The following is a 72,089-nucleotide window of genomic DNA, read 5'->3' as shown; positions in this document are numbered from 1 at the left end:
GAGAGGTTGGGCTCGGGATTTGAGTGATCAGTATAAAATTGAGAAAGAGCGGCTTTCTAAAATAATTGATAACCTTGATAAAAAAGCGGAGACAGTTCCACTAAATGAAGAAGAGAGAATATCGATGCGTGTGGCAAATGAGACTTTAGCTAAATTACGGCGTAGTGAGGAATCAAAATGGGCACAGCGGGCAAAAATCAAACACATTCCGGAGGGTGGAGATAATACTAAATATTTTCATTTAATAGCCAATGGTAAGCATCGAAGGAAAAAAAATATTTCAACTTGAGCAAGAGGAAGGAACAATTGTGGGTCAAGAAAACTTGAAATCATATATTTCAGAATATTATAAAAAACTTTTCGGACCTCCTATGGATAACTCTTGTGCGATGATTGAGTCCATGAATCAGGATATTACCCAAATCTCTGTTGAAGAAAATGAATGCCTAACTAAGGATTTTACGGAAACTGAAATTTTTGAAGCCATCATGCAGATGAAGAAAAATAAAGCGCCAGGGCCAGATGGTTTTCCGGCGGAATTCTATCAACTTTTTGGGAGATAATAAAAACGGATATGCTAGATATGTTTGTGAGTTTTCAACGAGGCGAGCTACCTCTTTTTCATCTTAATTTCGGAACAATTATCCTTTTGCCGAAAAAAGAAAATGCTATTCAAATACAACAATATAGACCCATTTGTTTGTTGAATGTGAGTTTTAAAGTTTTTACTAGAGTTGGAACTAACCGTGTGGCACATATAGCTGAAAATGTTGTCCAGCCGACACAATCAGCTTTTATGCCTGGAAGACATATTTTGGAAGGTGTGGTTATCTTGCATGAGACAATACATGAGCTCCATAGGAAGAAATTAGATGGGGTTCTTTTAAAAATTGATTTTGAGAAAGCTTACGATAAAGTAAAATGGTCTTTTTACAACAAGTGTTAAGAATGAAAGGTTTTACGCCAAAATGGTGTGCTTGGATAAAAAGCTTTATTGAAAAGGGTAGTGTTGGGATCAGAATTAATGAAGATATTGGACACTACTTTCAAACGAGAAAAGGGCTTCGACAAGGTGATCCGCTGTCACCTATTCTTTTCAACATTGTTGCAGACATGCTAGCAATTTTGATTGCGAGAGCGAAAGAGGATGGTCAGGTAGCTGGCCTGATTCCTCATTTAGTTGATGGCGGGGTCTCGATTCTATAATATGCGGATGACACTATCATTTTTATGGAGCATGATTTAAACAAAGCGTTAAACATGAAATTAGTTCTATGTATTTTTGAGCAACTGTCGGGTTTGAAAATAAATTTTCATAAGAGCGAGTTGTTTTGTTTTGGTAAGGCCAAGGAGATGGAGAGTGACTATAAAATTATGTTCGGGTGCGACATTGGATCAGTACCATTCAGATATTTGGGTATTCTGATAAATTTTCGAAAGTTAAGAAATGAGGATTGGAAACCAGTTGAAGATCGATTTGAGAGAAAATTAAGTAGTTGGATTGGTAAAATGCTTTCTTACAGGGATCGTCTCGTACTTATTAACTATATTCTCACAAGCCTTCTCATGTTTATGCTTTCTTTTCTTGAAATTCCGAAGGGGGTAAGGAAGAGATTGGATTATTTCAGATCTCGTTTTTTCTGGCAAAGTGATGGTCATAAAAAGAAATATAGGTTGACAAAGTGGAACATAATATGCAGACCGAAAGAACAAGGAGGGTTAGGAATTGAGGATTTAGAACTCAAAAATAAAAGTCTGCTAGCCAAGTGGCTACATAAACTTATTAATGAAGAGGGTATGTGGCAAGAGTTGTTGCACAAGAAATATTTAAGTTCTAAAACTCTCTCTCAGGTTTCTGCTAATCCAACGGACTCACCTTTTTGGAAGGGACTTATGAAAGTAAAGGATGAATTTTTTAAACGCGGTTCATTTCAAATAGGTAATGGCCAGAGTACTAGATTTTGGGAGGATATTTGGCTAGGAGAAAGGTCTTTGGCTAGTGAATACCCATCATTATATAACATAGTGAACCAAAGGAATGTTACTGTTGAGAATGTGTTATCAGCCTCACCGCTTAATATCGGCTTTAGAAGAACGCTGAATGATTATAAATGGGAAAGATGGACTCATTTGTTAAATAGATTAATCATGGTACAACTCTCAGACAGCGAAGATACTTTCAAATGGAGCCTCACATCCTCTGGTATTTATACGGTTAAATCCATGTATATTGATTTGCTTAATGATAACTCTGTTTTTCTTAATAAATATATCTGGAAGATGAAGGTACCTTTGAAGATTAGGATTTTTATGTGGTTTCTTCAGAAAAAGGTTATACTCACGAAGGATAATTTAGCCAAACGCAATTGGCAGGGGGATGTGAGATGTTGTTTTTGTGATCATGAGGAGAATATACAACACCTGTTTTTAGCTTGTCCGTTCACCCGTATGATATGGAGAATTATTTACATGACTTTCAATATAACTCCCCCTTTAAACATTACAAATTTGTTTGGGAAATGGTTGAATGGGGTGCCCAAAATAGAAAAGGCTCATATTAGAGTGGGTGTATGTGTTGTCTTATGGGCGATTTGGAAAGTTCGGAATGATTGCATCTTTAACAAAAAGAGTTTCCCATCATTTTTGCAGGTCATTCCTTTAGCTACACACTTGATCCATATGTGGTCCTATCTACAGTCGGAGGATGTGCGACTGGATATGGATATTGGGTGCAACCGCCTGGTTATGGTTGCACGGGATTTCTACAACCGGTGCGGATGGTCTGCTGATAGGCGGTTGCAATGCTGATGCAAAGAAGCTTTATGTTGCTATTCTTTTTTAGATGGCTCATTTTTGTTGAGACCCTTTGTGATCCGTGATTTGTAATAAGTCTTTAGTAGTTCGTGTGTACAACTGGATTCGTTTTATATCTTAATAAAGCGGTCGTATGCATCATTTTGATGCAGAGGCTGGGGAAACCCATTTCAAAAAATAGAAGGAGGAAAAACACCCAAAAAATTTACAAAGAGATGTTTACAACTTGCTACCCGGCCATCCTAAGGACAAAGAGGCTAGCAACAAAAAATAAAAGAAGGAACTCAAGACAGCCAATGGTCAAGCCTACAACTTGCCACCTCTTGCCGTGTTCTATCAACCACCATCCATGGATGCAACTCAACACCCTGGAAGATACGACGGTTTTTCTCATTCCACAGGTTCCAGGCAATGTATCCTGCCAGCGTAGTCGCTTTGGCGTTGTCATCCTTTGGCCCCTGATTCAAAGCCCTCCAATAGGGAGATAATAAAAGTGGGCGTGATGAACGTTATCCAACTTTTTGGGAATCTTCATATGGAAAATTTTCATTGGCTAAATTCCGCAAATATTGCCTTATTGCCAAAAAAGAGGGCGCCGAGGAGATTCTATTATCTTGATACACGCCATTGCTAAGATTGTCTCAAAGATGCTAGCCAACCGATTGGGGCCTTTCATGAATGAGCTTGTGTCCAATGCCCAAAGTGCCTTCATAACAAAACGAAGCATTCACGACAAGTTTCTCTATGTCAAAAACCTTGCCACGAGATTTCACAAGAACAAGACCCTGGCTCTCCTATTTAAGCTTGACATCCGGAAAGTTTTTGACTCTATTCGTTGGGGATACCTTGTTGATCTTCTCGACAAGAGGGGCTTCCCGGCCTGCTTCTGGAATTGGATTGTGTGGCGCTCCTCACCACCGCCTCATCGCGGGTGCTACTAAACGGGGTGGTCGGCTGCCCCATTCGACATGGTCGTGGACTGCGTCAAGGAGACCCTCTCTCGCCGCTTCTCTTTGTCCTTGCCATTGCCACACTTGCCCAAATTTTGGAAAGGGCAACGAGCCTTGATAGTCTATACAAGCTCCAGGGTAGAGGCACTATCCTTCGCACCTCACTTTATGCGGACGATGCGGCAATCTTTGTGGCGCTTTTGAAGGATGATGTCCAAAACCTCGCTCGCATTCTTCATGACTTTGGGAAGGTCACCGGGCTTTGCACGAACTTCCAAAAAGTTGTGCCAATAAGATGTGCCAACCTCAACCTTGACGACATCCTCCTTGGGATCCCGGCGAAAAGAGAATCTTTCCCGCTTCGTTACCTTGGGCTTCCTCTCACGGTTAGATGCCTAAGAATTAAAGATATTCAATACCTTGAGGATAAATGCGTCGGGAAGCTCCCCACTTGGAATGGGAAATATATCACTACGGTCGGCCGCTCCGCCTTGGTTAAGTCCGTGATTGCCTCCCAGGCTCTCTACTTTTTGAAACCCCTCTCCATTCTGGTAAGCACCATCTCCTTCATCAACAAGATTGAGCGTGCTTTCCTTTGATCAGCAAAGGAGCACACTACGGGTGCAAAGTGCAAAGTAAATTGGGATTTAGTTTGTCGTCCAAAGAAGCTCGGAGGCCTTGGCATCCTCCATATGGACAAATTCGCAACGGCCCTTCATCTTAGATGTCCTTGGTTGGAGTGGAAAGACCCCACCAAAATTTGGGTGGGTTCCGGTAATCCTTGCTCGGAGCAAGATATGGAGTTATTTTATGCCGCCACAACCATCACAGTGGGTAATGGCATGAAGAGTTGAAGACTCCCTTTTGGTTTGCCCCGTGGCTAGATGGGAGAAAGCCAATTAAGATTGCGCTGCTAATCTATGCCTCCTCCAAGCGTAAAAATTGGAAAGTGGCGCAAGCTTTGAACAATAATGCTTGGGTGCATAAAGTTGACTTGGAGCATGACTTCTCTTTGGAGCACCTTTCTCAATTTGTGGAGCTCTGGAGTCTCATTTAAAATTTCCATCTTAATGAGAACTTAGAGGACGACATCTCTTGGAGACTCACCGAGAATGGGCATTACACTACTAAGTCCGCTTATGAGTTGCAATTTTTGGGTTCCACGCTCTCAAGCTTATACAAGTCGGTTTGGAAGGCGTGGGCGCCGCCAAAGATTAAGTTATTCACTTGGCTTGTCAATCAAAATAGAATTTGGATCGCCGACCGTTTGGCTAAGCGAGGGTGGCCTAATTGTGGTCTTTGCCTTTTGTGCAAGCAATGCACGGAGTCCATCGACCATCTACTCGTCCATTGTCGTTTCACCTTGCGTCTTTGGGACAAGGCCAAAGAGGGGTTCAGCATACCGATAGTTGATACTAATACTTGGATGGAGCTTTCTTTCCCGGAATGGTGGAACATGATGTCCACGGGCAAAACCGCAAAGGAATGGCATCCCTTGCAATGCTTATCATTTGGGAGATTTGGAATGAAAGAAACGATCGAGTGTTCAAGAACAAACGCGCCCCTTCGCAAATCGTCTTCGAGAGGATTAAAAAAGAAGCTAGTCTATGGGTTTTAGCCGGTGCTAAAAGTTTGGGTCATTTGATGCCGGGAGAGTAAACTTGTAATATGTCTTAAACCTTTACTTTCTTGTATAACTTCTATCTTAATCAATGAATGGGCAAAGCTTTTGCTCTCGTTTCAAAAAAAAGCCCTCCAATAGATACTACCCTGGGATTGCACACATCCAACACATCTTCCTTTGGGTCTCTAAAGCTCCCCACCAGAATTTTGAAATGACATTATAGAAGACTGTTATTGCATATGCCGCTCTACAGGGGCGGGCCCAGTTCAATTCAAGGGTATTCAAATGCATACCTATTTTTTTTACAAAAAACTACATATATATAGCTCATAGTGGGTATATGTATGAAAAAAGTAAAGAATAAGCCACATAGCAGAGAGTATACTCGTTCTAAACCAGAAGTAATCCAACTTCTCCATCGCGGGATTCGTGGCCCAACTAAGTTTGGCCCATGCGGTCACGCCCACAGGCACGCGCAGCGCCAGACTTCGAAAACTAAATCGTCTCGCGTAAGTTCCACTTTCCGATAGCCCCTGATTGCCCAACGAGCTCTTGGTCGACTGAACCCTAGACGGCGGCGACCAGGCGATGAAGGTGATGAGATCTAAGATCTAGGGGGTGGTCCGATCTCGCGATTGACCCAAATCCAAAAGGGGAAAAGAGGGAGAAGATTTTTATATTTCCGGTGAGAGATCGGTGAGGGAGATGAATCAATGAGTGGGAGAGAGAGTGGGTAGCACTAGAATCTCACACAATCAAATCCAATCATCCAACAAGGGTAGCCTTGATACAAAGGGGATCTAACCCTAGGGAGACAAAGCTCAAAGTCATGTTTAAGCCTAAATCTATACCTAATAATAAAGAAGCTAACGTTTCCTTGGTTTCGTCCGTCCCTTTACGCTTTCGTCCATCGAAAAGTACGCCTTCATGTGTCCTGATGGTTTTGGTTCGGATATATACAGGCGTGTGTTCAGTTAGAGTTGGAGTCCATCACAATTGCTTGGCGCGGCATCATCATCCGTGGTACGTCCTGGTTGCCCAACAAAGGACTTACCAAAGAGGGTACTCAAAAAATTTGTGGCCGCACGCAAAGACGCTTGGGAGGTTAAAGTAAAAGAGCTATGCATCGTGTTTGACATGAACTCCTACAACCGTGCATCGTTTTATTCGACGGGGAATCTTTGCTTAGCTCTTTTGCCAAACGGAAGGAATAAATATGACTTGAGACCCTTAACAGGAATCCCAGATCAATAGCAACAATTTCTGCTGCTCGTTGCGCCTCGGCGCCGATAACCGCCAGTAGCACGCCTGTCCTTCTCCCTCCGGTGTGGTACTGTCACGTGACGGCGACCTGGGATGTCCGGTGGCAAGCGGCCGACCTCACAGCGTCGCGGAGGATCGAAAGAGGCCGTAGCGACGCCAGTAGGGGACGCGCCGGTTGTGGCCGACGGTAGTTGCAGTCGGTGAGCTCCAGGACGTGGAGGATCTCGGATGGAAGGTACGCGAGGCGAAGCTGGTACATCCGTAGCTGATACGAGCAGACCTCCTCCTCGACGCGGTGCACTGCCAGGTGGGAGAGCACGTACGTCAGCGACGGCGACCAGCTGGTCATGGTCCTTTTTTGCCTTCGCATGGCCATGCAGGACCGGCTGCGCGCCTGTCCGCGTCGATCGTGCACCCTCTTCAAGGCGAAGGTGTAGCGGCGGCTACCCTCGAGCACGACGTGCATCGACGCCTGCAGGCACGGACGCACGGTCCCGATTTAGGTCAAGGACATAAAAGGCAGGCAGCCAGGCAGGCACGCGTAGGGTCAAACCCAATCCCACAACTGTTTTTTATCTCACTAGAGACGATTAGTCGAAAGTGATCCGGCCATTGAAAACAGCGACCACCGGCCATCCTCGAGGTCGCTAAACAGCCACCGGCGTCGCAAACACCGTTGCTAAAATCAAAGCTGCCATCATCCTCTCCTGTAGCGGCGTCTCCGTTCGCCTGGAGGCTTCTCTGGATCCCCCGCGGCCAGTGCTACGGCGTTATTGGACCCAGCCAAGTCCATCCTGCCGAAGCATGTCGCCTAGCCGGCCGCATATCCCATTGTCCAAGAGCATTGTCGAGTTGGCAGCGGAGGAAGACCTGGTGACACCCTGCCCGTGGAGCAGGTCTTCGGCGATCGAGGTCGTGGTTCCCGCGGACGTAAAGCACGGCATCCTGAAAGTTGAACCGGGAAGCTTTGAGGTTGCCTCTGATTGACAATGACAACTAGAAGCTAGCTCGTTCACATTTTCAGAGGCTCAATCGCCACAGTCATGCAGACAACGCCTGTGCACGCTCGTCCAAGATCCTCGCGGGGTTATGATTCGGTCAGGCGAGCCGAGCAACCATCTGGACCTCGGCGTCATGCCCTAGCTGGAGCATTATGTGGTAGAACACGATGGTCGTCGTTTGTCCCATGGGCCATGGCCGGCACTTCCTCAACACCGTGAGCAGGGACGTCGTACATATGCACGAGGGGAGCATCCACCTCGATCTACATAGAATGCGTACAAAGAAGCCAGGGAAGTTGGGACTTGGGAGCAGCCAAAGATCGAGGACAAAGCTGAAAGGTCAAGCAAGCTAACACAAGAAATTCAGATCATTGTGCAACAAAGCTGTCCGCATAGGTTTCAAAATTGACACGATGATATAGGAATTTTGGGATATCCGATCCAGATGTTTCTGAATAGCGACTTAACCTCAACATGAGTAAGATCCTGTACTAAGACATGCAGGTCTTAAAAAAGTACTCATCCAGGAGCATAATCAATCAATCCATATCAACTAGCAGCTAGCCAGCTTAGTGCAATGGCGACCTGGCGCAACCACCCTAGACCCGACAAGTTAAACATTCACAGAAGAAGTCAAATATCAGGCTTACTCTGATTTTTTCCTAGGTGCTCAACGAATTTACGACCTAACATTTTCTATCTTATGTTGTATTTAGATGAGAAATCCAATTTGTCCCGTCAACCGAAACTGATTTGGAGGAGTGAATTTCTCATGGGTCTAAAAAATATTCCATAAATGCCAACGCATATCACCGTTGAGATTGGAATATTAAGTATTCATAAGTCTCTTCATCTTCTGATCAAATGAGTGTACAAATTAAATTTTTATTGCATTGTGTATTCAGTAATTGACCTGGTGTGCTTGTGATGGCAGCTATGGAGTTGTTCTCTCCCGGTGCAACGCACGGGTACTTTTCCTAGTATTGTCTAAAGAGTAAAGGGGGCGACCTGGGTGCTTATATAGGGTTACAAGGCGACTCGGGCCGAAGAGGTACAAGTTGGTGGGGTCAAACCCGTGAAATCCGGTCACAGGGCCGGTTGGACCGGGTCTGGGACCGGCCCATTGATACGTCTCAAACGTATCTATAATTTCTTATGTTCCATGCTAGTTTTATGACAATACTTACATGTTTTATATACACTTTATATTATTTTTATGCATTTTCCGGGACTAACCTATTAACAAGATACCGAAGTGCCAGTTCCTGTTTTCTGCTGTTTTTGGTTTCATAAATTCTACACAGGAAATATTCTCGGAATTGCGCGAAACAAAAGGCCACGTCCCTATTTTTCCAGCAGCTTTACGGAGTCCGAAGGAGAGACGAAGGGGGGCCACGAGCTGGCCACACCATAGGGGGGCGCGGCCCACCCCTCTGCCGCGCCGCCAGGTGGGGAGCTCACCTCGGGACTCCACCAACATCGCCCCTTCGCCTATATATTGCCCTAGATGCGAAAACCCTAAATATATCTGTCTTCCTCCACGAAAGATTACGTAGCCGCCATCGCGAAGACAAGTTTCGGGGGACAGAATCTCTGTTCTGCACACCGCCGGGACGGGGGATTGCCCCCGGAGTCATCTCCATCGACACCATCGTCATCTTCATCGCCGTTGCTGTCTCCCATGATGAGGAGGGAGTTAATATAACATACTTCGGCTATGTCTTGGTTCCTGGCCATACAATGAGGAAAAGAACAGCAGCTTGCTGCTGTAACGTCTTACTGTAGGTAAGCATCCTGAAATTGACTATGCGAGTATTAGAGAACAATGAGACAAGATGTGGTTCCAGAATAACAGCAAAACAGAAAATTATTAAACATGTTGACTACGATAGCTAATTTCTCGAGTGAAGTCGAACTGCAAACATGTGAGTCAAGTGACTTGTGAGTAAAATACATTGGCAAGTCTTAGGCTGGACGTTCTCAGCACAGGAGTTTGGAGAAGACGTCGGTTCAGCTTCCCCTGATGGGCAGCAGAAGCCACCTCCCTTGCCAACCTTCCAACCACTCGCTCAATGTACACAACATACAGCCCATTTATGTTTTCTAGGACTTCCAAGTCTTTGCGTGCCTTGAGAATAGATCTTACCCATTCTTCAAAAAAATCTGGAGAACAGTCATTTGATCAGACTCTTGCAATGAACTGTCAGGAAGATGCAGCATAGCATGATGCAATGAAGCTCGCTTTGTAGTGGCATTATATGAGTGTACTTTTCAGTATTCATCAATGCAGATTTGTGATTATAGATACAATGTAATATACTAAAATCTCTTAGTGGGGCAGTTATAGCATGTAATATGTATGAGGTGCTAGAGTGTAGCTCATAATTATAAATACAGTATTGAAACCAAAGTCATTTAACTGCAAAAGACTGAACCAGTAGAATCCAGTGAGTCAAAATTAGATGTGGATATGATGCAATTTCTTATCAAGTAAACTGGCCCTGATAGTTTTCACACTGTCATGTTGAATTCAACACCATTGGTAAAACATAATGGACATGGAAAAGGGTAGCCAGGGGAAAGAAAACACTAACTTTTGTCAAATTGCTCGCAACATAGCCAATTTTTTATGTAATCAGATATGAGAAACTCGATTAATTGAATCCTGCAATGGATAGTGATCAAGCACAATATACAGTTACACAGTTTAGAATCAAAATAACAAAAGATATCTTGGGAGAAGCAGAAAGTATTTATTTCCAGGTAATAAAAATTACTCCCTCCAATCCATAATAAGTGTTGTGGTTTTAGTTTGAACTAAAACCACGACACTTATTATGGATCGGAGGGAGCAACAAGTTTTGCATCAACTGGAAGAATCCCAAAGAATGATGCGACTGGAGATCATAATCACAACCATATTTCTAGTGAGCCTGAAAGAACAAGCACACTAGCTGCATCATGACTCAAGAGTACGACTAATACCATCAAGTACGACTAATATCATCAAGATCGATGTAACTGGAATATCAGAGTACAGCTTGTGTTAGCTTAATGTGATGCAGATAAGGGAAATGCATCTCATCTGAAACTACATTATTATCAGAAAAGAAAACATGTAACCTTACAACTATAGGCTACATAGTATATTTACTGACAGCCTGACATTATTTACATGAACTAATAGTTTAGTACTCCCCCGTTCCATAATATAAGATGTTAGTACATCCAATATTGGTTGTAGTAACATCTTATATTATGAGATGGAGGGAGTATTTGTTAACAAACATTGTCTACCAAGATTATGATGGATTATCACTATATAATACATGAATAATCATTATCTAGCAATATCCATACAGGAAACTACACCTTCTGCCGGTATAGAGATGTTGTTTTAGACATGAGCACAGATTGCATTCTACAATTTGCAGCTTTGATCATTATTTTGTGTGAATATGTTACTATTTAGTTATAAAAAAGAACGGTGTGAGCATATTTCCATCCCATATCTAATGGCAATTTTTTTATATTTTACTTGTCAAGATAGAGAAGTTTGGATATAAGCTTTCTACGCCATCATGTATTTCTGAAAGGAGGTGGCAGGAAGTAGCGATGTTGTCTCCTTCAAATGTTCAGTTAATTCTTCACATATCCATCTATACAGACAGCAATATCAACAAGATAAAGGAATAAACTTGGAATCTGTGAGACTACTGAAGTTGTTGCACATGGAAGATGCCAGAAGTTACAGGTGCCAACTAAATGGGCTATAGCTTGTTAATTAACCAAATTTGACAACCAACACCAAATTAATGGGTAACTGATCGGCCATTCAGAGCATTTTTCACAAGCTGGAAATAGTAGCCTTCTGTAAACAATTTTCTATAACTCACTAAATGACTACTATTGCACATGTAAGAATAGTTTCCCTGTGCAAACTGCTACTTGGTATTTCATACATATTTCAGCGCTAAGATGTCAAATACCTTTTGTTCTAAACAGGTGAAGTTAAAATGGATACACTGGACTGGAGTACTAGACAGTCGTGATTGCCCTAAGTGGACAAATCAATAGTCTTCTATTGTAATCTAAATTAGAATGTATAGAAGATCAGCTAAAGCTTACATAATGAACATATTGCCATGCATATCAGGGAAGGAATCATCAAACGGATCTACCAGAAGTAACATTTCTGATAGATTTGAGATCTTTTGAGAAACTACAAGGATTATCCGCTGACCAATGAACTCTTCCTGTCCTAACTTCCGGAACAAGTGCTGCACAGAAAATTGGGCATCTGAGCAGTCAACTGATCCTGCGAAGTGTTGAACAAAATGGAAAGAATCAAGGTGTGCTATTTGTCATGTCAGGAGCACAGATATGACTGAAAATTCATAGTTTATTTTCAGTGTGGTTTACTCTTCAATCAAATGACCAAAATAACTACATAAATCTGTTGACGTAACCACTCAGCAGATCCGACCAAATGTAAAAGAACATATTGATATGATTTGCCTATAAGTAGGATGTAAAACAAACACCATAGAGTCTATAACTAATTTGTCATACCTGGTAGGAGTTCCACACGAAGTGCGAGTTTAATTTTAATTCATAAGATGTACTCTATGCTCCTTACTGGACATCATATAAAGTAAACTATTATTTGTTATGTTTAGTTGAGACAAATTTTTATCGTAAGACTCTGATTGGTTCAGCCTTTTTTAGCCAAAACCGGCGTGAAAATTAGCTCCCCATAATTGTTCACTTGGATTGTCGTGAATTTTCTTTGTCATTTATTTTCTCGCACTCGTTTCCTGCTGGGGAGGCCCGTAAAATCTCACGGACCAGTCCACGCGCTAATTAAAACCAGGGGCACAACGAAACAGGGCCGTAAATGTTCAGGGCTGGCAAATTAAAAAGATAAACGAAGAAGGGCCTAAATTGGAATGTAAAACCAAAATGCTACTGTAAGCAAAAAATATCTCCCAGATTGCCAAAGCATATTATCAATGATTTACAAAGCCTAACTCAGTGCTGTCCAGGACCCTGAAAAAACTACTACCAGGATCCTTGGAGCATCAAACCAATTGTGCTACATCATGAAAGAAAGAGCCTGGGCTTGTGGTCACAGCAAATAATTACAATTTTAAAACACAATATGGAGTGTGGACCGGAAATCCATATCAAGCTCAAGTTTGCATTGCATCATTCTGTCAGACAATCACCTTGTGTATACCCTTTTGCAAGAATATAGAAAAAACATCTGAAGTACTTAAAGAGCATCTCAAATAAGTATCACCTGAATCTGAAGTACAATTATTTTCAGAAATGGTACACATCCTTTTCATCAAACGTGCTACTAGACCATCGATTATCTCCTCAACCAGTTCCCTTTCCCTTTTTGTTGATAGAATGTTCCTTAGTGAAGCTGAAAAATTACAATTCATAACACACTATTGTTTCAATCAAATATATATTGAACATAAAACATTAATAGAAAATTTCATCATTTACATATTGGTAATTATCCCTGCGTTGTATTTTGGGGTCACAGCCTTAGGATGTCATAAAAGTTTGTTGATCATGCTATAGTGTTGTATGGCTATAGTAAACAGTAAACTGGCAACCAAATATAAGATGACTAAAAGCTTGAAGTGCTTTGTGGACATGTGGCATGTATTGAACTACATACCCTTGGTTTGCCATGTCAAAACATTGATATTATCAGCAACATAATTTATTCACGTACATGTAAAATGTGTCTGCATGTCAATTATATCCTGCTTCCTGCTTAAACTGATAACTGGTAACTACTAGGGTACTATAAAACTTAGCCTGAGTCTGAGTGTGCCATAAATTTCAGTATTTCAACCAACCACATCATATCCCGCCTACTTGAAGCATGGAAATGTATATAGAGACCAAATAGTGATGGTTCAACACTTCCTTAACTAAGATCTCACTAGATTACACATCACAGATCACACTATGCATAACTTAGGTTAGTGGTTGGATTAATTAGTGGTATAGTAGCAGAAATTGACTCACCCAAAATGAAGTCTACTGCTTGGTGAGAGAATGTTGCAAATGAGGACATGGAGTCCCTCTGCACAAACGAACCCAAGTTCAGAAACAAAAGCTACACGGATCTTACTCACAATGAGAGAATAAAACTTTACCCACAAAAAAATGAGAGAATAATAAAATTTTACTTTGGCAGAGATGCCATCCGATAGCTCCACCAGGAAATCAGTTGACAAGCTAAGCTGCTGTATCTCATCCTCTCTATTGAACTCTGCACAACCAAACAATTCAAACGAGGATGAAGCAGATAGAATTTTCCGAGAGTAACCTCCAACTGGGAGCTGTAATTAAGAGTGGAACGATCCAAACCATCTAATGGCGCACAGTTCATACACACTCGTGCAGAGAAAATAGTTCAAAATGACGGTACACGTACCCATCAAACTAGTGACGGGAAGAGATCGATCCAGTCTCCGCCGCTTCTCCTTCCACCGCGCTGTTGCGATTGAATTACACAACAGAAATGTTCAAAATCGAAAGGAAAAGAAATCGCATGGAGGACAGTTAGTTTCATCTCGATCGCAGACTCGAAAACCGTACCCAATCTGAGGAACCTCCTCCGCAGCACCTCGTCGACCCAGTGCTCCCCGCCACCGGGCGGCGGCTGCGGTTGTAGGTCCCCGCACCCGTCGAAGAAGTGGCACCGGCACGACGCGACTGGCGGCTCCGTCTCCTCCCCGCGCACCCCATCTGACCGCACAACAAATCTAAGCCATACCAACAGGGCGCTGGAAATCGAACGAACGAACGAACGCGGGTACCTTGGAGGAGCTTGAGCTCTTCGCGGAGGCGGAGGATCTCGCGCTTCCGCTCCTTAGCCTGGGCGGGAGAAGAGGGGAGAATGAGGTAGAGGAGGAATTAGGGTCTTGTGGTAAGGGGAATGGATGAGACCTTGCGCTTCCAGTGGATGAGAGGCGGGGTGGAGGTGCCCGCGGCGGCGGCGGCTCTCGAGGGGAGGCGGTTGTAGTGCATGAGAGCCATCGCGAGGGCTGCCTTGAGCGACGGCGAGTCTATCCGGGACGAGGATGCGGCCGGAGGCGTCGCCGTCGGCGGGCGGGAGGCGGGAGCCATGGCGATTTCGGGGAGGGCGAGCGGGAGAATGTGGGAAAGGAGTCAATCATGCCGAACCGTTTCCCTCTCTTTGCGTTGCCCCCTCCATGCGACCGAGGAGGCGAAACCCTAGGTCCACCGCTGCTGCTCCCCCTTTCCGCCCTCCTACCCTCCTCCTCGTCCCCAGAGACGCCACCGGCCAATCTCGTGATGTCGGTGAAGGGTGGGGGGGATCTGACCTCTTGGCTCCCAGCGTGGTGTCTAGATGGAGGACCTCCTCGTCGGGCTCGCCGTGGCCAAGTCTGCTGCTCGATGGGATCCCCTGCTCCGATGGATGGCCTCTGGATCGCCCTTATGTAAGGGTGGTCTTCTCTGGTAGTCCCTCGGTGGGGGCTCTTCCGTGCGACGAGGCGATGGCCTCGTCCAGTGAGGCGACATTGACCGTGCGGTCGGTGACGCTCGCGGATGTTGTTGACCGGTGCTCTTGCCGTGTGGACGACGGGGCAACGGCGGATGCGGGCTGGGCGTGGGCAATTTCGTCTGCTCGCATCAGATCTCGTAGGTCAGATCTCCTCCTCCCTTTTGGATCTCTCCTCCCCGCGGATCTTGGTCATCGGCGGTTTCAGCGCAGGCGCAAATGCTAACTGGGGAGATGGTGGGGTGCACAAGGGTTGGGAGAAATCCTTAGTCGTGGACCACAGTGGTAGCGATGTCGTGGGCGTCGTTTACCTTCCTAGAGGCACCGCTGAGGCCCTACCTCCGTCCCGGGTGAAAGCTCAAAATCCATCGGATTGGATGGCGGTGGTGCCATGGCGTCGTACCCTCCCTGGAGGAGCCGTCTGGGGTCGGTGGTAGCTGGTGAGTGTTGCCTTGCTTGGAGGGATTTGTGGGCTGCTGTTGTAGTTGGTAGGGCTGCTGGGCCGGGGGCGCTTATCGTCCTCGCTTGGCTCCCCTGCATCTCCGTGATCAGGGGCTGCCCCTAAGCTTTCCCTTTTCGTCTCGTATGTCCCTATTGAAGTTGTTAGCTGCAGCTGTGTGCTCGTCGCTGTGAGAAGGACTGCGGGATCCCGCCTCATGTGACTGTCTCTTCGATCCAAGGCGAGAGGTAGAGGCCCTCTTCAGCGAGGGAGGAGACTCGTGCTCTGCTGGAGTATCCCTGGTGCCGATCTTGGGGTGTTGTGATCAAGGTCGACTGGCTGGTCTGCTGATGTATGGTTCCATCTAGGCATCGAACGGGAAGATCTTCGCATGTTTCAAGCTGGGTTTGTTTCATATCTGTGTGTACTTGTGACGCGCGTGGTGTTGCAAGTTGTTATTTGCGTCCTTGTATTTGTGGCCGTATGACTTTATTTATTAAAGCTAGTCATTTATGCCTTCTGTTTAAAAAATGTGGGAAAGAGCGAGAGCCCAATGAGAAGCCAGGAGGTATGTTTTTCATTTTCGATCTTTTTTGGGTCCAGCTATACACAGATTCAAAGTTAACAGGAAGTTTCTAAAATCAGTATTTCTTCTTTCTGAACCGTTGGATCGCTAGATCTTGCATATCCCTCAGATCTTGCGCATCAAACGAGCAGACTGGACAATTAACAGTTGATCCAATATTTTGATTAGCTAGAGTGCAATAGCATTGGATAATTCCATGCAAGGATCTGCATATAAAAATCTAAACTTTCGGTGCAACCAGTGCTGCCAATTTTTCTTCCAAACTTCATTAGAGCTTCATCGGTCAGTTCCATTCGACCGTTGAGATCTCCTTCTATACTCCACTCTCCATTTCGAATGGTACGCAAACTTAATTGAGATTGAGAAGCACCCAGACTTATTTGGTAGCCACACAATAAAATCATACTGGTTGTGATTAGGCAATGGTATCCAAAGTATACGCTCCACATCAATCGATCACATATTTTCTCGAAGCAGCTCCTCATCCTAAGAGCATCCCCACTCGTTGGCGCTCCCCACGCCCAAATCCGGCGAAATTTTCGTCCGGATTGGAGGAAGATTTGGCGTGGGGAGGAGTAGTTTCCCAGTCGTGTGCTCCCCAAGCGGCGTTTCTTGGGGAAAAAGAGGATGGCTCGGAGAATCCGGACGAAAGAGGAGACACGTGGGCGTGGACGGTTGGTTTAGCTTCATCCGGAGTCCCCGGGAGACCCCCGGGAAACCGAGGATGGCATGGGGAGTCCGGACGAAAATAGGCTCAAATCCGGACCAAAACGAGGAACCGGGGGCCTGACTGGGCCGTTTTTCGCCGTCCGGATGAAAAAAAGTGGCCGTGGGGGGCTCTGTGGGGAGACGAGTGGAGATGCTCTCAAACCCAATGACAGGGTTTGTTAACTCTTCGACCCTTTTTAGGACATAAGACCCCCTCGGGCTAGACACCTTTCTCGTTGCGCTAGTTGGTATCCAATGTGTAGCACCACATCCTGGCCTCCAAATACAACCACTCTTAAAGGTTTTTACACCTGCGATAATACTTTACCAAGTAAAGGACGATCCCTTCTTCGAAACAACATTAATCAAATAAACATCCAGATAATATTTTGATCTAAGAACTTGGGAACATAAAGAATCAGGCTCGCTTAACAACCTCCAATATTGTTTTGCTAGCATAGCCTGGTTTAAATAGTGTAGATCACGAAACCCCATAGATCCTTCATGTTTGGGTATACTTTTTTGAACTGAACAGCAGTAGCTCTGTCTTTGCTTTATAGAAGGAGGAAAAACACCCAAAATCTACATCTACATCTACACTACTTAAAAGACGAATGTGTTCCTTATTCTGCCAGTACGTATTGCCCTTTCGTCGTTCCGGCTTCGTCCGCGCGAGTGTGCACTTGGGCCAAAGCCCAGCGAAACTCACTTTCTCCTTTCCCTTGTTCAGTCAATCTGGCCGAGGAAACGCAAACCCTATCTTCCCCTTGATGATCGGCCCTCCACATTCCCTGCATGGCTGCATGTGCCCCTTCACCGCCCCCGCCCCCCTGCCCGATAACCACACACGAACCATATTTTCATTGCTGGAATCAAGCCCCTCGACCGACCACGTTTGGTTCTGGCTCAAATTGAATCGAGGACTGCGCGGATCGGCCGGCAGGAGCCCTGGCGGAGTGGAGTGCAGCGCCACACGCGGACTGTTTTCCTTTTTGAGCAATTCAATTCTCCATCTCTGTAAGCTGCCATGGATCCATATCTCCACCGCCGCATGGATAGTCTCGATTGGGGATGGGACGACATGGGGACGAGGGGCCGCAGGTTTGAATCGGGGGGCGAGCTCGTAGGTGCGGCGGCCTCGATCGGGCGGCGGCATGCATGAATTAGCAGGAGGCGCAGCAGATTTCAGGTCAGTAGCCACAGTACATGACACCTTCCGATTTGGCTTTGACTCGAACTGCTTGCGAGAAGCCCTACCTGGTAGCCTGTCAATCTCCTGTCGTCTATCTCTGTCGTCTCTCTCTATATATATGGACATTGCTACACAGTGCCCTAGCACTGGTTAGTCTTAGGGAGTGCCCCACCCAAAAATAGAAATAAACAGTCTAACATCCCTCACTTTCTAAAAATAGAAAGTTCTAATCCTACACGTTTCTTCTTTCAGCCTGGGATGGCTGTGGCACCAAATCAGCGATTTCTCATCTGGCGGTTCCGTCTCAAATCCATGACAAAAAAAAAAACCAAATCGGTCGCATACTCACGCCAAAAAACCACATCTGTCATTATTTTCTACCTCAAGATTAGAACAAGTTATGATTCTGGATAAGTGGATGTAAAAAAAGAAAAGAAAACATCTAAAATTTCCATCGTTCCAGATGTAAAAAAAACTAGGGTGAACCTAATATTCTTACATCCAAAACCTGGGTGAACCAGAATGGATGTAGAAAAGGAAGAAAATTACATCCACCATTTGTTACATCCAAAGTCCTTCAGAAACCTATTAATCAAGATTCTGAAAGTAGAAAATGAAAAAAAATACATTCAGATTTGGAGGAACAGATTATTTCTTACATCTGAAATCATCCAGAACCTAATAATCAAGATACTAGATGTAGAAAAAGGAAAAGAAATACATCATTTGCTGCAAAGATTAGTACCAGAACTGGGGGCTACTTGACGTGTGATAAGTGGAGGGGATTCCTGAATTTGGACAGCAGCGGGCCGGTGGCCTGCTCCCGCCCGACGGCGCACGCCGGGAGCACAAACCTGAGCATCGCAGCTTCCTCCCCAGTGCGCATCGCAGCGCGTGTGCTGTGCGAGGACTTGGCCGCCACCTCCACAGGCGCCTCGAGCATGGCCGCCACCGTGAACGCCACGTCGCCGGGGAACTTGACAAGCGCGTCCGCGCCTGCGTCGTGAGCGATGGAGCCGACGTAGGCCTGCAGCGCGCCGAGCCGGTCGGCGATTGGCGCGACGTAGGGCAGCAGGGTGCCTCGGTCGCGCCTCTCCAGGCGCCTCAAGCATGGCGGCCGCCGTCAACGCCTCGCCGCCGGGGAACTTGACGAGGGCGTCCCCGCCGGCGCCGTGAGGGACGGGTACCAACCTGAGTCTATCGGCGATGGGGCCGAGGTACGGCTGCAGCGCGCCGAGCTGGTCGGCGATTGGCGCGAGGTAGGGGCAGCAGGGTGCCTCGGCTGGTGCCGTCGCCGCGGCGGCGGAGGCAGGCCGGGAGGCGGTCAAGGCGGAGCCCAAGGAGGCGCTGGTAGAGGTAGCGGTAGAGCAGGGCATGGGGAATTGGGGATGCTCAATTTCATGGAGTTAGAAATGGGGATGGGAACCAGAGGGAGGAGAATGGAGATGGATAAGCGACAGGCTCGCATTAGTGCGGTCGCGGTCGCCATGTGCTTGTGGTCCCCGCGAAAAAATCCATCACGTCACACATGCACGCATGTGGTAGTCTTAGACCGTTGGATCGCGATCTAACGTGCGCTAGCCGTGGGCACCGTGGAAGACACGGGAGTGCCCTGGCATGAAATAGAAATTGGGTATATATATCTTCTGATTTACTACCATAAACAATACACTGCCTAAGTCCCCGGCCGGCCGGCGCGAATTCACTTCAAGTGAATGCCACTGCCTACGAGTGACCTCAGGTCAGAGTCTTTAAGCACTCTGTATTTCGATGTGGTGATGAGAGTTACCAATACAGTTACCCCTGTCGTACTTCCCCTAAAGGGTGAGATTACTTCTCATGCACATTTACCTCACCTTGAACGCTTGGTTCTTTTCATAAGTTCAGGAGATCTTAGTCAACAACGATTTGTATTGGTTGTACATTGATTATTGTATCTGTTGATATGTCTGCAGTCGACTTTCTCTTTTGCTTCTCTTGTATTGCAACTCCAATCCCAATTTTATAGTAGAGATGACACTGAATCAGTAGACATTTGGGCCGCCAGAAAATAACATCTGAATTTCTGCTACATAATTAACACAGGTTAATGAATAGATGCATCTGGCAAGTAGTGATGGCTACAACATATGGTAACCATGCGAGCATATTGTCGAAGTGTTTTGTTTTAGTTTTTAAAACAATATTAGAGTTAAATAGAACAAGTACCAAAGTAAATTGTTATGTAGCATGCATCAATTTCTTAAATTCAATGGAAATATGTTGTTTTAGATGGGGTGATAGAATAGTACATGCTCTGAATTATTGTCCTTGCATAACTATTTGTTGTAGTTATAGTAATTTTACTACTCCCTCCGTCCATAAGTAGATGTCTTAGATTTGACATCTATTTATGGACATACTAATACTATGCAACTCATGAAATATCTAGATTTTTTTAGTAACCTGGAAGAGGCATCGCGGAAGAAGAACATATAAATGGCTAATAACATTGTTGGGATTTTGGCCTGGCTGGTGAAAGTTTTACTTTTTTCTATGGATTTGCATATAGTGATTTGCTTGTTGCACTAATACTACTATTAGCTATTTCCCCGCATTACTAAAATGTTCCTATCTAATGGTTTTGTTTTGTTCGGTCTCATTTTCAGGTTCATTTCTTTGGAAAATTCTCGGATATGTGGTTCTTATATATTGGTTTGGGAAATCTACACCTCACATTTTGCAATGGCTAATGGTGAGGATAGTTTCTTCAATTTTATATCCCATTCCTTAGTACTTTAATATGTAACTAGCAAATGGGAGGGCATCAACTCTACTCACTCTTTGTAGAGAAGAATATCTTTGTCAATGTGTCAAAATTGATCCGGAAATGCATTTCTTGATTCATGGGCATTCACTTTGACCACGGACAGTCGGATCAGCGGCAGGCCGGAGGCGGTTGCAGCAAGGGTCGGCATGGAGCTGAACAACAAGGTCATGCTGCACAACTGTAGCCACACGATGTGCATCAAAGTGCTATCGTCAATGGTTAGAACCAGAATCGAATCGCTTTAATTTTTCTACCATGTTGAATCAGAGCACATATGTTTTGTTTAATGCGAGTTTTAAATGTAGCGTAGCCCATGCTTCATTTTGGTCATGTTAAGTGCTCAAAAGACTGGTTATGAAAGTGATTTCATGTGCTATTTTGTTACCATGCACCCATTTATTGTGCATTGGTTTTAAATTTTATCTTTTGAGATAGGAGCTAGGGAACTAATTCTGACGTGAAACCTGACTGACATGTATTAAATGGTGTAAAAGAAAGCAGATAATGAAACCTATGATATTTTAGTGATACAAATCACAATGATTTACGATGAACCGGTATTGATCATTTTAGATCTGTTGAAACGCACATGCGTTTTTTCCATGATATAAATATCACTTGTTCTCTTCTTTTGTCACTCAAATGTTCCCCAGACAAGTTCCTATTTCTGAAGAAAAAAATATGTGGGGTTCGGAATTAGTGTTCAGAGTGAAATGTTCATATGATCATTAGATTCTACTAAAGCTCTCTTACTTATCTTAGGTGAAAAGTTGCTACTGGTTGAGGAACAAATGAATAATTATACGTTCACAATAAGGCATAGGCAATCTTATTGCAATAGGCATAACAAAGAAGACTTGAGTTGATCTGTATTGCAAATATATCATCTTATTGGTTATCCATTCATATATAGTTGCATTATACTTTTTCTTACTCCCTATAGTGGTTGATATACAGTCACTTGTGCCACACTTTTTCAGATTTCTAAAAGAAGTCTGCAAGGAGGAGAAATCACAGCTAGCATCAAGAAGATCCTAAATTGCTAATTATTTGATTTCATATTCAAGGTATGTATTTGTGGGATTTTGTATTTCATTTTTCTTGTGGGATGCTCTGCTGTCTGAAGTCACGTGTGAGTTTTCTGAAAGTTTATTAGGAAGATTTTTGGTGAAAGTTTATTTTTTTGACACCCCTACCGTAAGGGAATCCCCTACGGTGTAATTTTCTATATTTGTCACACAGACTGTACAGGGACAAAGCGTTCAAAAGTTTAAAAGTTTACACCAAGGTGTAAAAATATGAACAACGAAACACATTTAAACTAAACAAGAACAAACAACACCCAGTCAGCGTCCAAAAGTTTAAAAGTTTATAGAGAGGTGTAAAAATGAACAAGGAAACACATTTAAACTAAACAAGAACAAACAACACCCAGTCAATAAGTGGTTGAACTGCAGTTGGCTTAATTTACTCTGAACTGATGCACCAGAAAATCGCTTTGAGAACCCCTTCTCCACCGAATAAACGAAGCTGGAATTGCTTGGAAGATAAGATCGTTCCGCATCTTCCAAATATTCCAAGACACACAAGCCACCACTTCCAAAAAACAGGGCCCCTGAATGGTATCCTTAGCCAGGCGAAACATGCCCGAAAAAGGTAAATTTGGGGACCATTGAATATTGACCGTATTTCAGCAATCAACAGCAAAATCGCACTAAAAACAGATGATTACTCGTCTCAACATTTGTAGCATTGTAAAGAACACATTCCAGACCTGAATCCACTTTCCAATTCTTACGAAGCATGATATTGTGGGTGTTCAGCCGATCATGCATTAGTAGCCAGAGGAAAACCTTGAGTTTAGGAAGAGCTTTAGAAGACCAAATTGCATTAAGAGCTTCATGTACAGTAACTTGCCCAAACAGAAATTTATTAGTAGTTGGACGGAGTGTATTTAGCTCCCAACACAAGGACCCTCTGGTCCAACGCAGAACCATCAATGTTTGTTGTCTCCACAAGCCGGATCACCTCCTGGAGTTCTTGGAACTCTTCAATAGAGAGTGGTAGAGAGAAGAAAGAGGTAATATCCTCATTTGAAGCCAACAAGGCAATAGTGGTGAAAACTTTTAAACTACCTCCAATTCCATAAGTTTATTAGGAATTTTCTGACAAAAGTCAACTATAGCATGCTGTCATATATGTGGATAGACTATTGCTTGCTTGCTCTCATATATGAGCGAAATTGCTTGCTGATACGTCCATTTTGCATCACTATTTTATATCATAATTTACTGTTATTCATTGATATATTACATATTTAGAAGTGATACTTATGTTATTTCATCTATTTTGCATGTTTAATGATTATTGGAGAATCGCGCACCAGAGTCAGGATTCTACTGGAAAAGGCACAGTCAGAATGCAATATTTCGGAAGATCAACAATTGACGGAAATTACACGAAAAATCCTATTTTTTCCAGAAGACGAAGCTAGCCAAAAGGAGGAGCCGAGGAGGGCCGCCATGGGCCCCCCATAGGCCGGCGCGGGCCCAGGCCTGGCCGCGCCGCCTTGTGGGGAGGGGGCCCACAGCCCGCTCTGGCCTCCTCTCCTTCGCGTACTTCTTCGTCCTGAAAACCTAAGCTCCAGAGGATAGTCGTGAAGAGTCACAGCCGCCTTTGCGGGGCGGAAAACACCAGAGAGAAAAGAGCTCTCCGGGAGGCTGAAATCTGTCGGGGAAATTCCCTCCCGGAGGGGGAAATCGACGCCATCGTCACCGCCATCGAGTTGGACATCATTGGGATCATCATCACCATCATCTCCATCATCATCACCGCCATCTCCACCGCTGCACATCGTCACCGATGTAACAATTAGGGTTGGATCTTGATTGTTTGATAGGGGAAACTCTCCCGGTATTGATTTCTACTTGTTATTGATGCTATTGAGTGAAACCATTGAACCAAGGTTTATGTTCAGATTGTTATTCATCATCATATCACCTCTGATCATGTTCCATATGATGTCTCGTGAGTAGTTCGTTTAGTTCTTGAGGACATGGGTGAAGTCTAAATGTTAGTAGTGAATTATGTTGGGTAATATTCAATGGTTTGATATTTAAGTTGTGGTGTTATTCTTCTAGTGGTGTCATGTGAACGTCGACTACATGATACTTCACCTTTATGGGCCTAGGGGAATACATCTTGTACTCGTTTGGTAATTGCGGGGTTGCCGGAGTGACAGAAACCTAAACCCCCGTTGGTATATCGATGCGGGAGGGATAGCAGGATCTCAGAGTTTAAGACTGTGGTTAGATTTATCTTAATTACTTTCTTGTAGTTGTGTATGCTTGCAAGGGGTATAATCAAAAGTATGTATTAGTCCTAGGAAGGGTGGTGCATTAGCATAGGTTCACCCACACAACACTTATCAAAACAATGAAGATTAATCAGCTATATGAAGTGAAAGCACTAGACTAAATTCTCGTCTGTCCTCAAGAACGTTTGGTCATTATAAGTAAACAAACCGGCTTGTCCTTTGTGCTAAAAAGGATTGGGCCACTCGCTGCAATTATTTCTCTCGCATTTTACTTACTTGTACTTTATTCATCTGCTATATCAAAACCCCCTGAATACTTGTCTGTGAGCATTTACAATGAATCCTTCATCGAAAATGCTTGTCAACACCTTCTGCTCCTCGTTGGGTTCGACACTCTTATTTATAAAAAATACTACGATACACCCCCTATACTTGTGGGTCATCAAGACTATTTTCTGGCGCCGTTGCCGGGGAGTGAAGCGCTATTGGTAAGTGGAATTGGTAAGGGAAACTTTTACTGTTTGTGCTGATTTTATTTCTGCCTACTGCTATAATTCATTATGGAGAGATCTTCTCTTGAATTTTTATTTGGAAAATCTACTACTACTGCAAAGGTAGTGGATGAGGCGCCAGGTGAGAAAGAGGTTCCATACAAAATACCTATGAAAATTATTGAACATGTTGTGGATAACCGCTATGAAGGCGATGGAACTGTCCATCCTGGAGATCATTTACTGTTCTTACATGAATTATGCGGTTTATTCAAGTGTGCTGGTATTGCTATGGATGAAGTTAGAAAGAAACTATTCTCTATATCGTTGTCTGGTAAAGCGGCGCATTGGTACAAATTGCTGAAGAATGGGAGTTCTCTTGATTGGAATGATATTGTGCCTCTATTTTATTCTAAATTCTATCCTCCAAGTGAAATTCACAAAGACCGGAACTGCATATATAATTTCTGGCCTCATGATGGAGAGAGTATTGCCCAAGCATGGGGAAGATTGAAGTCTTTAATGCTCAAATGCCCCATTCATGAGCTTCCTGGTAATATTATCATTGATAATTTCTATGCAAGACTTTCTTTTCAAGATAACACCTTGCTAGATACTTCTTGTTCTGGATCATTTACACGCAACAAAGAAGAGTTTAAAAGGGACCTTCTTGATCGGATTCAGGAGAATACTGAAGGATGGGAGAACGACAAAGGTAGAGAGTCAGGTATAAACTATGATTTTAAATGCATTGAAGTTTTTATGGATACTGATAAATTTCGTAATATGAGTGCTACTTATGGTCTTGATTCTCAAGTCGTTGCAAATCTTTATAAAGCTTTTGCCTCTCATTTTGAATTGCCTAGGAAGAATTTTGATAAGTATCATGAACCGTATAAAGATAAAATTGATTCATCTATAAATAAATGTGTTATAATTGAAACTGTTGATCATGTTCTTCCTGAAGCTTATATTGAAAAAACTCCTTTCCTTGCTAAAATGAAGGAGTATTCTGTTATAAATAGTGCGGTTAATAAAAGTGCAAAGAAACCTATAGAACCTGAAGAGGAAATAAAGGTTGAACCTGCTATTGCAATAGTTAAAGATCTTGTGACTGAAAATGTGGAAGATGGTCATATTATTTTCTGTGAAGATGCTTCTAATATTGTTTCGCATCCTAATAAGTCTAGGAAAACCAGTGTTCCTATGCTCTCTGTTAGAATTGGTGATCATTGTTATTATGGTTTATGCGATATTGGTGCAAGTATTAGTGTCATTCCTTATGAGCTTTACACGGAGATTATGCATGAAATTGGTTCTTGTGAACTTGAAGATATTGATGTGGTTATTCGGCTAGCTAATAGAGCAACTATCTCTCCAATTGGTATTGTTCGAGATGTGGAAGTTCTATGTGGTAAGATTAAATATCCTGCTGACTTTTTGGTACTTGGTTCTGCTGCTAGTAAGTCTTGTCCTATCATTTTTGGTAGACCTTTTCTAAATACTTGTGGAGCTGTTATAGATTGCAAGAAAGAGAAAATTGTGACTAAATTTGCTGGTGAATTTTATGAGTTTAATTTCTCTAAATTTGCCAAAACTCCTTATAAAGCTGATTTACCTAATAATGATTTTAGAGTTGAACAGTGTGCATCTATTGCTCTTGCTCCTAATAATCATTTGCAGCAACATTTGGAGGATAGTGAAAGTGAAGTCTTTATGGAAGAAAGAAATGAGCTTGATAAAATTTTCCTTCGTCAACCTATCCTTAAGCATGATTTGCCGGTTGAAGATCTAGGTACAACACCACCACCAAAGGAAGATCCTGTTTTTGATTTAAAACCATTGCCTGATGATCTTAAATATGCTCATATTGATGATAAGAAAATATATATTGTTATTATTAGTTCTAAGCTTTCAGAGTTTGAGGAAGAAAGGTTATTGGAAATATTGAAGAAATACCGAGGAGCTATTGGCTACACTCTTGATGACTTGAAGGGGATTTCTCCCTCTATTTGCCAACATGCCATTAATATGGAAGATGATGCAAAGCCTGTTGTTGAACATCAGCGTCGTCTAATTCCTAAGATGAAGGATGTGGTAAGGAATGAGGTATTAAAACTTCTTGAAGCTGGTACTATATATCCTATTGCTGATAGTAGATGGGTTAGTCATGTGCATTGTGTTCCTAAGAAAGGAGGAATGACTGTTGTACCTAATGATAATGATGAGTTCATACCTCAAAGAGTAGTTGTAGGGTATAGAATGTGCATTGATTATCGAAAAGTTAATAAAGTTACTAAGAAAGATCATTACCCTTTACGTTTTATTGATCAAATGTTAGAAAGGTTGTCTAAAAATACTCATTTTTGCTTTCTTGATGGTTATTCTGGGTTTTCACAAATTGCTGTTAAAACTAAAGATCAAGAGAAAACCACTTTCACTTGTCTCTATGGAACTTATGCTTATAGACGTATGCCTTTTGGTTTATGTAATGCTCCTGCTACTTTTCAAAGATGCATGTCTGCTATTTTTCATGGCTTTTGCGAGAGTATTGTAGAGGTATTCATGGATGATTTTTCTGTCTATGGGAATTCTTTTGACAATTGCTTGCGAAACCTTGATAAAGTTTTGCAGAGATGTGAAGAAACTAATCTTGTTCTTAATTGGGAGAAATGCCACTTTATGGTTAATGAAGGAATTGTATTGGGACACAAAATTTCCGAGAGAGGTATTGAAGTTGATAGAGCTAAAGTTGAAGCAATTGAGAAGATGCCCTATCCCAGGGATGTTAAAGGTATTCGTAGTGTTCTTGGTCATTCTGGATTTTATAGGAGATTTATTAAAGATTTCTCTAAGATTTCAAAGCCTCTTACTAATCTTCTTCAAAAAGATGTACCTTTTGTTTCTGGATGATTGTAAGGAAGCTTTTGAAACTCTAAAGAAAGCCTTAACAACTGCTCCTATAGTTGAACCTCCTGATTGGAACTTACCTTTTGAAATTATGTGTGATGCTAGTGATTTTGCTGCAGGCGCTGTTCTTGGACAGCGAGTAGATAAAAAATTGAATGTTATTCATTATGCTAGTAAAACTCTTGATGCTGCTCAAAGAAATTATGCTACAACTGAAAAAGAATTGTTAGCTGTGGTTTTTGCTTGTGACAAGTTTAGATCCTATATTGTTGATTCAAAAGTTACAATTCATACTGATCATGCTGCAATTAGATACCTTATGCAAAAGAAAGATGCTAAGCCAAGGCTTATTAGATGGGTGCTTTTGTTGCAAGAATTTGATTTGCATATTATAGATAGGAAAGGTGCTGATAATCCTATTGCTGATAATTTGTCTAGATTGGAAAATATTGCTTATGATCCTGTTCCTGTTAATGATAGTTTTCCAAATGAACAATTGGCTGTAATAAAGGTGAGCTCGCGAGACAGTCCTTGGTATGCTGATTATGCTAACTTTATTGTTTCCAAGTACTTGCCTCCAACCTTTTCAGCTCAGCAAAGGAGGAAATTCTTTTATGACTTGAGGCATTATTTTTGGGATGACCCACACTTATATAAAGAAGGAGTGGATGGTATTCTGCGAAGATGTGTTCCCGAATATGAACAACAAGAGATATTGAGTAAATGTCATGGTAGTGCTTATGGAGGACATCACGCCGGAGATTGAACCGCGCAAAAGGTTCTACAATCAGGTTTTTATTGGCCAACTCTCTTCAAAGATGCAAGAAAGTTTATTTTATCTTGTGATGAATGTCAAAGGGTTGGTAATATCTCCAGACGCAATGAAATGCCTATGAATTATACTCTTGTTATTGAACCATTCGATTGTTGGGGATTTGACTTCATGGAACCTTTCCCCTCTTCAGAAGGTAACATTCATATACTTGTTGCTGTTGATTATGTTACTAAATGGGTGGAAGCCATACCCACAAAAAGTGCTGATGGTGGGACCTCTTTAAGAATGCTTTTAGATATTATTTTTCCTAGATTTGGAGTACCTAGATATCTTATGACTGATGGAGGTTCTCATTTTATTCATGGTGGTTTTAGAAAAACTCTTGCTAAATATGGTATTAATCATAGAATTGCTTCTGCTTATCATCCTCAAACTAGTGGGCAAGTAGAATTATGAAATAGAGAGATTAAATCTATCTTGCAAAAGACTGTTAATAAATCTAGAAAGAATTAGGCTAGTAAATTGAAGGAAGCACTATGGGCTTATAAAACTGCTTATAAAAATCCTATGGGTATGTCACCTTATAAAATGGTTTATGCTACAAGAAGATGGCTGAGCGTGAAGTGGACATCTTCCACAAGATTGTGTCCGAACTGATTGATGGGCACAAGAAGGAGACTGCAAAGCTGTGGGACGACATCCTCTCGCTTCACGACACCACCAACAAACACTAAGCTCAACTCTATGATGTTCAGAATCAAAACTGCGAGTATGAAAACAGGTTTAAACACATAAGCTATGCTGCTACTTTCAGGATCCCTGAGACCAAGATGTCGTTTGTTGATGGAGAGCCTCTTCCTTGGAAGTCTGATGATGGGAAGAATTCATCACCACCACCGCCGAAGGAGTAATTCATCATTGGTATTGGCACCCCCTGGGTTTGTTCCAAGCTTGGGGGAGTGCCGCGGTATCACATCATCACTATCTTTTACTTTTTACTATCAAGTAGTGTCATATCATGAGTAGGGGAGTTATCATATAAGATGGGTTGCAGTGTGGAAGTATCTCTCTTTAGTTGGTTGTCTATGTATCCCTTGGTGTGAGCTATCGTTATGGAATATTAATGAGAAGTTTTATCATTTACATATTGCACATCTTATTTTAGTTTGCAATCTCTATTATTTGATTGATCTTGTTGTTAGTATTGTTATCACTTTGGGAGCATTGAGTAAATCTATTTGGTTTTGGCAAACTTAGCATTGGTCAATAGCAACAACACTTTGAGTTTAAATAGAAAAGAGGAAATACATGTAGATATGTTGTTTCATTATATTTCTTTCTTGTTAGCTCTTAGCTTATTATTCTGAAGTTAAAATAGTTTCTGCTTACAAGGAAGATGCATGATTGTTTCTATCACATGTATATTTGTTTGTTTCCCTCAACTCTTATGCTTGCTAATCAACCTTGCTAGCCAAAGACCTGTACTGAGAGGGAATGCTTCTCGTGCATCCAAACCTTAACCCAAAACCTATGCCATCAGTGTCCACCATAACTACCTACTATGTGGTATTTTCCTGCCATTCCAAGTAAATACTTCATGTGCTACCTTTAAACAATTCAAAATTTATCATCCCTTATTTGTGTCAATGTTTAATAGCTCATGAGGAAGTATGTGGTGTTTTATCTTTCAATCTTGTTGGGCAACTTTCACCAATGGACTAGTGGCTTCATCCACTTATCCAATAATTTTGCAAAAAGAGCTAGCAATGGGGTTCCCAGCCCCGATTAATTAACCTTCATAATTTTACAAATAGACACTCCTCCATGGTATGAGATTGTTGGGAGGCACCCGAGGATTCGGTTAGCCATGGTTTGAGAAAGCAAAGGTTGGGAGGAGTGTCATCTCTAAATAAAACTAAAATAAATAGACACTCCTTCATGGTATGTGATTGTTGGAAGGCACCCGAGGATTCAGTTAGCCATGGCTTGTGAAAGAAAAGGTTGGAAGGAGTGTCACCCAAAAATAAAAATTTCATGGGAGCCGCTCTTTGAAAGTCTGTCTGGCAAGGGGGTTAGAGTGCCCACTACCATTCGTTGACAACAACAAACACCTCTCAAAACTTTACTTTTATGCTCTCTACATGATTTCAAAACTTGAAAAGCTCTAGCACATGATTTTATCCCTGCTTCCCTCTGCGAAGGGCCTATCTTTTACTTTATGTTGAGTCAGTAAACCTATTTCCCTCCGTCTTAAGCAAGCAATTGAGTTGTTGTGATCAAACCATTTATATTGTGATTTGTTTAATCATGCCTTTTATTCTTCCTTGTTTAGTACAAGTTTTATCTGAATGAATATAGCTTTGAAAGTTATCAATGATTATGAGGAGATTATTATGATTGAGTATGCAAGTTGTGCCATATAAGCTTTAACATAAGAGCGCTGATCAATAGATAAATACAATCTGCTAATTGTTCTCATACCAAGAACAAAGTCTGCCATCACCAATTATGATTTCTTATGCACCTTTATTTGTGATTACCTTCTACTTATTTCAAGTTGAATTATATGAGGAAGTTGTTCACTAGAATGTCTTGTGTGAATTATTATGATGCTTCTTGTCTGTATTTGGTTTATCGACTCTTCACTCCATAAACATGTGGTCTTGTTTATCGAGTTCAGTTTTGCTTGGGGACAAGCGAAGTCTAAGCTTGGGGGAGTTGATACGTCCATTTTGCATCACTATTTTATATCATAATTTACTGTTATTCGTTGATATATTTCATATTTAGAAGTGATACTTATGTTATTTCATCTATTTTGCATGTTTAATGATTATTGGAGAATCGCGCACCGGAGTCAGGATTCTGCTGGAAAAAGCACCGTCAGAATGCAATATTTCGGAAGATCAACAATTGACGGAAATTACACGGAAAATCCTATTTTTCCAGAAGACGAAGCTAGCCAAAAGGAGGAGCCGAGGAGTGCGGTGACCCAGCGTACCACTGCATGGTGTAGTACACAAGTCGTTGACATAACACAAGTGAAACACCATTCCACTCATATTACATCTCTCAGAGTGGTACAACAGAAACATATGCGAGTCCAAGGTATGTCTATAGAAGTACACACGAACTGTTTACATAAGATCCACACAGCCTCCTACTTTACAGTGAGGTAAAACTTCAAATAAAGCTCCAGAAGAACGACTCGTAGTCTAACTTGTTGCTAACTCAAGCTTAGGAGCTAATTGGCTTGCTATAGAAATCTAGCTACTTAGGTGCTAGGAATAGGGAAAGGTTCCCTTCTATCACTAGTCTAGGTTTCCATTATAGCTGAGGTAGAAGTTGACTCCATTGACTTCTTTGATTGGATTCTTCATCTTGTTGCAGTTGACTCCCTTGTCTTCGAGTTCCACGGTAGTTTCTCCTTCGGTGCATTGATCTAAGAAGGGGTTCAAACGAGATAGAATGAGTACGAGCGTACTCAGCAAGTTCATATTAGGAAATAGGTGTATCATGCACTAGCTACAGCCATAGACCAGAAAGTCATAGGCCAATGCAAGTTTTCATAAACATTTCTTCAAAAGGTTTATTTTATTCTGAAAACTATGCCCGTCAGTTTTCACAGGTTGACTAGAACTTCGTGGAGTTCCTTTCCTGCCGCGCTCGCAGTTCCCTTCCCGGAACAGGGAGTGACAGTCACAATTCTTGATACCCTCTGCAGAGGTGCGTTACTTTACCCCACAAGAGATCTTAACCATGTTGCCGACCGAGAGTATGTCCCCGTCCACACTTCCTTTGGTGTGAGGCCCAGTATAAGATCCAAGCCAATCACTGCCTTCTCCGCGACCCTGCAAACCCACCCTTTTGTCCAACCGTACACCTCCAGTAGACTTCCCGATAATACGGCTTTACTCATGGTGTACTCCGGACAATCCATCATAGATCGTAGAGCCATCATCACTAATGGATGGGGATTTAAAAGGCTATCCCAACCTACGGCAGTGCCTCCAATACCCCGCCGGCTCTACCAATCCGTTGGCGTGCAGAAGGGAAAAGATACAGCTGACTTCCCCAGAGCCATTATAGATCTTATGGATAACGCGATATGTACGGCGCTAGAATCACTGGACGGCATTGGTATTTAGTCCTAGATGAGTAGTACCCATGCAATGGAACCTCCACCATATCAACACATACCATGGTTCCATTGCCCACCACATAGTCATATTCATAATTGTAAAATAATACTTTGCTTTTCAATGCATGAGTGATAAGTATAGTACTTTGCATATAATTTGATAAAAATAATCAAATGACATGAGCAAGCGATGAACTTGCCTTTCTTGATTGCAAGATTATGCAGGCAAAAGCTTCGATACGTGAGAACTCCAAATGCTGAAATACCATCATTGTCCGGTAAGGACAATGTTTAAAGAACTGGCAAAGATGCTATAATGCATAGTATGAGATGCAATCGTCCCGAGCGTAACCGAACCTCGATGATTAAGGATGTATGAGTTGTAAAGATTTCTTTAGGGTTGGTTGCACTTGTAGAATGGTTCTCAAACAAGGTTCTTATTAGGGTTTGGTTATATTAGCATCATAACCAAGTGATATAAGACATCATAACAAGTACACACATAAAGAATAGTGGTGGAACAATATGTAAAGAACAGTGGTCAATTTTAAGTTCTACAGGACATGGTTGATGATTACTTATTCTATACTTCAAAAGAATAACTTTTGAAGAACATGTTGATTTAGAAATAGTAAATACTTTAAATAGGAACTAGGGCTTCTATGGTTTAATTAACATTTGTACTTCAAAAGAATAACTTTTGAAGAACAGGTTAATAAGGACAAGAACTACTTTAAATAGGAGCTAAGTACTATTAGGGTTTACTAATAGGGCTAGTTGGTGCTTAAGTAGAAGTGATCTACATGCAGCAAGTATTAGTAGGTTTATTACTATGGTTTCTCCTAAGCATTATATCAAAGGATGGTTATCAAGGTGTTGCTATGAGTTAGGGTTTACTATGACTTCAGATTTGCTTTACCAAATAATTTCTAATAGTTTCTAAGCTAAGTGGCTTATCATTTACTAAGTAGGGTTTAGTTGAATAGGAGCATGTGATGTGAATTGCTACACAAGGTTGGTACTAGGGTTTATCATAATAGTTCTACTAGGGTTTGATGGTTGAGGTTGATCCTAATGGTGTGGTATATAGGATTGATGATCAATGGTGCTAACATGTGGTAACAAGCTAGGGTTTATACTTAGGTGATACTAGTGAATCATATAGGTTTATTCAAAAATGAGACCTGACATGACAAGCTCATGTGAATTGGTTTTATGTTGGTGGATCATGAGCATGCATTCATTGGTTTCTTATTAAGGTTCTATAGGTATAGATGAATCTCACATGATCACATGTGACATATAACTAGGGTTTTAGAGTTACTACTAAAGTGGAATGATCACATGAAATAATGGGATCCAGATTCTAACTTATATTAAAATTAGGGTTTCTAAATTATGATCCAATTCTTAAAGTAATACTTGGTACTAGAACTAATGTGATTAAGTACTTGAAATAGAGTTATTAATAATTTTAACATACTATTAATTTTTAGAGGGTTTAAGAATTAAAATAATTACTAGTTAGGGTTTAATTAGAAATCAGGGTTTCCTAATTATTGTTAGGTTTTAAAACTATGACTTGTTAACTAAAAATGCTTAAGTACATAATGGTTGGGCTACTAAAATAATATTGGCTTTTAATATTTTCTTGAGTTATTACTATTTAAAGAAAATAGAAAATAGTAATTTGCAATTAGGGTTTATGAATTACCACTAATAATTAAGTTAATGCAAATATGGTAAATAAAATTAATCTTAACATTTTACTTAGTTGCTAAATAGTTAAAATTTAATTTTTGAAACTTCACTAATTATTGAATTTGAATTGTATTTTAAGTATATGAAATGGCATAATTAATAAGGTTAAAAATAAGTGAATTTTTATTTTGACACACATTTTTGTTTTATATTTTTATTTGAACAGAGTTTATTTTTGTGAGCATTTTGATATATTATTCATATTTTTCTGAGTTGAAATGAAATTTCTATGATTTTGCAAAATTTCAGGAATTTACTGGAATTTGAAATTAAACTAAATACTAGATGTACCGGTTCACTGTCTAACTTAAGACACTGACCAGTGGGGCCTTTGACTAGTCCTCTGCCTGGTTGGCAGCTGACCAAGTCAAACAGTTCAACGGGTCCACTGCCACATCGTCCTCACCGGCGGCTTGACGCCGGCGAGTCAGAGCGCGACGGCGACGCCGTTTTATGACTCCCCGGGACGCGTGATTAAGTTTTTCCGACTCCCTGGAACCTAACGAGCTCGATGGTGAGGTCGACCTACTCAGGGGATCACCGGAGCTACTCCGACGAGCATCTCTGCGGCGGCGAGTTCCGGCCAAAATGCCAGAATAGGCTGCAGAGGAGGAGGTGATGCAAAATAGGGGTCCATGGATGCGCAATCTTACCCTGGATACGATGGTAAGGTCGGCGATGTCGATTATCGATGGAGACGGCGATGAATTCGCCATTACCGGCGATATGATGTAGAAGGGATCGGCGAAATTCGTCGGCTTGAGGAAGATCCAGCACGATTCCTTCCGCCCAGATGCTCTACGGTGCCAGGCGCTTCCAACGAGACACTACACGGACCCTGGGGTGCCCTCCATCGACGGCGCCATGGAGGTCGCCGGCGACAGAGTCTTGTAGAAAGAGGAAGAACTAGGAAACGAGAGAGGATAAGGATGGGAGTCTAGGGTTTCTCGAGCCGTGGCGATCTCTCCGACCCTCTTATAGCTCCAAACACGGTCTCGTTCGACGGCGAGGCTTGGCGGTGAGCGTCCAGGATGCGGCGATGTTCTAGGTTAGGGTTTCCGGGTGGGAATCGTGATGCTCCAACTGGCAGTGGATGCAGATGGAATTCCCTTCGACTCTGGGTGAGTTTTGGCGTCCGGCGGCGTCCTTATCCATAGCGAGGACGTGGTGGAGCTTCGTCGGCTCGCTGTCGAGCGTGGAGAAGAGAAGGAAGATGACGGTCTCCTTTTTGTTTGACGCCAGCGACGAAACGGTAAGTGGTGGGTTGGGCTGGTTTCGTTCGTGGGCTGGGTTACTGGTGGGCTTGGTGTGGAGATGGTTGCTGGGCTGCGGTGGTCTGGTTGGCCCAACAGGTAAGCCAGGTGAGCCTTTCTCCTTTACTATTTTCCTTTTCATTTTCTGTTTTCATTTTCTGTTTTGAATTTGTTATTTGAATTCAAATTTGAATTCTGTGTTGTTTTACAGGTTCTAAACTATCTGAGTATTAATATCATTTCATGATAATACTCACTGCCTACTTCTTTTGTTTAAACAAATATTTAGTTTAGGATTTAATTGATATCTTGTGAGGCTTAAGTAAAAATAGAAATGGTTTAGTTATCCATTTTAATTCCCTTTTTAATTTAGAAACCAGATCTATTTAAGTGGTTTGAGAATTCATAACATGTGCATAATGAACACATGATTAGGTTGAGCTAATACTTAACAATATGGATTGTTCACATAATATAATTAGTAATTATGTCTAAGTTTAAGGTAAATGGTAATGAGGTTGGAATTGGGTTATGATTGTATGTGAAGAATTATTCCTATGGTTTTAAGAAGATGGCTAAGAAAGTTCTATAATCACTAATCTGGTTTTAGTAAACTTTTAGCTTGAACTAATTAAGATGGATCTTATGTTTATAATTAGCAAGGCATTTGCTAATGATGGTTTACTTTTATAGAACACTACTTTATTTGGTACACTAGACAAATTTCTTTGGAAGGCAAAATAGAATTTAATATTGGTTCACTCTACTCACTTAAATAACACTTAAGCTTAGGTATATATGGCTTGGTTTATACTTGTGCTCCATGATACACAAATTAGGACAACATTTTATGTGGAGTGGATTCTATGTGAAAAGTTTATAGTTTTGGTGATGCTTCACTAATATAAAATAGGCATGAGGCATGGCAGGGTTCTATTTATAATCCAAAGTAATGCTTGGATTGGAATTCAAATATGGCCTAGGGTTTTAGTTATGATCACCAATGTGATACACAACGAGGTTTAGGATATGGTATAAGTTTTGATCATATTTTAGTGGCTAGGGTTATACTCCTCACTTAGGTAGAATTATTGTATCAAGGCAATACTAGGTTTGTCTCAAATGTTTGGATAGGCATGGTTTAAATACAATATCCATACTACACAAGGCATGAGTATTGGTCTGGATTATCTACTATTGATATATTTATCATTTCATGTGAAAAATGAGATCTATGGATCACTTGTAGAGGTTTAACTTACATCTCAATTTATAAGTAAGATCATGCATTAGACATGATCCACTTATTCCTCACTAATCTCTCTTCTTTAATACTTCTCTCAACACACTCACTTAGATTCTTAAGGTTTATGATCATCACCCAATTTGTAATAATCACAACACTTGCCTCTCTATATTTACTAGAAGAATATGTTCTTGTTTACCATCAAGTGTGATCTAGGTCAAGTAGGGTTTAATACTTGACTTGTACTCCTTATAGCATTGCTTAGTATTAATGGTTTATCTCACATAGATAGGTTGAATATTAAACTAGGTTCTACCCAATGGATAATATAAGCATATGAATGATTCTCCTTTCTCTAGGTTTAATGGTATGAGTTGGGAAACAAGGTTGGAATGATCAAAAGTTAATGAAGAGTGAATATGAATGTTCTTGACTTGACTCAAGTATTGTAGTTGAAAAGCTATACCATGCGACTCATGGTAGGAACATTTATTTAATAGAAGACATGGATAAGATAAGTAAAGAATAGTTTCTCAATTAATGGTGTTCTTTGATTTATAGTTGAATAATTATTCATGGGTTGTTGTAAGGAATGTCATGTTGAGATCCTTTATAAGATCTTGTAGTTGATCCTTACTTAAGGTGTTGTTTGTTGTAATTCTACTACTATTTGATCTAGCCCATAGATCAAATCATCTCTACCCAAAACAAGGTTTTAGTAAAGATCACAGTGAAGTTTATAGCGCTTGACGTGATGATCTACTTCAGTTCCAGCAAGTCAAGTGAAACTTCAGTTACTGTGGTAAGTTTTATTTGAAAGCGCGAAAATTCCCCGGATTTTCTATGCATGAATGCAATGCACACTTTGGTGTTCTCTCATTTTATTGCCTCTAAACCTGGGATATTACAGCCTCCCCCCCTTAAACTGAACTTCGTCCCGAAGTTCGAACGCTCTCATGTTTCGGAATGTTGAAATGTCTTGAACAGATCACCATCCTTCAACTCCATGGTGATCACACTAGATATAATTGGATATATCCCTTGTCCAAATCCTTCCGGAAGTCTTCTGATGTCTGGCACTGATACTTTCTTCTATTCTATGATTTCTTCCAACACTCTAAGCTTGTAGGCTTACTCTTCAAAGATTCTTGGATTAGGACATCTTATTGTGTTAATGGACTTTACTAATGGCTGTGGTGACATCTTCCTATTTGGGTACTTAAAACTTGGTCCTACCAGCTGCGATACTCCAGCTGCGATGTAATATGGCACTATGGTGTACCAGCTGCGATACTCAAACCTTAATTCTAAAGGATTTGTGTAAAGTAAGGTATTGTTGTCCCTTACTACCATAACGAAAGTAATGGTACTTCGTAAGGTATTTACAATAGGCATGGTCCTGGTAGTTTAGTCCTACGAATGGATTAGACTCATTTAGTCCATCCAATCATGGCTTCTAGTTCATACTAGTTATCTTCCTTTTGGTTTCTTTAGGTTCCATGAAAGGAATCTTTCTAATAATCATTAGTTTTAGTATGGTCAAACCCTTCAGTCTTTTGCTTTCTTAGGCTTTGATTGTCCTCCGACATCTTCTTCATCCAACTTCATTATCTAATACTTACTTAAGTTCTCTTGGTTTTGAGTAATAACAATTACTTACTCAAGTTAAGGTCTAATCCTTACTTCCTCGAGATATGAACCTCGGCTTCTGGTCTGACAAACTTCTGAGAGTACTTTTATATGGGTAGTTCCCAACAACCTTATAAAAATAAGATCGGACTTCCTCTCAGTTCAGACCTTCTTCTTGGTCCATCATACTCCAAATATTATATCTTAATACTTCTCATTCAACCTTCCTCTCCCCCTTGGAGTTTACTAATGATCTTCAAACTTCCTTTCTTCTAATCATTAAACTCCAAGGTTAGAAGATTAGTTTTGGTTTGGCTTATAGTTTGTACTTTTCAAAAGTCTCACGAAGAAAACTTTGTGGTGCATCCACACAATTGTGGATATCCATTTTGAATCCTCCAACTAAATATTTACCAACTACGAGATACCAGCTGTGAAATACTAGCTGCGGAATCCCCCTTTCTTTTAGGGTAAAGAAATGTTCAGGCTGTGGGCTATCTGGTACCAGCTGCAGACTACCTAGTACCAGATGTGGCTTATTGGATACCAGCTGTGGCTATATTATGGTTCTAGTCAACATCTACCTACCAGCTGTGGCTACTTTTATAGTTTTAGTTAAGATATACCTCACTTCACATACTTTCTCTTCATGATTATCCTATATCAGCTGCGGTCTTATTATACCAGCTACGACTTCACTTGACTATTTTCCTTCTCCCAGGGTTTGTTTTGCAAGATAACCACTTGTTGACACTATGAAAATAGTATTATAAGTGACTTCACTTTCATTCCCTTCTTCCATAATGAATATGGTTCCACTTCTACTGCTCCATATTCACTATTTTTCTCACTGTCATGATACTTCCATGTTGAAGTACTCCTTGATTAAGGATAAAAATGAGTTTTGATTGGTCCTTCCTTCAGATTGTTGTGGTTGCTTCTCACAACTTTACTTCCTCCTTATAGTGAACCTTCATCTTATCGGGGGATTTTATAATTTGCCACAATTTCTTTGCACTTCTATCATTTGCCATTTTATGTGTCCCTGACAGGTGGTGGTCATGTGGCAAATAATAGACACTTTCAAGAAAAGTGTGGCAAATCATAAAATATCCCCATCTTATCTTCCAAATCTTCAGAATTCGTCACATCCTCACGCGAATACCTTTACCCTCTAGACCTATAACATCAAGTAAGAGCTTGATATTGCAACATGCATTTGCATATCAAAGTCAAACTTCATATATGGATCTAGTCAATCAATGAAGATTCAAGAAAATCCAAGAAAATCCAGCTTTGTGCTTATAATACACATCCTTATATGCCTGAATATAATAGTTGGGTAAGACATCCCTAAACATCAGGCTCAGATGTGTAGTATATAACACCACATAAGATAGGTTTAGGTCGTGATACTTAACACAAATACGTGAATTTCTACTATTTGTCTCAACATTTGTCTTAATTGCACATTTGCAATGAGACAAACTTGAAGCAAAATGGCTTGGGATAGTTGAAGTTAACCTAGTTTTCTTTGGAAGTACTAACAAAATAATATACCATATATATGTGCTATTGAGGACTACTTCCTATAATACAATTAGTTCTAACATGTCTACTCTAAACACATGATTGTTTAGAATATACCACCTCTAACTCTAGGATTTCTCTATGTGATATGCTCTAAATAAGCCTTCTTTAAATTAAGAACTATGGTTCTAACATTCTTGACACAGTATCTAGGATTTTAAGGCCTAAGCTTTCGAACTATTCCCTAAATCCTACTCCTTATCATCCTTTTGTTATCGTACTTATGATGTTCTACTCCATCATACCATGATTCCCAAGTGAATCATATATGAGTTCCTAGTTTATTATTGAAAGTAGACTCATGTAACTCCTATCACTCTTCCTTACCTACTATGATTGACTCATCATAGACATATACTACCTTATATATCTTATATTCCTCACGTAACATCATTCATCTTAGTGTTTTTTAATGACTCTTACTTAACAATACTTATATTGGTATACTTCTTCCAATAGGATATCTTCCTTATGGTTGTATCCTCTCTTTGGACTACCATGTATTGTATACCAACTGTGGTCTACTACCACCAATTATCTAATGCTCCAATGGTGTTCTAGTTATTTGGAATGAAGCAAGATAACTAACTAACTTTACTTAAGAAATATAGATAAGAAAGATTGACTCAAGTGTGTCAGGATTATTCTCAAGTGAATACCCATCTCAAGTCAAAAGAATAGTTGGTTTAGCATAGTTGGCTTAACTAAGATACTTCCTATAAACACTACCAAACCTATAGGTCTCCTTTAAAGGGTTTTAATCCTAGGGTCAAAGCATTTGCTCTGATACCAGCTGCGGTGACCCAGCGTACCACTGCATGGTGTAGTACACAAGTCGTTGACATAACACAAGTGAAACACCGTTCCACTCATATTACATCTCTCAGAGTGGTACAACAGAAACATATGCGAGTCCAAGGTATGTCTATAGAAGTACACACGAACTGTTTACATAAGATCCACACAGCCTCCTACTTTACAGTGAGGTAAAACTTCAAATAAAGCTCCAGAAGAATGACTCGTAGTCTAACTTGTTGCTAACTCAAGCTTAGGAGCTAATTGGCTTGCTATAGAAATCTAGCTACTTAGGTGCTAGGATTAGGGAAAGGTTCCCTTCTATCACTAGTCTAGGTTTCCATTATAGCTGAGGTAGAAGTTGACTCCATTGACTTCTTTGATTGGATTCTTCATCTTGTTGCAGTTGACTCCCTTGTCTTCGAGTTCCACGGTAGTTTCTCCTTCGGTGCATTGATCTAAGAAGGGGTTCAAACGAGATAGAATGAGTACGAGCGTACTCAGCAAGTTCATATTAGGAAATAGGTGTATCATGCACTAGCTACAGCCATAGACCAGAAAGTCATAGGCCAATGCAAGTTTTCATAAACATTTCTTCAAAAGGTTTATTTTATTCTAAAAACTATGCCCGTCAATCTTCACAGGTTGACTAGAACTTCGTGGAGTTACTTTCCTGCCGCGTTCGCAGTTCCCTTCCCGGAATAGGGAGTGACAGTCACAATTCTTGATACCCTCTGCAGAGGTGCGTTACTTTACCCCACAAGAGATCTTAACCATGTTGCCGGCCGAGAGTATGTCCCCGTCCACACTTCCTTTGGTGTGAGGCCCAGTATAAGATCCAAGGCAATCACTGCCTTCTCCGCGACCCTGCAAACCCACCCTTTTGTCCAACCGTACACCTCCAGTAGACTTCCCCCGATAATACGGCTTTACTCATGGTGTACTCCGGACAATCCATCATAGATCGTAGAGCCATCATCACTAATGGATGGGGATTTAAAAGGCTATCCCAACCTACGGCAGTGCCTCCAACACCCCGCCGGCTCTACCAATCCGTTGGCGTGCAGGAGGGAAAAGATACAGCTGACTTCCCCAGAGCCATTATAGATCTTATGGATAACGCGATATGTACGGCGCTAGAATCACTGGACGGCATTGGTATTTAGTCCTAGATGAGTAGTACCCATGCAATGGAACCTCCACCATATCAACACATACCATGGTTCCATTGCCCACCACATAGTCATATTCATAATTGTAAAATAATACTTTGCTTTTCAATGCATGAGTGATAAGTATAGTACTTTGCATATAATTTGATAAAAATAATCAAATGACATGAGCAAGCGATGAACTTGCCTTTCTTGACTGCAAGATTATGCAGGCAAAAGCTTCGATACGTGAGAACTCCAAATGCTGAAATACCATCATTGTCCGGTAAGGACAATGTTTAAAGAACTGGCAAAGATGCTATAATGCATAGTATGAGATGCAATCGTCCCGAGCGTAACCTAACCTCGATGATTAAGGATGTATGAGTTGTAAAGATTTCTTTAGGGTTGGTTGCACTTGTAGAATGGTTCTCAAACAAGGTTCTTATTAGGGTTTGGTTATATTAGCATCATAACCAAGTGATATAAGACATCATAACAAGTACACACATAAAGAATAGTGGTGAAACAATATGTAAAGAACAGTGGTCAATTTTAAGTTCTACAGGACATGGTTGATGATTACTTATTCTATACTTCAAAAGAATAACTTTTGAAGAACATGTTGATTTAGAAATAGTAAATACTTTAAATAGGAACTAGGGCTTCTATGGTTTAATTAACATTTGTACTTCAAAAGAATAACTTTTGAAGAACAGGTTAATAAGGACAAGAACTACTTTAAATAGGAGCTAAGTACTATTAGGGTTTACTAATAGGGCTAGTTGGTGCTTAAGTAGAAGTGATCTACATGCAGCAAGTATTAGTAGGTTTATTACTATGGTTTCTCCTAAGCATTATATCAAAGGATGGTTATCAAGGTGTTGCTATGAGTTAGGGTTTACTATGACTTCAGATTTGCTTTACCAAATAATTTCTAATAGTTTCTAAGCTAAGTGGCTTATCATTTACTAAGTAGGGTTTAGTTGAATAGGAGCATGTGATGTGAATTGCTACACAAGGTTGGTACTAGGGTTTATCATAATAGTTCTACTAGGGTTTGATGGTTGAGGTTGATCCTAATGGTGTGGTATATAGGATTGATGATCAATGGTGCTAACATGTGGTAACAAGCTAGGGTTTATACTTAGGTGATACTAGTGAATCATATAGGTTTATTCAAAAATGAGACCTGACATGACAAGCTTATGTGAATTGGTTTTATGTTGGTGGATCATGAGCATGCATTCATTGGTTTCTTATTAAGGTTCTATAGGTATAGATGAATCTCACATGATCACATGTGACATATAACTAGGGTTTTAGAGTTACTACTAAAGTGGAATGATCACATGAAATAATGGGATCCAGATTCTAACTTATATTAAAATTAGGGTTTCTAAATTATGATCCAATTCTTAAAGTAATACTTGGTACTAGAACTAATGTGATTAAGTACTTGAAATAGAGTTATTAATAATTTTAACATACTATTAATTTTTAGAGGGTTTAAGAATTAAAATAATTACTAGTTAGGGTTTAATTAGAAATCAGGGTTTCCTAATTATTGTTAGGTTTTAAAACTATGACTTGTTAACTAAAAATGCTTAAGTACATAATGGTTGGGCTACTAAAATAATATTGGCTTTTAATATTTTCTTGAGTTATTACTATTTAAAGAAAATAGAAAATAGTAATTTGCAATTAGGGTTTATGAATTACCACTAATAATTAAGTTAATGCAAATATGGTAAATAAAATTAATCTTAACATTTTACTTAGTTACTAAATAGTTAAAATTTAATTTTTGAAACTTCACTAATTATTGAATTTGAATTGTATTTTAAGTATATGAAATGGCATAATTAATAAGGTTAAAAATAAGTGAATTTTTATTTTGACACACATTTTTGTTTAATATTTTATTTGAACAGAGTTTATTTTTGTGAGCATTTTGATATATTATTCATATTTTTCTGAGTTGAAATGAAATTTCTATGATTTTGCAAAGTTTTAGGAATTTACTGGAATTTGAAATTAAACTAAATACTAGATGTACCGGTTCACTGTCTAACTTAAGACACTGACCAGTGGGGCCTTTGACTAGTCCTCTGCCTGGTTGGCAGCTGACCAAGTCAAACAGTTCAACGGGTCCACTGCCACGTCGTCCTCACCGGCGGCTTGACGCCGGCGAGTCAGAGCGCGACGGCGACGCCGTTTTATGACTCCCCGGGACGCGCGATTAAGTTTTTCCGACTCCTGGAACCTAACGAGCTCGATGGTGAGGTCGACCTACTCAGGGGATCACCGGAGCTACTCCGACGAGCATCTCTGCGGCGGCGAGTTCCGGCCAAAATGCCAGAATAGGCTGCAGAGGAGGAGGTGATGCAAAATAGGGGTCCATGGATGCGCAATCTTACCCTGGATACGATGGTAAGGTCGGCGATGTCGATTATCGATGGAGACGGCGATGAATTCGCCATTACCAGCGATATGCTGTAGAAGGGATCGGCGAAATTCGTTGGCTTGAGGAAGATCCAGCACGATTCCTTCCGCCCAGATGCTCTACGGCGCCAGGCGCTTCCAACGAGACACTGCACGGACCCTGGGGTGCCCTCCATCGACGGCGCCATGGAGGTCGCCGGCGACAGAGTCTTGTAGAAAGAGGAAGAACTAGGAAACGGGAGAGGATAAGGATGGGAGTCTAGGGTTTCTCGAGCCGTGGCGATCTCTCCGACCCTCTTATAGCTCCAAACACGGTCTCGTTCGACGGCGAGGCTTGGCGGTGAGCGTCCAGGATGCGGCGATGTTCTAGGTTAGGGTTTCTGGGCGGGAATCGTGATGCTCCGACTGGCAGTGGATGCAGATGGAATTCCCTTCGACTCTGGGTGAGTTTTGGCGTCCGGCGGCGTCCTTATCCACAGCGAGGACGTGGCGGAGCTTCGTCGGCTCGCTGTCGAGCGTGGAGAAGAGAAGGAAGACGACGGTCTCCTTTTTGTTTGACGCCAGCGACGAAACGGTAAGTGGTGGGTTGGGCTGGTTTCGTTCGTGGGCTGGGTTACTGGTGGGCTTGGTGTGGAGATGGTTGCTGGGCTGCGGTGGTCTGGTTGGCCCAACAGGTAAGCCAGGTGAGCCTTTCTCCTTTACTATTTTCCTTTTCATTTTCTGTTTTCATTTTCTGTTTTGAATTTGTTATTTGAATTCAAATTTGAATTCTGTGTTGTTTTACAGGTTCTAAACTATCTGAGTATTAATATCATTTCATGATAATACTCACTGCCTACTTCTTTTGTTTAAACAAATATTTAGTTTAGGATTTAATTGATATCTTGTGAGGCTTAAGTAAAAATAGAAATGGTTTAGTTATCCATTTTAATTCCCTTTTTAATTTAGAAACCAGATCTATTTAAGTGGTTTGAGAATTCATAACATGTGCATAATGAACACATGATTAGGTTGAGCTAGTACTTAACAATATGGATTGTTCACATAATATAATTAGTAATTATGTCTAAGTTTAAGGTAAATGGTAATGAGGTTGGAATTGGGTTATGATTGTATGTGAAGAATTATTCCTATGGTTTTAAGAAGATGGCTAAGAAAGTTCTATAATCACTAATCTGGTTTTAGTAAACTTTTAGCTTGAACTAATTAAGATGGATCTTATGTTTATAATTAGCAAGGCATTTGCTAATGATGGTTTACTTTTATAGAACACTACTTTATTTGGTACACTAGACAAATTTCTTTGGAAGGCAAAATAGAATTTAATATTGGTTCACTCTACTCACTTAAATAACACTTAAGCTTAGGTATATATGGCTTGGTTTATACTTGTGCTCCATGATACACAAATTAGGACAACATTTTATGTGGAGTGGATTCTATGTGAAAAGTTTATAGTTTTGGTGATGCTTCACTAATATAAAATAGGCATGAGGCATGGCAGGGTTCTATTTATAATCCAAAGTAATGCTTGGATTGGAATTCAAATATGGCCTAGGGTTTTAGTTATGATCACCAATGTGATACACAACGAGGTTTAGGATATGGTATAAGTTTTGATCATATTTTAGTGGCTAGGGTTATACTCCTCACTTAGGTAGAATTATTGTATCAAGGCAATACTAGGTTTGTCTCAAATGTTTGGATAGGCAAGGTTTAAATACAATATCCATACTACACAAGGCATGAGTATTGGTCTGGATTATCTACTATTGATATATTTATCATTTCATGTGAAAAATGAGATCTATGGATCACTTGTAGAGGTTTAACTTACATCTCAATTTATAAGTAAGATCATGCATTAGACATGATCCACTTATTCCTCACTAATCTCTCTTCTTTAATACTTCTCTCAACACACTCACTTAGATTCTTAAGGTTTATGATCATCACCCAATTTGTAATAATCACAACACTTGCCTCTCTATATTTACTAGAAGAATATGTTCTTGTTTACCATCAAGTGTGATCTAGGTCAAGTAGGGTTTAATACTTGACTTGTACTCCTTATAGCATTGCTTAGTATTAATGGTTTATCTCACATAGATAGGTTGAATATTAAACTAGGTTCTACCCAATGGATAATATAAGCATATGAATGATTCTCCTTTCTCTAGGTTTAATGGTATGAGTTGGGAAACAAGGTTGGAATGATCAAAAGTTAATGAAGAGTGAATATGAATGTTCTTGACTTGACTCAAGTATTGTAGTTGAAAAGCTATACCATGCGACTCATGGTAGGAACATTTATTTAATAGAAGACATGGATAAGATAAGTAAAGAATAGTTTCTCAATTAATGGTGTTCTTTGATTTATAGTTGAATAATTATTCATGGGTTGTTGTAAGGAATGTCATGTTGAGATCCTTTATAAGATCTTGTGTTGATCCTTACTTAAGGTGTTGTTTGTTGTAATTCTACTACTATTTGATCTAGCCCATAGATCAAATCATCTCTACCCAAAACAAGGTTTTAGTAAAGATCACAGTGAAGTTTATAGCGCTTGACTTGATGATCTACTTCAGTTCCAGCAAGTCAAGTGAAACTTCAGTTATTGTGGTAAGTTTTATTTGAAAGCGCGAAAATTCCCCCGGATTTTCTATGCATGAATGCAATGCACACTTTGGTGTTCTCTCATTTTATTGCCTCTAAACCTCGCCGCCTTGTGGGGAGGGGGCCCACAGCCCCCTCTGGCCTCCTCTCCTTCGCGTACTTCTTCGTCCCGAAAACCTAAGCTCCAGAAGATAGTCGTGAAGAGTCACAGCCGCCTCTGCGGGGCGGAAAACACCAGAGAGAAAAGAGCTCTCCAGCAGGCTGAAATCTGCTGGGGAAATTCCCTCCCGGAGGGGGAAATCGACACCATCGTCACCGCCATCGAGCTGGACATCATTGGGATCATCATCACCATCATCTCCATCATCATCACCGCCATCTCCACCGCTGCACATCGTCACCGCTGTAACAATTAGGGTTGCATCTTGATTGTTTGATAGGGGAAACTCTCCCGGTATTGATTTCTACTTGTTATTGATGCTATTGAGTGAAACCATTGAACCAAGGTTTATGTTCAGATTGTTATTCATCATCATATCACCTCTGATCATGTTCTATATGATGTCTTGTGAGTAGTTCGTTTAGTTCTTGAGGACATGGGTGAAGTCTAAATGTTAGTAGTGAATTATGTTGGGTAATATTCAATGGTTTGATATTTAAGTTGTGGTATTATTCTTCTAGTGGTGTCATGTGAATGTCGACTACATGATACTTCACCTTTATGGGCCTAGGGGAATACATCTTGTACTCGTTTGCTAATTGCGGGGTTGCCGGAGTGACAGAAACCTAAACCCCCGTTGGTATATCGATGCAGGAGGGATAGCAGGATCTCAGAGTTTAAGGCTGTGGTTAGATCTATCTTAATTACTTTCTTGTAGTTGTGGATGCTTGCAAGGGGTATAATCACAAGTATGTATTAGTCCTAGGAAGGGCGGTGCATTAGCATAGGTTCACCCACACAACACTTATCAAAACAATGAAGATTAATCAGCTATATGAAGCGAAAGCACTAGACTAAATTCCCGTGTGTCCTCAAGAACGTTTGGTCATTATAAGTAAACAAACCGGTTTGTCCTTTGTGCTAAAAAGGATTGGGCCACTCGCTGCAATTATTACTCTCGCATTTTACTTACTCGTATTTTATTCATCTGCTATATCAAAACCCCCTGAATACTTGTCTGTGAGCATTTATAGTGAATCCTTCATCGAAACTGCTTGTCAACACCTTCTGCTCCTCATTGGGTTCGACACTCTTATTTATCGAAAATACTACGGTACACCCCCTAAACTTGTGGGTCATCAAGACTATTTTTTGGCGCCGTTGCCGGGGAGTGAAGCGCTATTGGTAAGTGGAATTGGTAAGGGAAACTTTTACTGTTCGTGCTGATTTTATTTCTGCCTGCTGCTATAACTCATTATGGAGAGATCTTCTCTTGAATTTTTATTTGGAAAATCTACTACTACTGCAAAGGTAGTGGATGAGGCGCCAGGTGAGAAAGAGGTTCCATACAAAATACCTATGAAAATTATTGAACGTGTTGTGGATAACCGCTATGAAGGGGATGGAACTGTCCATCCTGGAGATCATTTACTGTTCTTACATGAGTTATGCGATTTATTAAAGTGTGCATGTATTGCTATGCATGAAATTAGGAAGAAACTATTCTCTATATCGCTATCTGGTAAAGCGGCGCATTGGTATAAATTACTGAAGAATGGGGATTCTCTTGAATGGAATGATATTGTGCCCCTATTTTATTCTAAATTCTATCCTCCAAGTGAAATTCACAAAGACCGGAACCGCATATATAATTTCTGGCCTCATGATGGAGAGAGTATTGCCCAAGCGTGGGGGAGATTGAAGTCTTTAATGCTCAAATGCCCCATTCATGAGCTTCCTGGTAATATTATCATTGATAATTTCTATGCAAGACTTTCTTTTCAAGATAAGACCTTGCTGGATACTTCTTGTTCTGGATCATTTACACACAACAAAGAAGAGTTTAAAAGGGACCTTCTCGATCGGATTCAGGAGAATACTGAAGGATGGGAGAACGACAAAGGTAGAGAGTCAGGTATAAGCTATGATTATAAATGCATTGAAGTTTTTATGGATACTGATAAATTTCGTAATATGAGTGCTACTTATGGTCTTGATTCTCAAGTCGTTGCAAATCTTTATAAAGCTTTTGCCTCTCATTTTGAATTGCCTAGGAAGAATTTCTATAAGTATCATGAACTGTATAAAGATAAAATTGATTCATCTATAAATAAATGTGTTGTAATTGAAACTGTTGATCATGTTCTTCCTGAAGCTTATATTGAAAAAACTCCTTTCCGTGATAAAATGAAGGAGTATTTTGTTATAAATAGTGTGGTTAATAAAAGTGAAAAGAAACCTATAGAACCTGAAGAGCAAATAAAGGTTGAACCTGCTATTGCACTAGTTAAAGATCTTGTGACTGAAAAATGTGGAAGATGGTCATATTATTTTTTGTGAAGATGCTTCTAATATTGTTTCACATCCTAATAAGTCTAGGAAAACTAGTGTTCCTATGCTATCTGTTAGAATTGGTGATCATTGTTATTATGGTTTATGCGATACTGGTGCAAGTATTAGTGCCATTCCTTATGAGCTTTACACGGAGATTATGCATGAAATTGGTTCTTGTGAACTTGAAGATATTGATGTGGTTATTCGGCTAGCTAATAGGGAAACTATCTCTCCAATTGGTATTGTTCGAGATGTGGAAGTTCTATGTGGTAAGATTAAATATCCTGCTGACTTTTTGGTACTTGGTTCTGCTGCTAGTAAGTATTGTCCTATCATTTTTGGTAGACCTTTTCTAAATACTTGTGGAGATGTTATAGATTGCAAGAAAGAGAAAATTGTGACTAAATTTGCTGGTGAATCTTATGAGTTTAATTTCTCTAAATTTGCCAAAACTCCTTATAAAGTTGATTTGCCTAATAATGATTTTAGAGTTGAACGGTGTGCATCTATTGCTCTTGCTCCTAATAATCCTTTGCAGCAACATTTGGAGAATAGTGAGAGTGAAGTCTTTAGGGAAGAAAGAAATGAGCTTAATGAAATTTTCCTTCGTCAACCTATTCTTAAACATGATTTACCGGTTGAAGATCTGGGTACAACGCCACCACCAAAGGAAGATCTTGTTTTTGATTTAAAACCATTGCCTGATAATCTTAAATACGCTCATATTGATGATAAGAAAATATATCCTGTTATTATTAGTTCTAAGATTTCAGAGTTTGAGGAAGAAAGGTTATTGGAAATATTGAAGAAACACCGAGGAGCTATTGGCTACACTCTTGATGACTTGAAGGGGATTTCTCCCTCTATTTGCCAACATGCCATTAATATGGAAGATGATGCAAAGCCTGTTGTTGAACATCAGCGTCGTCTAATTCCTAAGATGACGGATGTGGTAAGAAATGAGGTATTAAAACTTCTTGAAGCTGGTATTATATATCCTATTGCTGATAGTAGATGGGTTAGTCCCGTGCATTGTGTTCCTAAGAAGGGAGGAATGACTGTTGTACCTAATGATAATGATGAGCTCATCCCCCAAAGAGTAGTTGTAGGGTATAGAATGTACATTGATTATCGAAAAGTTAATAAAGTTACTAAGAAAGATCATTACCCTTTACCTTTTATTGATCAAATGTTAGAAAGGTTATCTAAAAATACTCATTATTGCTTTCTTGATGGATATTCTGGGTTTTCACAAATTGCTGTTAAAACTAAAGATCAAGAGAAAACCACTTTCACTTGTCCCTATGGAACTTATGCTTATAGACGTATGCCTTTTGGTTTATGTAATGCTCCTGCTACTTTTCAAAGATGCATGTCTGCTATTTTTCACGGCTTTTGCGAGAAAATTGTAGAGGTATTCATGGATGATTTTTCTATCTATGGGAATTCTTTTGATAATTGCTTTCGAAACCTCGATAAAGTTTTGCAGAGATGTGAAGAAACTAACCTTGTTCTTAATTGGGAGAAATGCCACTTTATGGTTAATGAAGGAATTGTATTGGGACACAAAATTTCTGAGAGAGGTATTGAAGTTGATAGAGCTAAAGTTGAAGCAATTGAGAAGATGCCTTATCCTAGGGATGTTAAAGGTATTCGTAGTGTTTTTGGTCATGCTGGGTTTTATAGGAGATTTATTAAAGACTTTTCTAAGATTTCAAAGCCTCTTACTAATCTTATTCAAAAAGATGTACCTTTTGTTTTTGATGATGATTGTAAGGAAGCTTTTGAAACTCTAAAGAAAGCCTTAACAACTGCTCCTATAGTTGAACCTCCTGATTGGAACTTACCTTTTGAAATTATGTGTGATGCTAGTGATTTTGCTGTAGGCGCTGTTCTTGGACAGTGAGTAGATAAAAAATTGAATGTTATTCATTATGCTAGTAAAACTCTTGATGCTGCTCAAAGAAATTATGCTACAACTGAAAAGGAATTGTTAGCTGTAGTCTTTGCTTGTGAAAAGTTTAGATCTTATATTGTTGATTCAAAAGTTACAATTCATACTGATCATGCTGCAATTAGATACCTTATGCAAAAGAAAGATGCTAAGCCAAGGCTTACTAGATGGGTGCTTCTGTTGCAAGAATTTGATTTGCATATTATAGATAGGAAAGGTGCTGATAATCCTGTTCCTGATAATTTGTCTAGATTGGAAAACATTGCTTATGATCCTGTTCCTTTTAATGATAGTTTTCCAAATGAACAATTGGCTGTAATAAAGGTGAGCTCGCGAGATAGTCCTTGGTATGCTGATTATGCTAACTTTATTGTTTCCAAGTACTTGCCTCCAACCTTTTCAGCTCAGCAAAGGAGGAAATTCTTTTATGAATTGAGGCATTATTTTTGGGATGACCCATACTTATATAAAGAAGGAGTGGATGGTATTCTGCGAAGATGTGTTCCCGAATATGAACAACAAGAGATATTGAGTAAATGTGATGGTAGTGCTTATGGAGGACATCACGCCGGAGATAGAACCGCGCAAAAGGTTCTACAATCAGGTTTTTATTGGCCAACTCTCTTCAAAGATGCAAGAAGGTTTATTTTATCTTGTGATGAATGTCAAAGGGTTGGTAATATCTCTAGACGCAATGAAATGCCTATGAATTATACTCTTGTTATTGAGCCATTCGATTGTTGGGGATTTGACTTCATGGGACCTTTCCCCTCTTCAGAAGGTAACACTCATATACTTGTTGTTGTTGATTATGTTACTAAATGGGTAGAAGCCATACCCACAAAAAGTGCTGATGGTGAGACCTCTTTAAGAATGCTTTTAGATATTATTTTTCCTAGATTTGGAGTTCCTAGATATCTTATGACCGATGGAGGTTCTCATTTTATTCATGGTGGTTTTAGAAAAACTCTTGCTAAATATGGTATTAATCATAGAATTGCTTCCGCTTATCATCCTCAAACTAGTGGGCAAGTAGAATTATCAAATAGAGAGATTAAATCTATCTTGCAAAAGACTGTTAATAAATGTAGAAAGAACTGGGCTAGTAAATTAAAGGAAGCACTATGGGCTTATAGAACTGCTTATAAAAATCCCATGGGTATGTCACCGTACAAAATGGTTTATGGAAAAGCTTGTCATTTACCTTTAGAACTAGAGCACAAAGCTTATTGGGCTGTAAGAGAACTAAATAAAGATCCTAAACTTGCCGGTAAGAAGAGATTGCTACAATTGAGTTCTCTAGATGCATGGAGAAGTGAAGCTTATGAAAATGCTAAACTCTTTAAAGATAAAGTTAAGAAATGGCATGATAGAAGAATTATCAAAAGAGAATTTAATGTTGGGGATAAAGTCCTATTGTATCGGTCTCGTCTCAGATTCTTTGCAGGGAAATTACTCTCAAATTTGTGGAGGTGTATCGTTCAGGAGCAATTAAAATTAGTTCTCTACAAGGCGATGCCACACAAGTGGTGAATGGACAAAGACTTAAGCATTATATCTCTGGAGATTCTTATAATGAAGATGTTGATGTTATTTGAGTGGTAACTCCGGAAGCTTTCATCAAAGGCCAATTTGACAGTTCTGCAGAGTTCGACTTTGAATAGGTAACAGTACTGGTAATAAAAAGTCCGCGTTTAACTTTCCGAACAATGTTTTTGCTGTTTTTGGAAAATATGAAAAATTACGAGATCAAAACGGAGTGGAGGAGACGCACGAGGGCGTGCCCCCATAGGCCGGCGCGGGGCCCAGCCTGGCCGCGCCGCCCTATGAGGAGAGCCCCTCGTTGCCCCTCTCCGACTCTGGTTCGACCTGGTACTTTCCTTTTATCGTAAAAATTTCTTCTATATAATCCCCCGGACCCCTGGAGGTCAGTATATCATTTTCTCGTCGTGTTTTGTTTCGAGCTGTTTTCTGCCAGGATCTGCTTCGGATCTAGAGCCACCATGTCTTCGTCAGGAACTCCGAAGGACAGCTTCTTTGAGGACGTCGTCAACCCGTACATGAACGAGCTGAAGATGCACCCCAAGGAATTGTTGCTCGTGGATGGAGAGTTGCAGATCAAAGACGTTCAGGGTCCTAAAGGAGAAGGAAGCTTGGAAGACAGGATGGAGAAACTAGAACAAGAGGTCTTCAACTACAAGAAGATGGCTGAGCGTGAAGTGGACATCTTACACAAGATTGTGTCTGAACTCATTGATGGACACAAGAAGGAGACTGCAAAGCTGTGGGACGACATCCTCTCACTTCACGACACCACCGAAAAACTCCAAGCTCAACTCTATGATGTTCAGAATCAAAACTGTGAGTATGAAAATAGGTTTAAACACATAAGCTATGCTGCTAGTTTCAGGATTCCCGAGACCAAGATGTCGTTTGTTGATGGAGAGCCTCTTCCTTGGAAGTCTGATGATGGGAAGAATTCATCACCACCACCGCCGAAGGAGTAATTCATCATCGGTATGGGCACCCCCTTGGTTTGTTCCAAGCTTGGGGGAGTGCCGCGGTATCACATCATCACTATGTTTTACTTTTTACTATCAAGTAGTGTCATATCATGAGTAGGGAAGTTATCATATAAGATGGGTTGCAGTGTGGAAGTATCTCTCTTTAGTTGGTTGTCTATGTATCCCTTGGTGTGAGTTATCGTTATGGAATATTAATGAGAAGTTTTATCATTTACATATTGCACAACTTATTTTAGTTTGCAATCTCTATTATATGATTGATCTTGTTGTTAGTATTGGTATCACTTTGGGAGCATTAAGTAAATCTATTTGGTTTTGGTAAACTTAGCATTGGTCAATAGCAACAACACATTGAGGTTTAAGTAGAAAAGAGAAATACATGTAGTTGTTTCATTGTCTTTCTTTCTTGATAGCTCTTAGCTTATTATTCTGAAGTTAAAATTGTTTGTGCTTACAAGGAAGATGCATGATTGTTTCTATCACATGTATATTTGTTTGTTTCCCTCAACTCTTATGCTTGCTAATCAACCTTGCTAGCCAAAGACCTGTACTGAGAGGGAATGCTTCTCGTGCATCCAAACCTTAACCCAAACCTATGCCATCAGTGTCCACCATAACTACCTACTACGTGGTATTTTCTGCCATTCCAAGTAAATACTTCGTGTGCTACCTTTAAGCAATTCAAAATTTATTACCTCTTATTTGTGTCAATGTTTTATAGCTCATGAGGAAGTATGTGGTGTTTTATCTTTCAATCTTGTTGGGCAACTTTCACCAATGGACTAGTGGCTTCATCCGCTTATCCAATAATTTTGCAAAAAGAGCTGGCAACGGGGTTCCCAGCCCCGATTAATTAACCTTCATAATTTTACAAAAAGACACTCCTCCATGGTATGTGATTGTTGGAAGGCACCCGAGGATTCGGTTAGCCATGGCTTGAGAAAGCAAAGGTTGGGAGGAGACTCATCTCTAAATAAAACTAAATAAAAAGACACTCCTTCATGGTATGTGAATGATTGGAAGGAACCCGAGGATTCGGTTAGCCATGGTTTGTGAAGGCAAAGGTTGGAAGGAGTGTCAACCAAAAATAAAATTTTATGGGAGCCGCTCTTCGGGAGTTGGTCTGGCAAGGGGGTTAGAGTACCCGCTACCATTCGTTAAAACAACAAACACCTCTCAAAGTTTTACTTTTATACTCTCTATATGATTTCAAAACTGAAAAAGATCCAGCACATGATTTAATCCCTGCTTCCCTCTACGAAGGGCCTGTCTTTTACTTTATGTTGAGTCAGTAAACCTATTTCCCTCCATCTTAAGCAAGCAATTAAGTTGTTGTGATCAAACTATTTATATTGTGATCTGTTTAATCATGCCTTTTTCTCTTCCTTGTTTAGTACAAGTTTTATCTAAATGAATATAGCTTTGAAAGTTATCAATGATTATGAGGAGATTATTATGATTGAGTATGCAAGTTGTGCCATATAAGCTTTAACATAAGAGCGCTGCTCGATAAATAAGTATGATCTGTTAATTGTTCTCTGACCAAGAATGAAGTTTGCCATCACCAATTATGATTTCTTATGCACCTTTATTTGTGATTACCTTCTACTTGTTTCAAGCTGAATTATATGAGGAAGTTGTTCACTAGAATGTCTTGTGTGAATTAATATGATGCTTCTTGTCCGTATTTGGCTTATCGACTCTCCACTCCATAAACATGTGGTACTGTTTACCGAGTTCAGTTTCGCTTGGGGACAAGCGAAGTCTAAGCTTGGGGGGAGTTGATACGTCCATTTTGCATCACTATTTTATATCATAATTTACTGTTATTCATTGATATATTTCATATTTAGAGATGATACTTATGTTATTTCATCTATTTTGCATGTTTCATGATTATTGGAGAATCGCGCACCAGAGCCAGGATTCTGCTGGAAAAAGCACCGTCAGAATGCAATATTTCGGAAGATCAACAATTGACGGAAATTACACTGAAAATCCTATTTTTCCAGAAGACGAAGATAACCAAAAGGAGGAGCCGAGGAGGGCCGCCATGGGCCCCCCATAGGCCGGCGCGGGCCCAGGCCTGGCCACGCCGCCTTGTGGGGAGGGGGCCTACAGCCCCCTCTGGCCTCCTCTCCTTTGCGTACTTCTTCGTCCCGAAAACCTAAGCTCCAGAGGATAGTCGCGAAGAGTCACAGCCGCCTCTGCGGGGCGGAAAACACCTGAGAGAAAAGAGCTCTCCGGCAGGCTGAAATCTGCCGGGGAAATTCCCTCCCGGAGGGGGAAATCGACGCCATCGTCACAGCCATCGAGCTGGACATCATTGGGATCATCATCACCATCATCTCCATCATCATCACCGCTGATACGTCTCCGACGTATCGATAATTTCTTATGTTCCATGCCACATTATTGATGTTATCTACATGTTTTATGCACACTTTATGTCATATTCGTGCATTTTCTGGAACTAACCTATTAACAAGATGCCGAAGTGCCAGTTGCTGTTTTCTGCTGTTTTTGGTTTCAGAAATCCTAGTAAGGAAATATTCTCGGAATTGGACGAAATCAAAGCCCAGGGGCCTATTTTTCCACGAAGCTTCCAGAAGTCCGAAGACGAAACGAAGAGGGGCCACGAGGCAGCCAGAGCATAGGGCGGCGCGGCCCCTGCCCTGGCCGCGCGGCCCTATGGTCTGGGCCCCTGTGCCCCCTCCTGACTTGCCCTTCCGCCTACTTAAAGCCTCCGTGACGAAACCCCCAGTACCGAGAGCCACGATACGGAAAACCTTCCAGAGACGCCGCCAACGCCGATCCCATCTCGGGGGATCCAGGAGATCGCCTCTGGCACCCTGTCGGAGAGGGGAATCATCTCCCGGAGGACTCTACGCCGCCATGGTCGCCTCCGGTGTGATGTGTGAGTAGTCTACCCCTGGACTATGGGTCCATAGCAGTAGCTAGATGGTTGTCTTCTCCCCATTGTGCTATCATTGTCGGATCTTGTGAGCTGCCTAACATGATCAAGATCATCTATCTGTAATTCTATATGTTGCGTTTGTTGGGATCCGATGAATAGAGAATAATTGTTATGTTGATTATCAAAGTTATATCTACGTGTTATTTATGATCTTGCATGCTTTCCGTTACTAGTAGATGCTCTGGCCAAGTAGATGCTTGTAACTCCAAGAGGGAGTACTTATGCTCGATAGTGGGTTCATGCCTGCATTGACACACAGGACGATGTGAAAGTTCTAAGGTTGTGTTGTGCTGTTGCCACTAGGGATAAAACATTGATGCTATGTCTAAGGATGTAGTTGTTGATTACATTACGCACCATACTTAATGCAATTGTCTGTTGCTTTGCAACTTAATACTGGAGGGGGTTCGGATGATAACCTGAAGGTGGACTTTTTAGGCATAGATGCAGTTGGATGGCGGTCTATGTACTTTGTCGTAATGCCCAATTAAATCTCACTATACTCATCATGATATGTATGTGCATGGTCATGCTCTCTTTATTTGTCAATTGCCCAACTGTAATTTGTTCACCCAACATGCTGTTTATCTTATGGGAGAGACACCTCTAGTGAACTGTGGACCCCGGTCCAATTCTCTTTACTGAAATACAATCTACTGCAATACTTGTTCTACTGTTTTCTGCAAACAATCATCTTCCACACAATACGGTTAATCCTTTGTTACAGCAAGCCGGTGAGATTGACAACCTCACTGTTTCGTTGGGGCAAAGTACTTTGGTTGTGTTGTGCAGGTTCCACGTTGGTGCCGGAATCCCTGGTGTTGCGCCGCACTACATCTCACCGCCATCAACCTTCAACGTGCTTCTTGACTCCTACTGGTCCGATTAAACCTTGGTTTCTTACTGAGGGAAACTTGCCGCTGTGCGCATCACACCTTCCTCTTGGGGTTCCCAACGGACGTGCCAACCACACGCATCAACCGCCATCTCCACCGCTGCACCTTGATACGTTCCGACGTATCGATAATTTCTTATGTTCCATGCCACATTATTGATGATATCTACATGTTTTATGCATACTTTATGTCATATTTATGCGTTTTCTGGAACTAACCTATTAACGAGATGCCGAAGGGCCAGTTGCTGTTTTCTGCTGTTTTTGGTTTCAGAAATCCTAGTAAGGAAATATTCTCGGAATCGGACGAAATCAACGCCCAGCATCTTAGAAATACACGAAGCTTCCAGAACACCCGGGAAGGACCAGAGGTGGGCCACAGGGGCCCCAGGAGGGTGGCTGGCGCGGCCCAGGCCCTGGCCGCGCCGCCATACCCCCTCACCGCCTCGTCGCCCCTCCGACTCCGCCTCTTCGCCTATATAAAGGTCCCTGACCTAAAACCTCGAGACGGAAAAGCCACGGTACGAGAAACCTTCCAGAGCCGCCGCCATCGCGAAGCCAAGATCTGGGGGACAGGAGTCTCTGTTCCGGCACGCCGCCGGGACGGGGAAGTGCCCCCGGAAGGCTCCTCCATCGACACCACCGCCATCTCCATCAACGCTGCTGTCTCCCATGAGGAGGGAGTAGTTCTCCATCGAGGCTCGGGGCTGTACCGGTAGCTATGTGGTTCATCTCTCTCCTATGTACTTCAATACAATAATCTCATGAGCTGCCTTACATGATTGAGATTCATATGATGATGCTTGTAATCTAGATGTCATTATGCTAGTCAAGTGGATTTTACTTATGTGATCTCCGGAGACTCCTTGTCCCACGTGTGTAAAGGTGACAGTGTGTGCACCGTGTGGGTCTCTTAGGCTATATTTCACAGAATACTTATTCGCTGTTATGAATGGCATAGTGAAGTGCTTATTTATATCTCTTTATGATTGCAATGTGTTTTGTATCACAATTTATCTGTGTGCTACTCTAGTGATGTTATTAAAGTAGTTTATTCCTCCTGCACGGTGTAATGGTGACAGTGTGTGCATCGTGTTAGTACTTGGCGTAGGCTATGATTGTGATCTCTTGTAGATTATGAAGTTAACTATTGCTATGATAGTATTGATGTGATCTATGCCTCCTTTCGTAGCGTGAAGGTGACAGTGTGCATGCTATGTTAGTACTTGGTTTGGTTATGTTGATCTGTCATGCACTCTAAGGTTATTTAAATATGAACATCGAATATTGTGGAGCTTGTTAACTCCGGCATTGAGGGTTCGTGTAATCCTACACAGTTAGTGGTGTTCATCATCCAACAAGAGGGTGTAGAGTCTAGCATCTATCTATTTATTCTGTTATGTGATCAATGTTGAGAGTGTCCACTAGTGAAAGTATAATCCCTAGGCCTTGTTCCTAAATACTGCTATCGCTGCTTGTTTACTGTTTTACTGTATCTGTACTGCCTGCAATATTACCACCATCAACCACACGCCAGTCCTGGACAGCAAAGCACTTTTCTGGTGCCGTTGCTACTGCTCATATTTATTCATACCACCTGTATTTCACTATCTCTTCGCCGAACTAGTGCACCTATTAGGTGTGTTGGGGACACAAGAGACTTCTTGCTTTGTGGTTGCAGGGTTGCATGAGAGGGATATCTTTGACCTCTTCCTCCCTGAGTTCGATAAACCTTGGGTGATCCACTTAAGGGAAACTTGCTGCTGTTCTACAAACCTCTGGTCTTGGAGGCCCAACACTGTCTACAAGAATAGAAGCTCCCGTAGACATCAAGCACTTTTCTGGCGCCGTTGCCGGGGAACGAAGGAAAGCTACACCATTTCCTCCCTCGTCAACTATGCGCCGTCAAGCACTTTTCTGGCGTCGTTGCCGGGGAGGAAAGGTAAAAGGCACTCATACTCCGGTTCCAGGTAACAGTACTTTTCTGGCGCCATTGTATTTGTGCTCGAAGCTATTTCCTTTAGATCCTGCAATTGCATCTTTTTGTTTCTTGTTTACACTAGTTAGGCATAATGGAAAACAACAAAAATATGAGAGATCTTTATGAACTTTATCTTGAATTAGGACATGATGTGTTTGAAGAGAGAATTAAAAAACCCATGGAACTTTATATGCATGCTAATGGGAATGTTATTAATATGAATGCTTTGAACACTATTGTTGCTAATGCTATGGAAAATTCTAAGCTTGGGGAAGCTGGTTTTGATGAGCATGATCTTTTTAGTCCCCCAAGCATTGAGGAGGAAATTTACTTTGATGATACTTTGCCTCCTATTTATGATGATTATAATGATAGTAGCCTTTTGTTTCCACCTGTTATGGAGGAGAAATTTGATTATGATTACAATATGCCTCCTATATTTGATAGCTACTTTGTTGAATTTGCTCCCACTACAACTAATAAAATTGACTATGCCTATGTGGAGAGTAATAATTTTATGCATGAGACTCATGATAAGAATGCTTTATGTGATAGTTATATTGTTGAGTTTGCTCATGATGCTACTGAAAGTTATTATGAGAGAGGAAAATATGGTTGTAGAAATTTTCATGTTACTAAAACACCTCTCTATGTGCTGAAATTTTTGAAGTTACTCGTGTTTTATCCTCTTATGCTTGTCACTTTGTTCTTCATGAATTCATTTGTGTACAAGATTCCTCTTCATAGCAAGCATGTTAGACTTAAATGTGTTTTGAATTTGCCTCTTGATGCTCTCTTTTGCTTCAAATACTATTTCTTGCGAGTGGATCATTAAAACTGCTGAGCCCATCTTAATGGCTATAAAGAAAGAACTTCTTGGGAGATAACCCATGTGTTTATTTTACTACAGTAATTTTGTTTTATATTTGAGTCTTGGAAGTTGTTACTACTGTAGCAACCTCTCCTTATCTTAGTTTTGTTGAATTGTTGTGCCAAGTAAAGTTGTTGATAGTAAGGTTCATACTAGATTTGGATTACTGCGCAGAAACAGATTTCTTTGCTGTCACGAATCTGGGCAAAATTCTCTGTAGGTAACTCAGAAAATTATGCCAATTTACGTGAGTGATCCTCAGATATGTACGCAACTTTCATTCAATTTGAGCATTTTCATTTGAGCAAGTCTGGTGCCTCAATAAAATTCGTATTTACGGACTGTTCTGTTTTGACAGATTCTGCCTTTTATTTCGCATTGCCTCTTTTGCTATGTGGGATGGATTTCTTTGTTCCATTAACCTCCAGTAGCTTTGGGCAATGTCCAGAAGTGTTAAGAATGATTGTGTCACCTCTAAACACGTGAGTTTTTGATTATGCACTAACCCTCTAATGAGTTTGTTTTGAGTTTGGTGTGGAGGAAGTTTTCAAGGGTCAAGAGAGGAGGATGATACAATATGATCAAGAAGAGTGAAAGCTCTAAGCTTGGGGATGCCCCGGTGGTTCACCCCTACATATTTCAAGAAGACTCAAGCATCTAAGCTTGGGGATGCCCAAGGCATCCCCTTCTTCATCGACAACATTATCAGGTTCCTCCCTTGAAACTATATTTTTATTCGGTCACATCTTATGTACTTTACTTGGAGCGTCTGTATGTTTCTTGTTTCTGTTTTTGTTTGAATAAATGCTTGTGTGGGAGAGAGACACGCTCCGCTGGTTCGTATGAACACATGTGTTCTTAGCTTTTAATGTTCATGGCGAAGGTTGAAACTGCTTCGTTAATTGTTGTATGGTTGGAAACGGGAAATGCTACATGTAGTAATTGGTAAAATGTCTTGAATAATGTGATACTTGGCAATTGTTGTGCTCATGTTTAAGCTCTTGCATTATATACTTTGCACCTATTAGTGAAGAATACATAGAGCTTGCTAAAATTTGGTTTGCATAATTGGTCTCTCTAAAGTCTAGATAATTTCTAGTATTGAGTTTGAACAACAAGGAAGACGGTGTAGAGTCTTATAATGTTTACAATATGTCTTTTATGTGAGTTTTGCTGCACCGGTTCATCCTTGTGTTTGTTTCAAATAACCTTGCTAGCCTAAACCTTGTATCGAGAGGGAATACTTCTCATGCATCCAAAATCCTTGAGCCAACCACTATGCCATTTGTGTCCACCATACCTACCTACTACATGGTATTTCTCCACCATTCCAAAGTAAATTGCTTGAGTGCTACCTTTAAAATTTCTATCCTCTACCTTTACAATATATAGCTCATGGGACAAATAGCCTAAAAACTATTGTGGTATTGAATATGTACTTATGCACTTTATCTCTTATTAAGTTGCTTGTTGTGCGATAACCATGTTCCTGGGGACGCCATCAACTACTCTTTGTTGAATATCATGTGAGTTGCTATGCATGTTCGTCTTGTCTGAAGTAAGGGAGATTTACCACCTTAATGGTTAGAGCGTGCATATTGTTAGAGAAGAACATTGGGCCGCTAACTAAAGCCATGATCCATGGTGGAAGTTTCAGTTTTGGACATATATCCTCAATCTCATATGAGAAAATTAATTGTTGCTAAATGCTTATGCATTAAAGAGGAGTCCATTATCTGTTGTCTATGTTGTCCCGGTATGGATGTCTAAGTTGAGAATAATCAATAGCGAGAAATCCAATGCGAGCTTTCTCCTTAGACCTTTGTACAGGCGGCATAGAGGTACCCCTTTGTGACACTTGGTTAAAACATGTGCATGGCGATAATCCCGGTAATCCAAGCTAATTAGGACAAGGTGCGGGCACTATTAGTATACTATGCATGAGGCTTGCAACTTGTAGGATATAATTTACATGATACATATCCTTTATTACTACCGTTGACAAAATTGTTTCTTGCTTTCAAAACCAAAGATCTAGCACAAATATAGCAATCAATGCTTCCCTCTGCGAAGGGCCTTTCTTTTACTTTTATGTTGAGTCAGTTTACCCATCTCTCTCTATCTTAGAAGCAAACACTTGTGTTAACTGTGCATTGATTCTTACATACTTGCTTATTGCACTTGTTATATTGCTTTGCATTGACAACTATCCATAAGATATACATGTTACAAGTTGAAAGCAACCGCTGAAACTTAATCTTCCATTGTGTTGCTTCAATACCTCTACTATGAATTTATTGCTTTATGAGATAACTCTTATGCAAGACTTATTGATGCTTGTCTTGAAAGTACTATTCATGAAAAGTCTTTGCTTTATGATTCATTTGTTTACTCATGTCATTTACCATTGTCTTGGATTGCTGCATTCATTACATATGCTTACAATAGTATGATCAAGGTTATGATGGCATGTCACTCCAGAAATTATCTTTGTTATCGTTTACACTCGGACGGACGAGAAACTAAGCTTGGGGATGCTGATACGTCTCCGACGTATCGATAATTTCTTATGTTCCATGCCACATTATTGATGATATCTACATGTTTTATGCATACTTTATGTCATATTTATGCGTTTTCTGGAACTAACCTATTAACGAGATGCCGAAGGGCCAGTTGCTGTTTTCTGCTGTTTTTGGTTTCAGAAATCCTAGTAAGGAAATATTCTCGGAATCGGACGAAATCAACGCCCAGCATCTTAGAAATACACGAAGCTTCCAGAACACCCGGGAAGGACCAGAGGTGGGCCACAGGGGCCCCAGGAGGGTGGCTGGCGCGGCCCAGGCCCTGGCCGCGCCGCCATACCACCTCACCGCCTCGTCGCCCCTCCGACTCCGCCTCTTCGCCTATATAAAGGTCCCTGACCTAAAACCTCGAGACGGAAAAGCCACGGTACGAGAAACCTTCCAGAGCCGCCGCCATCGCGAAGCCAAGATCTGGGGGACAGGAGTCTCTGTTCCGGCACGCCGCCGGGACGGGGAAGTGCCCCCGGAAGGCTCCTCCATCGACACCACCGCCATCTCCATCAACGCTGCTGTCTCCCATGAGGAGGGAGTAGTTCTCCATCGAGGCTCGGGGCTGTACCGGTAGCTATGTGGTTCATCTCTCTCCTATGTACTTCAATACAATAATCTCATGAGCTGCCTTACATGATTGAGATTCATATGATGATGCTTGTAATCTAGATGTCATTATGCTAGTCAAGTGGATTTTACTTATGTGATCTCCGGAGACTCCTTGTCCCACGTGTGTAAAGGTGACAGTGTGTGCACCGTGTGGGTCTCTTAGGCTATATTTCACAGAATACTTATTCACTGTTATGAATGGCATAGTGAAGTGCTTATTTATATCTCTTTATGATTGCAATGTGTTTTGTATCACAATATATCTATGTGCTACTCTAGTGATGTTATTAAAGTAGTTTATTCCTCCTGCACGGTGTAATGGTGACAGTGTGTGCATCGTGTTAGTACTTGGCGTAGGCTATGATTGTGATCTCTTGTAGATTATGAAGTTAACTATTGCTATGATGGTATTGATGTGATCTATGCCTCCTTTCGTAGCGTGAAGGTGACAGTGTGCATGCTATGTTAGTACTTGGTTTGGTTATGTTGATCTGTCATGCACTCTAAGGTTATTTAAATATGAACATTGAATATTGTGGAGCTTGTTAACTCCGGCATTGAGGGTTCGTGTAATCCTACACAGTTAGTGGTGTTCATCATCCAACAAGAGGGTGTAGAGTCTAGCATCTATCTATTTATTCTGTTATGTGATCAATGTTGAGAGTGTCCACTAGTGAAAGTATAATCCCTAGGCCTTGTTCCTAAATACTGCTATCGCTGCTTGTTTACTGTTTTACTGTATCTGTACTGCCTGCAATATTACCACTATCAACCATACACCAGTCCTGGACAGCAAAGCACTTTTCTGGTGCCGTTGCTACTGCTCATATTTATTCATACCACCTGTATTTCACTATCTCTTCGCCGAACTAGTGCACCTATTAGGTGTGTTGGGGACACAAGAGACTTCTTGCTTTGTGGTTGCAGGGTTGCATGAGAGGGATATCTTTGACCTCTTCCTCCCTGAGTTCGATAAACCTTGGGTGATCCACTTAAGGGAAACTTGCTGCTGTTCTACAAACCTCTGCTCTTGGAGGCCCAACACTGTCTACAAGAATAGAAGCTCCCGTAGACATCAAGCACTTTTCTGGCGCCGTTGCCGGGGAACAAAGGAAAGCTACACCATTTCCTCCCTCGTCAACTACGTGCCGTCACACCTCGTCACCGCTGTAACAATTAGGGTTGGATCTTGATTGTTTGATAGGGGAAACTCTCCCGGTATTGATTTCTACTTGTTATTGATGCTATTGAGTGAAACCATTGAACCAAGGTTTATGTTCAGATTGTTATTCATCATCATATCACCTCTGATCATGTTCCATATGATGTCTCGTGAGTAGTTCGTTTAGTTCTTGAGGACATGGGTGAAGTCTAAATGTTAGTAGTGAATTACGTTGGGTAATATTCAATGTTATGATATTTAAGTTGTGGTGTTATTCTTCTAGTGGTGTCATGTGAACGTCGACTACATGATACTTCACCTTTATGGGCCTAGGGGAATACGTACATCTTGTACTCGTTTGCCAATTGCGGGGTTGCCGGAGTGACAGAAACCTAAACCCCCGTTGGTATATCGATGCAGGAGGGATAGCAGGATCTCAGAGTTTAAGGCTGTGGTTAGATCTATCTTAATTACTTTCTTATAGTTGCGTATGCTTGCAAGGGGTATAATCACAAGTATGTATTAGTCCTAGGAAGGGCGGTGCATTAGCATAGGTTCACCCACACAACACTTATCAAAACAATGAAGATTAATCAGCTATATGAAGCGAAAGCACTAGACTAAATTCCCGTGTGTCCTCAAGAACGTTTGGTCATTATAAGTAAATAAACCGGCTTGTCCTTTGTGCTAAAAAGGATTGGGCCACTTGCTGCAATTATTACTCTCATATTTTACTTACTCGTATTTTATTCATCTGCTATATCAAAACCCCCTGAATACTTGTCTGTGAGCATTTACAGTGAATCCTTCATCGAAACTGCTTGTCAACACCTTCTGCTCCTCGTTGGGTTCGACACTCTTATTTATCAAAAATACTACGATACACCCCCTATACTTGTGGGTCATCACTTGTCAACACCTTCTGCTCCTCGTTGGGTTCGACACTCTTATTTATCGAAAATACTACGATACACCCCCTATACTTGTGGGTCATCACTTGCTTGCTCTCCTATGCATTGTTGCCTATGGAGCTTAAATAATATGATGACAACTTTAAAACAATGGAAAAGCATATTATTGATAAATTGTGAAATATATGTGAGAAGAGTAATTTAACAAACTTATAATGCTTAGTGAACATGAATAGTTTTGTGTGGGTTCGTTTTGCCCTCTTCTTCCTGCTCTACTGCTATTACTCTGTTAGGACCATGAATTTGGTTCTAGCAAAAACTACAACTGAACAGATCACTGAAAGTCGGGGGTTACCGATAGACAATGTCCATGATCTGTAAAATTTTGAACTGCAGTCCCTACTTCCTTCGAGAATAGGTTCATCATATCATATCTAATGTTATCCCTTATAGCTAAGAATGAATTAGGTAACATGCTTTCGTAGTAGATAAGAACTGAGTTGCAATTCTCAAGTACTTACCTCTGCTAGGAACTTCACTTAAATATTGCAGCTATTTGTTCGCCAAAAATAATTTAAGTTGCTCCAAAAACTGCAGCTGAGATGAAGATCAGCAGGATGGCTGCTACGGTCCCAGCTTGGTATTAGTTATTTCTAAAAAAGTATAAGTTTTTCCTAGATTCAAGTCCATCATGTCATATTTTACAGGTGTCAGCCAAACATAAATCGATTTAAATATGTTATTTTAACCATTTTTAGTGGCGCCTCACAAATGGATAGGACGCACCACCTGAGAGGAAGCATTTGAACCAAAGCTCCTCATGACAGAGATGCATGGTCAGCAAAAAATCACGAGCAACATTCTCTTTCGGTGATATGCATTTCTTAAGTGTAATAGGAGTTGTGAGTTGAGCTACCATAAGATCCAGGTAAACAACATCTTCATCGAGTTACCTACTTTCAGTACGCCAATTGTTTTTGGTTGAACATTTGTAAAATATAACTTCTCTGGCAATTTGTCCTTGAATACAAAAAAAATACTTATGCATGTGTAACTTTTTTGGACGAACTCTTTGATGATTATGCGTCAGATGAGTTTCTCAAATTTCCAGAGAAGCTGACATTTTTTTGGGCACGCGGTTCTACTGAAGGGAATGAGTTTATTGAGGCCAAGAAGAAGAGTACAGATTGTAAGAATGATGAAGTTGTATTTTCTCAAGTCTTGGTTTGTTGATTAGGCATATGGTTTCGGTCCAAATATAAGGAAATCCTAAAATTATTTTTTAGGTTCCTTTCCGCTTCAGCATCATAAAATTATTAGATTTCTTTTTGAAATTGCAATGTAACTAGGAAAACAACAACACATTCTGTTTTATGGAGATAGTAACAATAAGTTCATTTTCATAAATCCATACAATTAGTTTTGATTTTTTTCAATGAAATTCATGGAAAACGAATAGCAAAAGAAGTAAGAAGGCGTGAGTTCCATTTGTGATGATCCTAAGGAGAAGTAGTGTAATATCCCAGGTTTAGAGGCAACAAAATGAGAGAACACCAAAGTGTGCATTGCATTCATGCATAGAAAATCCGGGGGATTTTCGCGCTTTCAAATAAAACTTACCACAGTCACTGAAGTTTCACTTGACTTGCTGGAATTGAAGTAGATCATCAAGTCAAGCGCTATAAACTTCACTGTGATCTTTGCTAAAACCTTATTTTGGGTAGAGATGATTTGATCTATGGGCTAGATCAAATGAATTAGTTTTACAACAAACAACACCTTAAGTAAGGATCAACTACAAGATCTTATAAAAGATCTCAACATGACATTCCTTACAACAACACATGAATAATTATTCAACCATAAATCAAAGAACACAATTAATTAAGAAACTATTCTTTACTTATCTTATCTATGTCTTCTACTAAATAACTGTTCCTACCATGAGTCACATGGTATATCTTTTCAACTACAATAATTGAATCCATGTCAAGGACATTCAAATTTATTCTTCATTAACCCTTGACCATTCCAACTTTGTTTCCCAACTCCTACCATTAAACCTAGAGAAATGAGAGAACTATTCATATGCTTATATTATGCATTCAATAGAACCTAACTAAATATTTAAACCTTGTCCAAGGGAGGTAATTGTTGATACTGATTAATGATACAAGAAATAAAGTCAAGTATTAAACCCTACTTGACCTAGCTAACACTTGATGGTAAGCAAGAACCTATTCTTCTAGTAATTATAGAGAGGCAAGTGTTGTGATCATTACAACTTGGTAATGATCATACATCCTAGAGGAACCCTACCTATTAAGAAGAGCTCAACTTAAAGAGGTGTACTCAAGTATATGGACCAATACTTGATCTTGGAGAGAAGAACCATGTTTCACTAATGAATTATTATGAGGCCACTACTTTGATCATTACAAATTGGGTGATGATCCTAAACCCTAAGAATCTAAGTGAGTGTGTTGAGAGAAGTATTAAAGAAGAGAGATGAGTGAGGAATAAGTGGATCAAGTCTAATGCATGATCTTACTTTATAAATTGAGATGATAAGTTAAACTTATTTATGTGATGTATAGATCTCATTCTTCTCATGAAATAATAAGTAACTCATTAGTAGTTAACCAAACTAATACTCATGCCTTGTATAGAGTAGTATTGATATGGTATTTAAACCTTGCCTATCCAAACATTTGAGACAAACCTAGCATTACCTTGATACAATAATTCTACCTAAGTGAGGAGGATAACCCTAGCCAACTAAACATAACCAAGCTTATGCTCTTACCTGATCCTAGATGTGTATCACATTGGTGATCACTACTTAAACCCTAGACCACATTTGAATTTCAATCCAAGTATCACTTTGGATTATAATTAGAACCCTGCCATACCTCATGCCTAATTAATACTTCAATTAGTGAAGTATTCCCAAAACTCTAAACCTTTCGAGTAGAATCCACTCCATATAAAATATTGTACTTGTGAATCCTGGATCACAACTATAAGCCAATCCATATATATTTTAGAACTAAATGTCATTTGGTAAGAAGAGCAAAACCAATATCCAATTCTACTATGACTCCCAATTACCTTGCTTAGTTTCCCAAATGGAATATTGTGTCATAATTGAATCATCACCTTAGAAAGTGGATTGACTATGAGGAATGTAGAATATATTCTAAATAAGTTAAGCTAGAAGAGTCTAATTAAGATTATTAAACAAACAGAGTTTAACCAACCATATTTCTAAAACTTAGAAATAACTATACACATAAAATCATGAACTAACCCCATTCTCATTAACATTCATTTTAAACTCCAACCTTAATTAAAATATATGTGAACTTCACTATTGTTAAGCACCCTAGCCAAAATTAAATGATATGTTCACCATGCACAGGGTATAAACTTCAAAACATTCAAAATAGGTTTGGTTCCCAAATTTAAAGAATTGAGATAAAACCATTAAACCATATCTACTTTATTTAGACTTCACCCAAAACATCAATATAATCAAATATTAAATATTTGTTTGAACCAAACAACTATGCAATATGTAACTATATTAAATTCTATTGAGAATCAAAATTAGAAAACCTGCAAGAATAAACAGTATTCAAAATTGAATCAAATAGCAAATTCAAAACAGAAATTTAAAAGAGAAAAGAGAGGGAAAGGCTTACCTTACCTGCCGGGCCATAGCAGACCAACACAGCAACCACCGCAGCCCAGCAGCAGCCCAAGTTCTGGCCCAGCCCACATGGAAACGGTCCATATACCGTTTCACGTTTAATAGAAGGCCATCACCTTCGTCTTCCTCCTGGCGAACGACAACGCGACGGGGAAGCTTCGCCACGTCCTCGTCGAGGATATACATGACCCCGGACGTCGCAGACGAGCTCAGTATCTCTCCCTATCCTTCTCGCGTCCGTCCTATCCACTTGCACTAAGATTCGCGCTCGAATCATGCTGGTAACTAACCTTCCATCTGCGCCGGTCATCGTTGTCGTGTCGCCATTGCCGGCCACCTCTGAGCCTATAAAAGCACGAGGAGGACTGCCGAAGAACCCTGATCCTCCAAGACCCTTTCAATTTTGTTTTCGCTTCCTAGAGATTTCCCAATCATCTGAGAACAATCGCCGGTGACCATCACGGTGCCGTCGATTGAGGTCACCCCCGGACCAACCAAGCAACCCTGGCGGCGCGTATCATCACCAGGAGCATCGTGGAGGAGTACAGCATCAAGGGGAGGTCCCTATCGCCGGAATCAAGCCGTTCCCTTTCCGTCGGGTTCGTCGGAAAACGATCTATCGCCATCGTCTCCGACCATCTCGAGCCTCGCCGAGGGTCTCATAATCTTCCTGGTAAGCTTGCGCATCTTCTGAACCCATTAGCTCTCCCTAGCATCGCCTGTAGCTTCGTTTCGAGGTTTGGCCGGAGTGCGCCGCCGCAGCACATGGTTGCCGGCGATGCTCCGGCGAGTTTCTCGGAAAACCGCCACCACCAGATGATTCCCCATCGTCCCCTGGTCCGAACTGTAAAAGTCGCGTGTCCGCGGAGGCCTCAGATAGCGGCGCCGCCTCATCCGGTCGCCGCGTCGAGCCGACGGCGAGAGGGGTCTGTCCACCGCCACGTCGAAACTTTTGACTGGTCTTCTGCCGCGTGGCGATTGGTGATCAAAGGACCCCACCAGTCAGTCGCAGAGGCTAGGTTATGAACCGGTACGTTTAGTATTTAGGTTAATTTCAAATTCCAGAAAATCACTGAAACTTTGCAGAAATAGATTAAATTCATTTCAACTCAGAAAATTGTGAATAATATATCAAAATGCTCACAAAAATAAACTCTATTCAAATAAAATATAAAACAAAAATGTGTGTCAAAATAAAAATTCACTTATTTTTAACCTTATTAATTATGCCATTTCAATTATTTAAAATACAATTTGAATTCAATAATTAGTGAAGTTATAAAAATTAAATTTTAACTACTCAGTAACTAAATAAAATGTTAGGATTAAATTTTATTTACCATATTTGCATTAACTTAATTATTAGTAATAATTCATAAACCCTAATTTGCAATTTACTATTTTCTATTTTCTTTAAATAGTAATAATCAAGAAAATATTAAAAGCCAAGATTATTTTGATAACTCAAATTTTGTAACTTAAACATCTTTAGTTAACAAGTTAATTATTTTAAACCCTAATAACAATTATTAAATCCTGATTCTTAATTAAACCAAAATAGGAGTTACCCTAATTATTAATTCTTGTGGAAAATTAATAAAATGTTAAACCATTACTAATTTTGATTCAAAGTAATTAGTAACCACAACTATATTGCCAAATCATCATTTTAAGAGTTGTACCATAATTTAGAAACCCTAGTTTCAATTTGAGTAAGACCTTGATCTCATTAATTCATGTGATCACCCTAAATTAGAAGCAACTCTCAAAACCCTAGTTATGTGTTACATGTGATCATGTGAATTTCACCTTACATAGAGAACCTTATTATGTGACCAACAAATACAAGTCAGGATCTACCAACATAGAACCAATTCACATGAGTCATCATTTCATGTCTCTAATTCCAATTTAAAACCTATATGATCCACTAGTGCCACCTAAATATAAACCCTAGCTTGTTAATTGGATTAGTACCATTAATTACCACTCCATTATACCACACCATTAGGATAAACCTTAACCATCAAAACCTAGTAGAACTATAATGATGAACCCTAGTATCAACCTTGTGTAGTAATTCACAACCCATGCTCCTATTCCACTCAACCCTACTTAGGAAATGATAAACCACTTAGCTGGGCAACCATTAGAGATTACTTAGTAAGTAGTTGTGAAACCATAGTAAACCCTAATAGCTAATTTATAGAACCATCTTAAACAACCATCCTTTGATATGATGCTTAGAAGAAACCATAGCAATAAAACTACCAATACTTGCTATATAGAAACCCATTCCAAGTTAAGAACCAACTAGTTCCTATTAGTGGAACTAAATGAATTCAATAGTAAACCCTAGAAA

General features: G+C 40.5%; 1 protein-coding gene and 1 long non-coding RNA gene across 6 annotated transcripts; one reads left to right on the top strand and one right to left on the bottom strand.

Annotated features, from left to right (window-relative positions):
- Positions 1–9,393: 9,393 nt before the first annotated feature.
- LOC127316350 (protein MULTIPOLAR SPINDLE 1-like) lies at positions 9,394–14,885 on the bottom strand. The gene is made up of 11 exons (XM_051346746.2): positions 14,631–14,885; positions 14,501–14,558; positions 14,280–14,429; positions 14,116–14,175; positions 13,868–13,950; positions 13,704–13,761; positions 12,955–13,083; positions 11,781–11,970; positions 10,247–10,317; positions 9,607–9,815; positions 9,394–9,446 (listed from the first exon to the last, which is right to left on the bottom strand). Exons 1-11 carry the CDS (start codon positions 14,808–14,810, stop codon positions 9,429–9,431), a joined length of 1,206 nt encoding a protein of 401 aa, XP_051202706.2. The 5' UTR covers positions 14,811–14,885; the 3' UTR covers positions 9,394–9,428.
- A 4,887-nt stretch (positions 14,886–19,772) lies between these two features.
- On the top strand, positions 19,773–67,062 carry LOC127316351 (uncharacterized). 5 transcript variants are annotated; one of them, XR_007860278.1, is made up of 6 exons: positions 19,773–20,646; positions 20,781–20,866; positions 21,045–21,159; positions 21,922–22,008; positions 66,613–66,676; positions 66,795–67,062. It is a non-coding gene; the product is annotated as an uncharacterized lncRNA (long non-coding RNA). The 5 variants fall into 5 exon arrangements; XR_007860276.1 differs by having other exon boundaries at positions 66,774–67,062; XR_011748480.1 differs by having other exon boundaries at positions 20,967–21,159; positions 66,774–67,062.
- The last annotated feature ends 5,027 nt before the right edge of the window (positions 67,063–72,089 follow it).

The sequence above is a fragment of the Lolium perenne genome, chromosome 7 (assembly GCF_019359855.2).
Source record: "Lolium perenne isolate Kyuss_39 chromosome 7, Kyuss_2.0, whole genome shotgun sequence".
In the NCBI taxonomy this organism is placed as follows: Eukaryota; Viridiplantae; Streptophyta; class Magnoliopsida; order Poales; family Poaceae; genus Lolium; species Lolium perenne.
This window is presented reverse-complemented; position numbering and strand designations above follow the sequence as displayed.

Bases quoted from the DNA above. Each gene is read 5' to 3' on its own strand.
- LOC127316350 (XM_051346746.2), bottom strand. From the start codon at position 14,810: ATGGCTCCCGCCTCCCGCCCGCCGACGGCGACGCCTCCGGCCGCATCC. The intron at 13,762-13,867 runs GTAAAATTTTAT...TCGTTTGTGCAG, and splicing joins CGGATGGCATCTCTGCCAAA to AGGGACTCCATGTCCTCATT. The intron at 9,816-10,246 runs GTTAGTGTTTTC...ACTGTTCTCCAG, and splicing joins TTGCGAGCAATTTGACAAAA to ATTTTTTTGAAGAATGGGTA.